Below are 70839 nucleotides of genomic sequence, written 5' to 3'. Positions count from 1 at the left end.
GATGAGGGGCTAAGATGAAATTTAAGCGCGCTATTTTCATATAGGTAGCATTCGCGAACGCATAAATTAGGGTGGACGTAGAGGGTGAATTATATCAGATATAGTACAATATCTGGTAATTAGATGCTACAGTAGGAATACGGATTCTACTACTTTGCTTCGAGAATCTAGAATTTGATTCTAATCTTAATATTTTCTTACAATATGCACAACACAGAAAATTTATCGAAAAAATTTCCAGAGTTTGTTTTTTTATCTCCTCCAATAGATGATTTATTCTTAATATTTTAATAGGTTGGCATCTCAGTCCACCTAATAAATTCAACGCATCTCGAAAATTCGGCCGGCCAACCCGATATGAAACACCTCCGATCCTCGGCCTAATCTCAATGGGTGGTTTCATTTTATTGTTTTCAAGAGTGCCACATCACCAAAATGCAAATAAAACTATAGATGAAACTCACCCACACAATGCATTCTTTCATGTATGCTATTTCATATGCTCTCATCCTAATTAATTCTAAGACTCATCAAGTGTTGATAACTGTGCATATATAGTTTCATCTAAATGAAACTTATTTCATCTCTCTCCTCAATAAATCAGTGTCACATCAACTAAAATGGTGACATGACACCCTATTTAATATGCATGAAACTTTCATAAAACCTCCACTAAGACTGGCCTATGCTTGGGCACTCGGTTGAAGATGTAACATAGTCGTTGGCCAGCCCTTGCTTCTTTGCTGCCGCCGCCACTCCTCTCTTCCTTTGTTCCCTTCCCGTGTGTCCCAATGGGTCGGGACAGGTTCGATCTAGTTGGACTCACATCTTGTTGGGAGTCTATGTGGGTTGGGTCCATCCCCTACATATGGGACCCCACAGATGCGGAGTGGGATGGTCCGTCAAAATTAAGCGGATCACCCCAACCCACTTCAACGCCAGTTGTCGTTCCTTCGCTCGGGGCAGCCGGACTAGGAGTAGGTGGGTGGTGTAGGGTTGGTGGAGGTGAGATTTGATGCGGATATTGGCAGTGTAGGATGGAGGCGGAGGAGTGGCGTGGCTGGATGAGCTCAGCCCGCGGCGGCTGGCTCCGACAGAGGGGTAGCGCGGCAGGGCAAGCTCTGGCCCGCGGCGGCCGGCACGAGGCAGAGGAGGGATGAGGACTAGATGAAGGAGATGAGATGTACTGAAAAAAAATGAGGATGGCAAGTAGGACCCGTGGACTACTGTTACTAACATTGTGACATGGGCATCGATCCCATCTCTATGAATCCATCTAACCAAATAGAAAAGTGGGTTTGGCCGAACTCTCTAATTGTTGACACAGAATCGCGCCAACACACTCGAATGCGCTAGTACGCGCGAACGATCGTCAAAACGATCAACGCCCATGAACCCCTGGGCAGGCCGGTCTGACCGGTGCCGCCGACCGGTCTGACCGGTTCAGGCAGGGCTTCGCTGAAAGCCTAGAACGGCGAGCTCGGGAGGGACCCCGTCGGAGCTCGTCACGCTAGGGTTGCTCTGAGGTCGGCAGGCCACTCAGAACATCTTCAAACGCCGTCGAGACGAAGGAAGAAAGTAATTTAGGGTTGGAAAAGGCTAGGGTTTGAGAGATAAAAAGTAATGCGATTTTTGTATTGATTCGATTGGGAATAATCTCAATCGGCCTTAGCATTTATATTTATAAGCCGGGGAAGATGTACCCCTTCACGAGTAGGATTACATGAGGACTCTTTACAAAAACCCTAATTCTACTCGAACTGTACAGACCAGACCGGTCTGACCAGTCGGCCCGACTGGTCAGACCGGTCGCCCTCGGCAGGTGCCAAATTTGGCCGTCAACATATGCCTCCTGCTTTTTAGTGAGTTTACAAGCTAAAAAGCAAAACAGAAATATTCTATACAACACTAGGGCCTAAAAACACTGCTAAGGACGATTTTCATGAATCGGCCATCTCTTCTTCATGCATCTTGCCACACGCTTGGGTATAATTTCTTCATATACTTCCCATTAATAGCTCTAGGTAGTCGATCTTCTTGCATCGTCTCCATCATGTAGGAATTCCCGAATATAACTTTAACAATCCTATATGGACCCTCCCAACTTGGTGACCACTTACCAAACTTATTAATTTTCATCCCAAGAGGCAATATTGTCTTCCAAACTAGATCTCCAACTTGGAAAGATTTATCTTTTACCTTCTTGTTGTAAGCTCTAGCAACCCGAAGCTTATCCTTCTCAATCTCTTTTAAGGCCTTCATCCGCTTATCGGTTACCTCATCAATATTATCCATCATTGAATTATAATAATCAACGGCAGAAAGATCACTTTGCTTAGCCAATCTATAAGCGCCAAGGTTTACCTCAACGGGTAAAACGGCCTCTTGACCATACACAAGCTCAAAAGGAGTAACCTTGGTAGCATCATGACGATATATACGATGAGCCCACAATGCTTCAGATAACACTTCATGCCACCTCTTAGGATTTTCCTCTATTTTCTTCTTGATAAGTTTGATCAAAATCTTATTACTTGACTCGGCCTGTCCATTGGCCTGAGCATAATATGGAGATGAATTGAGCAACTTAATCTTGTAAGATTCAATGAATGCACGTACCTCCTTTGATATGAATGAAGAACCTTGATCCGTAGTCAAAGTTTGAGGAATACCGAATCTATGAATAATATGCTCAGTTATAAACTCAATTACCTCTCTATGTGTCATATTCTTCAAAGGAACTGTTTCGGTCCACTTAGTAAAATAATCCGTAGCAACCAACATGAAGCGATGCCCTTTTGAAGATGGAGGATTAATTTGTCCAATAAAATCCAACCCCCAACCTCAGAACGGCCATGGTTTAATAATAGGATGCAACGATGAAGCAGGTACTAGCTGTAAATCTCCAAACCGTTGACACTCTCCGCATCCTTTATAATATTTAAAGCAATCCGAAATCATGGAAGGCCAATAAAAACCGGCTCTCCTAAGCAACCACTTCATTTTAGGAGCCGATTGATGAGTACCACATATGCCTTCATGAACTTCTCCCATAGCATCTTTGGCATGATCCGAGTCCAAACACTTGAGAAGCAAATCTTCGGTAGTTCGTCGATAAAGTTCATTATCAATCAAAACATATTTAATTGCTGCACGCAGAATATTTCCCTCTGCACCATGACCAGGATCTTTAAAATAGGAGATTATAGGAACTCTCCAATCCTGATCTTCGGCCCCTCTCACAGCCAAATTGGTATTCTCTGCTGTTTGATCGGTCAGACCGGTCTCAGAACCGGTCAGACCGGTCTGGGCGGTCAGACCTGTCGCTGCAACCGGTCGGACCGGTTCGTCCAGAACCTGCAGCACGGCTTCAATTTGTATCGGTTTTCTAATGTTGAATTTTCCTTTTCTAACATTATAACCAGATGCTTGCTGAGCCAGAGCATTAGACTGTCCATTTTCTTCTCTTGGCAAATATCTTATAACAAATTCATCAAAAGAAGAAATAATGTCGAGGCATTTATCAAGATATGCATTTAATGAACCATTATAGCATTGGCATACCTTGGATACTTGCTGCACAACGAGAATCGAATCACCAAAAACCTCAACATGCTTCACGCCCATGGATTGTAAAATCTCCAAGCCAAATAATAATGCTTCATATTCAACTTGGTTATTTGTGCAATACTCTTCTAATCGGTTTGAGAACTCAAAAACAACACCACTTGGAGATATAAGAACAGCACCAATTCCTCTCCCATCATCACAAACCGATCCATCAAAATAAAGCTTCCATGGTGTTCAAAAAATATGGCCGATTTCTAAATCATGCTCATCATTAATCCGATGCTCAACAATGAAGTCTGCTACGATTTAGCCTTTCATAGATTTCAAAGGTTTATAAGCCAAATCATATTCAATCAAAGCATATGCCCACTTGCCAATTCTACCACTCAAAATCGGTTTTTGCAACATATGTTTTATCACATCGGTTTCACATACTACTATGGATGTACTGGATAGTAGATAGTGTCGCAGTTTGGTACAAGCATGATATAAAGAGAAACACAACTTTTCAATAAAAGTATACCTTGTTTCCGCATCAATAAGTCGTCGGCCTATATAAGAAACAACATACTCCTTCCCTTCGGTTTCTTGAGTCAAAACAGTTCCAATAACTTTATTTTCGGCCGCTATATAAAGTTTAAAAGGAACAACTCTCCTAGGTGCTTTAAGAACCGGCGGCGAAGACAAGTAGTATTTAATCTTCTCAAATGCCTCTTGCTGTTTTGCCCCCCAAGTAAATTCGGTTTCATTTTTTAACCGAAGAATAGGAGTAAAATCATCAATCTTTCCGGACAAATTAGAAATAAATCTTCTCAAGTAATTTACTTCGTCAAGAAACTTTTGCAAGTCTTTCTTGCAAGTAGGAGCCTCAACTTTCCTCATAGCCTCAATTCTTTTAGGATAAATCTCTATGCCCTTCTCATGAATAGTGAAACCAAGAAATTTTCCTGCCGATACTCCAAAAGCACATTTGAGTGGATTCATCTTCAAACCATACCGACGCATCCTTTCAAGAGCAAGTCTTAAATAAGCTAAATGAGAATCCAAACCAGCCGATTTAATAATAATATCATCAGTGTACACTTCCAAGCAAATCATGGAAGATTAAATTCTTAGCTCTCTGATAAGTTGCACCAGTATTCTTCAAACCAAAAGTCATAACCACCCAGTCAAACAAACCAACAAATCCGAGACACACAAAAGCCGTTTTAGACGTATCTTTTTCGGCCATGAATATTTGATTGTGTTGACACCGTTTTTAGACACGTGTCAAGAAATGTTATTTTTGTGAAGAGAAGGTGGCCGATTTGGAAGAAATCAAAAGGTACACAGTATTGGAATCGGCTGATGGAGTCCGTCCGATGGACCAGAGGAATATGCCGTGAAGATGCTGATCCGCTGGCTCTGGTATCCGGCCGATTGAGAAGTTGCCGATGAAGTCAAGGAAGGAGAAAAGGATCCGGACTCTACGAAAATCTTGATGATTCGGTTGTAATATTTTAGGTAGTTTATCTTTTAAATAGTTTTTTCTTTAGGGTCAAGTAATGTTTGCCGTAATCGGCTAGGACTTGATAGCAATAGGCCATAAATATGAGTTGTAAGGGACCGAAAAAACTTGATACACATCCAATACAACAAACTTTACAATTCCATTGTACTTTTTCGGCGACTTCGCCTTTTCTCTTCTTTTTTCGACGAGTTCTTTCAAGTTGATCAAGGACGTCTCACATTCGAACGATTTGATTTGCTGGTGAGTTTTCGTTTTACCGAGTATATTTGAGATTTAGCTACCGGGCGCATCACTGTGGCTTCGTTCAAATCTATTCAAAAGTTATCGAGTTTATCTAGGCTTTGACTTCTGGGCGCATCGCTGTCGTCTCGTCTAGATTTATTCACCAATTATCGATATCGACTAGATTTGTAGGTTTTTCTTATACTTTTTGGCTATTATAACATCTAAAAACATACTAGATCGGCTTTAGGTCTTGGAGTAACACTTTTGTTATCTCAAGAGCCGGTTTAGATCTATTTTTAGCTTTGCATCATCTAAGTTACACATTTGTAGCTTAGATCTTGATATATATACATGATCGGCTGCCGAAAAGCCGGTTTTGTTGTTTAGTGTATCGGCTGATCCAGCCGATACGCTCTTTCACTATACACTTGCATTTAATATCTTTTTGTCGTCCATAGTATCGGCAAAGCTTGCCGATACGCCCATCTGAGAGATATTCGGAATCCCAGCCGATACGCTCTCGAATTTGACTTTGTTTTCTCCCTTGTCAATTACAGGTTAAATTGACTGGCACGCTTGGTTGACTTTTCTGTGACTCGGCGAACACTTGCCCTCGGATTCCAGTGTGTTGATTTTTTGCGTCAACACATCTTTTGGCACGCTCGGTGGGACACGAAAGCTTCAACATGGTGGAACTCACAGATAAATCTGCTGTTAGTGAAGAAAACCAGATTCCTGATCCTGAAGATAAGCTCAAAGAAGAACAAAAGAAGGAATTTGAAGAGCTGGTGGAGAAATTCAAATGTGGATGCCTCAAGTCGTACAGCATCAACAGATCTGGTGAGGTGATCAAGAAGTTTAATCTTCCATCTTTCCAGTCATTGACAGATGCTCAATGTGAAAGCAAGATGATAGACGCAGTCGGCCAGGCTGTGGCACAAGCCTTCATCAAGAGTGCAACAGTTATGGGCAACACAGTGCACAATGAAGTGGTCAAGACTTTTGCTGAAGTCACGTTACTAGGGTGCATGGGTCCTTGCTATATACAATCAGATCATATGCAATATACTTCCTTGGAGGTGTCTATGGCAGCAGCCCTGTCGGCTCAAGATAGCCAAGCAGGAACAAGCAACAGTCAAACTCCACCCCAGATTACTTCTGCAGCATCGGCGGGTACGACAGATCCTATATACTCGACCACGCCGCCGATTGCTACAACTGTGCAAGGTGGATCTGCGTCTGTATTTCCTAAAGGATTGGATCCTGTTACTGGGTATGGTATGCATCCGGATTTCTTTTCTACGCCACCGAAGATGCAGTTTAATGCATCGGCTTCTCAGTCGATAGCTTCTCAACCTGATCCATCGGCCGTTCAGCCGATGGGTGCACGGCAGGATGCATTGGCAACACAGCCAAATGCACAAGGCGCATGGAGTCCACAACAGATGGCACAAACTAATGCATCGGCGCCACCGCCGATGACCCCGCAACATCGTCTTGCTATCCTGCTCCAACCCCAGTCTCATTCAGAAGTGTTATTGTCGCAATCTCCACATCAGAAGGGAATTAACTGGGTATTCCATGATCAAGCAACTGGACAGATATGGTATGTCAATGTGCCGTACATGGATATCACTGGTCGACAATCGGCTAATCAGATGTCCCAGTAAGCACGATAGATGCAATCGGCTGGACAGCCGATGAACCATGTAGCTCAACAACTTGCGATGATAACTAGTGCAGCGAGTATGATTTCCCCTCAGCAAATGCCAATAATTGAGCCGCAAGTTGACTGGAGCACGAAGATAGCTGAAGTGATGAGGGAGTAGTTTGGTTTGACGCCAAAACAACAGTCCGTTATGTACAAGACTCCCTATCCTCCGGCTTATGATCAGATTCCTCTCCCATACAAGTACAAGATGTCTGATTTCACAAAGTTCTCAGGGCAGAGAGAAGTTTCTACGATGGAACATGTTAATAGGTTTCTTCTACAGTTGGGAGAAGCGGGCAACCAGGATGCACTCAGAGTCCGTTTGTTCTCCTTGTCTTTATCTGGATCGGCCTTTGCTTGGTTCACCACTTTACCAACAAACTCCATATTATATTGGGCCGATCTAGAAAGACAATTTCATCAGTTCTTCTTCTCTAGGATTACTGAGTTAAAGTTGACCGATTTGACTGGCTTGAGACAAAAAAATGATGAATCGGTTGCTGCTTTTATCCAGAGGTTCAGATATGTCAAGAACCGATGTTACAGTTTGGTTCTGTGCGATCAGCAGTTGGCCGATGCAGCATTTAATGGACTCTTGCCACACATTAAAGATAAATATGCATCGCAGGAGTTTGAAAGTATTAGCCAGATTGCAAGTCGGATGACAGGAGAGACTCGATCCTACGACTCCAAAAAGTCTTTTCAGAAGAAGATCAACTATGTGGAGTATTCTACTAATGATGAGTCTGAAGAGGAGCAAGAAACAGTCGCATCGGCTGAGTGGATATAGAACAGTAAAAAGCCGGTGACGTGTCCGTTTGAAAAGAAAGAGCCTGAGTCGTATGGGTTCGACATCACCAAAGCCAACAAGATCTTTGACTTATTATTGTCGGAAGGTTTAATCAAGTTGAAGCCATATCACAAGATTCCATTGGAGGATGAGCTCAAGAATATAAAATATTACAAGTGGCACAACGCTACATCGCATGATACAAATGAGTGCAAGGTCTTCCGACAGCAGATTCAGATGGCTTTCGAACAAGGGAGGTCGAAATTCTAGGCTCCCAAGAAGACGATGAAGATCGACGGACATCCTTTCGCCACAAACATGGTTGATGTGGCTAGAGATGAAGGTCCTTCTCAAGCTAAGATTCTGACGTCATCATCGGCCAAGAAATCTGGAGCTGTTGATCCTAAAGCGCAGATAGTGGCCGATGAGGTCAAAGGAAATGGTCCGATGAGGGATGCTGAACGTTCATCGGCACCGCGTAGACGTGTAATGTCTCAAATGCTGTTGAACAAGTTTCAGCGTGATCGTGAAAGGCGGCAGCGTAGAGAAGAAGAGGAGCGACGCGAGCAAGATCATTGGAGGTGTCCTTTCTTTGTCTACTGCTGGGAAGAAGGGTTGACATTGCTATCGGCATACGATTGTCCCGAATGCAATGGTCAAGGCAGCCGATCACATGAAAGGTCACGTCATGAGCCTTATCGGTGTGAACGCACTCCTGTGCATGATCGGCTAGGAAAAAGAGTATCGGTACATGATCGACTGGGGGGCAGGACAATGCTATGTGATCCTGCTGGGAGATGCGTGCATGTACACGATCGGCTAGAACAGATGGCCGATGACAGAGTACAAGACGATCTGCCGATGCGGAAAGATCCAGAATGTGAACCTGATCGCACGGAGAAATCCCAATGGTGTCCAGGAGGTTTGACCAGGTCTCAAAAGTGGCGTGTTCAGAGGTTACGCCAGCTGGAGATTATTGAGGAGGAACAAGAATAGAATCTGCACAAGAAAGAGATCAGGTCACAAGTTTGGCGTGCCAAACCCAGAGCCGATAGTGATCAAAATTCTGGATCATCGGCTGCGCCAATTAACATGGTTTTCATAATGCCGAAAGAGTTTATGGTGCCAGATGATGAAGATCATGAGCCAGAATTAGAGGAAGCCATGGCACAGTTAAATTTGGAACCATTGCCAACAATAGTTGAGAAGCCAGAAGATGATAAGAGGCAGCATCTTAAGGCACTGTTCCTGAATGGATTCGTTGTTGGCAAGCCTGTTACGAAGATGTTGGTTGATGGAGGTGCAGCTGTGAATATAATGCCCTATGTTATGATACGCAAGCTTGGGAAGAATCAAGATGATCTAACGAAAGCTGATATGATGCTGAAGGAGTTCGAGGGAGTCGTATCTCCTGCTTTAGGAGCATTATGCGTCGATCTCACAATTGGCAGTAAAACCCTTCCCACTACTTTCTTCGTTATTAATGGCAAAGGTTCATATAGTTTGCTGTTGGGTTGGGATTGGATACATGCCAATTGTTACATTCCATTTACTATGCATCAATGCTTGATTCAGTGGGTTGACAATACTGTTGAAATAGTATCAGCCGATTAGTCATTCAGTGTGGCATCGGCCGAAGCCCATATAGTGAGTTATGATCAGATGAATTGTCTTTCTGGTCAAGCATGGGAGAAGGATTTCTTTCGGATGGCTGATTATGAAGTTACATCAGAAAAGTCAGGAGATTCTTCGGAAGAGTCTTGATCAGTGAGAGATATGGCCGATTGTAGTATCGGCCAAATTTTGTAAGTTATAGCCAATACTGTGAAGTATTGCCTTTAGTGCAAAAATATGTAAAAGTTGATTCGTGAGTTGGATGCATCGGTTGTAATATGGCCGACACGATATGGGTCGTCCTTAGAGCAATAAATCATAAAGACAAATTTCGAGATTAAGATCAAGTTGTCTGCTAATTCTAGAGGTTACATTACATGAGTTATTCTTACAGTAATTCTAGAGCTTCCTGGATTACTTTCATCGCACGCAGGCGAATTTGATCAATGTTTTCAATTACTTGGTTGTTATCTACTGATGAACCAAAAATCGACCGCAAACTCTTGTGAAGTTGATATGCTTGACAAGCATGCTTTTGCTTATCCTCCTTGAGTTTGGCAATGGCCGGTGGAATCTGAGTAGGTTGTGATCTGCGATGTCTATTGCTTGGTTTACCCAGTTGAGTTCTTGCAGAAGACGATTCCGTTCAGCCTCCAATGCTGCTTTATTTCTCAGAATGCTGGCCTGGGTATCATTCAGAGATTTGATCTCACCAATGGCCAATTCTGCTAAAGCTTTGAGGTTATCCCTTTTTTTGATGATTTCTTCCTGCTAAAGACGATCAGCGAGTTGTTTCTGGGCCTTGTTGAATTCTTCACAATGGCTCTCGATAAAGGCTGCAGGAATTAACGCCTCTTCGATCGGTTCTGGAAGCTTACCCTCCAGTTCTTCGAAGATGGCTCAGACCGGCTGTGCATTCTTGATTAGTTGGCCGATATCTTGATTCAGAAACTGAAGGGATTCTTGGAGTTTGGCTTTGGTTTCATCCGATAGTACAATAGGATCGGCCGATGATGTTTCTTCTCCCTCTTCCTGAGAAGTAGATCCGATTTGGAAGAAGAATAGGCTGTTGTTCGGAGACTCCTGTGTCTGAAAAGAAGATAAAGTTAAGATGGCTGATGGAGACAAAAGAGTAATGGGATCGGCCAACAGAAAGAATAGTAGTTTACCTGCTTCAAGTGTTTCTTCTAGATTAGAACGAGCAGGGACGAGGGATTGTGATGAAGAACTCGAAATTACAGTGTTTGGCTAGCCAATGGCTGAAGGCTCTTATAAATGTTGGGGCAAATAAAGCTAAAATTAGCCGATGGTATGATAAAAAGGTAAAAACCAAAATCTTTGAGCAAGAGGAATTGGTTTGGGAGTTGATACTGCCGATAGGAACAAAGAGTTCGAAATTCGGCAAGTGGTCACCAACATGGGAAGGATCATTCAGAATAAACAGATATGTTCCTAGCAATGCCTATATTTTAGAGACACTCGAAGGGGAAGAGTATTCTAAAGCTCCTAATGGGAAGTATCTGAAGAAATATTACCCAAGCATTTGGGTAGATGCATAGCCGATTAAGTAAAAAGATCGGTTGAATTCAAGATAGCCGATGCAGAGAGTGTATCGCCTTTAGCATGAAAAATAAGAGAAGGCTTGATCGTATCATAATGCATTCAAGTGTTTTCGTAGCCGATATGACATGTATCGCTCTTAGATCAAGAAATCTAATCCAGAGGTGCATGGTTTAGGTTTAACTTGGTTTTCTGGTTTGATTGTGATCGCAAGAAGGTATTGGTATGTTCAGAGTGATTGCAAGACAGAAATTAATGCAAAATATAGTAAAGACAGAAGACAAGAGCCAACGAGGGGAGCCATTCATTGATTATATTTACAGAAAGCCAGAATAGGCTGTTACAACTACAACCTAGTTTGACTCTTCCCCGAAGAGGTTGCTAATGACCCCCTCCGGGCTGATGTCACGGGCGACAGCATCAGCAGGGTAGTAGAGGTCCTCAACAAGCTCCTCGAAGGCATCACGCCGCGGCCCTGGCTCGGGGAAGACTGGCGCCCATTGCCGGTAGTCCGCCCCGAACATGGTGGAGACGACGGCAATGGCTCTGGCGGCACCCTCGTGAGCCCCGTACTCGGCAACCTCGGTGACGCGGGCTGGAATGTTCTGGAGGCGCACGGCCACGGTGTCCCCCATCGCATTCACCGAGTCAGTGGCGACTCGGGCGGCGTCCAACAGAGACTGGACTTGTGCCTCCAGCTCTAATAAAAGGGGAAGGAGTTAGAGTGGAAAATTTGAAGGTCATTAAAGAAGACATGGTTCCAAAACTTACTTAAGGCTTTGGTGTCGGCACTGGTGAGTTGGCCGCAGATGATGACCTGGTCCGTTTGTGCCCGGTCGAGGTCGCTACGGACCTCGTTTAGCTGGCGGAGGAGATCGCGGATGTACTCCTGGGTGCCTGTGTCCAGGATCCGGAAGTTTGGGGGGAGTTCCATGGCGGGGTATCTACAGAGAAGAGCAAATGGTCAAAAAGCAGATCAGAGATGCAGCATTGACATAGAAGAAAACAATGACTTACCCTAGGCGAGGGCAGAGCGGTGGAGGAGCATCGGAGGAGCCCTCGCCGATGCGCTTGTTATTGGACATCTGTCTTGAGGAAGGAGAGGAGGCTAGGGTTTTTTGGGCTGGAAGAAGAAGAAGGCAAAGAAAGCTTTGGCCGATGAAGAGAATACAGTGCCGATGGGGTGATTAATAACCCAAGGCAGGGAAGGTGAATCGGTTGCGTACCTCGGCATAGCCTTTACTCTTGATCTAATCGAGAGATGCCGGGGTAAAAAGTCGGAAGGTGAAAAGGCTAGGGGCAAAGAAAAGTTTTACCCAGTTGTACGGGGCAAGCCGTGTGCACGAAGTACGAAGAATGGCTTTAAATGCCGGTTGGAGTAGTGTCGGAACAAAACAAATTAATCCGAAACTGGGGGGCATGTGTTGACACCGTTTTTTGACACGTGTCAAGGAAGGTGATTTTTGTGAAGAGAATGTGGCAGATTTGGAAGAAACCAAAAGGTGCACAGTGTTGGAATCGGCTGATGGAGTCCGTCCGATGGACCAGAGGAATATGCCATGAAGATGCTGATCCGCTGGCTCTGGTATCCAGCCGATTGAGAAGTTGCCGATGAAGTCAAGGAAGGAGAAAAGGATCTGGACTCTATGAAAGTCTTGATGATTCGGTTGTAATATTTTAGATAGTTTATCTTTTAAATAGTCTTTTCTTTAGGGTCAAGTAATGTTTGCCGTAATCGGCTAGGACTTGATAGCACTAGGCTATATATATGAGTTGTAAGGAACCGGAAAAACTTGATACACATCCAATACAACAAACTTTACGATTCCTTTGTAATTTTTCGGCGACTTCGCCTTTTCTCTTCTTTTTTCGACGAGTTCTTTCAAGTTGATCAAGGACGTCTCACATTCGAGCGACTTGATTTGCTAGTGAGTTTTCGTTTCACCGAGTATATTTGAGCTTTAGCTACCGGGCGCATCGCTGTGGCTTCGTTCAAATCTATTCAAAAGTTATCGAGTTTATCTAGGCTTTGACTTCTGGGCGCATCGCTATCGTCTCGTCTAGATTTATTCACCAATTATCGATATCGGCTAGATTTGTAAGTTTTTCCTATACTTTTTGGCCATTATCACATCTAAAAACATACTAGATCTAAAAACATCGAGAAACCGAAACAGGCACCGCTGATTCGGCTGTACTCTCTGCACTGGGCTCAACCGGTCTGACCGGTGGCTCAGGGCGGTCTAACCGGTCGAGAGAACCGGTCTGACCGGTCGCCGGGGTCAGTTCGACCAGTCTTTCTGATGGCTGGTCAATCGTCTTAGCCTGCCATACTTTGCCTTGAGGGATCATGGGCCTGTATTTGTTGAAGTATTCATCCCTCGCCTTCTCTGCCTCCTGCTCCCCTTTATCCTTATTGCGAAGACGTTGGAGCTTCCTCTTTTGAGTATGCGTCAATCCCTCGGGACACCAATGGGGTTGATGGTATTTGTCCGCCACCTTGCTGCCACCAGCCTCATGATTGTTAGCAGTAAAAGGTTTCTGGACAGGAGGAGCAGAAGAAGTAGCCAATTTATCAATCACCATCGGCTTCTTACTCTTATCTTATACAACCACTTTAATCTTGCCGATCTGGACAACAGTATCGGCTTTAGCCTTCTCTGGAGTAGCTTCTGATTGCACCTCTGACTTCTTTTCCTTCACACGGTACTCAACCCGTGGAGGAACAAATCGCACCGGCCTCTGCTGAGACCGGTCTGACCGGTCATAGGGGACCGGTCTGACCGGTAGCGCCTGCTGAGCTAGACCAGATTGGTGTGCTCCCAATCGGTCATGTACTGGCATCCTGGATCTTTCCTCCCTCTGATATGGTGGTGGGTATGGCATTGGAAAGAACTAGAGCCAAATCCCCTCATGTTCCCACACCGGATTAACTGCATTTGACGCCGGTGGAGACCAAGGCATAGTAGCATACACCTTATGTGGAGGAAACTGAGGATAATCACCCCTGCGCCTGATGAATTCCGTCCTTGGAGGCGAAGCATTGCCCCGACGCGGTGGTGAACGATGTCTCTTTTTTAATGGCCGATCTTGTTGAACGGCCTTAGTGTACTTGTTCAATAACTGCCCAAAGGTAGGTCCCTGATTTGTATGCCTCCCCTACAGTTTTCGGCTTGAAAGTCCAGGGCTGCTCCCTGGGCCGGTTTGACCGGTCGTTGGACCCGGTCTGACCGGTCGGACCGGTCTGACCAATTGATGCTACCGGTCTGACCGGTTGCGCCTGGACAGCAGGCTGACTGGATGAACTTGCTTGCCCTCTGGGCTTCTCCCTTCTGTACTCTCATATGGCTTCTCCCTTCTGTACCTAGTACTAAGCGAAAAATCTATAGAAAAAAATGGAATTAGTCCCATCTCATTATGGACCGATTAGGAGCATTAACGAAAATCCTCAAAGTCGGCTTCCCATCAGGAGTCTTCTCAGCAACGACTTCTCGGGCCAGAATCTTGTCATTTGCATTCATCGGCCTCGGATCTCCAATCACCACATTCTTCCCTTGAGCCCCTTCGGCTTGCTCCGCCCGAAGGAGAACCTTTGGATTATTTAGTTCCAAAGTGTGGACAGGGAAGGGTGTCTTGTCTACTTGCATCTCAGAAAGCACCAATCGTCTTTCATCTACAGCCGATTGGATCTGTCGATGGAAAACATTACAATCATTAGTAGCATGCGAGAAAGAATTATGCCATTTACAATATGCATGCCTTTTTAGCTCTTCCGGCAGTGGTATAGCATGAGACAAACGAATGTTTCCATGTTTAAGTAATTCATCAAAAATCCTATCGCACTTGGAAACATCAAAAGTAAATTTCAACTCATTTTGCCGATTATTTTGAACCGGCTTAAGCGAAGGACATGTAGGAGGTTTGTCCTTTGATAGCCAAACAAATTCAGCAGCGTATACTCCCTTTTCCTGATCGTCCGAACAGTCGGAATCATTCTCAACAACATGCGTGTTGGACCGATGAGGCTTAAAGGAATCTTTAGAATTCTTGCACTTAAATTCGGTGCCAATAGCTCGCATTTGCAAATGATCAACCGTAATGAAATAAAAACCTTCAAGTTTCTCCTTCAAATAAGAACGCAAGCCATTAAACGCCAAATCCGCCAAATCCTTTTCCGAAAGAGATGAATTAAAACACCGATTTTTCGAAGCTTTAAATCTTTGGAAGTAATCCAAAACCGATTCATCTTGGTTTTGTTTAACCGATGTCAAATCTAGCAATCGAACTTTGGCTTCTCCACTATAGAAGTGATAATGAAATTTGTGCTCTAATTGATTCCAATATAAAATAGATCCCGGCACAAGCGAGGAAAACCAAGAGAAAGCAGTTCCGGTCAAAGACAAAGAAAACAAGCGAACCCGCAAAGCATCATTAAGACCCGCTTCTCCCAATTGCAAGACATATTGGCTAACATGCTCCCAAGTCGTACGAGAATCTTCACCATTGAATTTAACAAATTCGGGAACGCGCCAACCAGCAGGATATGAAATAAAATCAAACTCAGGAGGATATGGCTTTTAAGTACACCGGCCAAATCCTGTTTAAATCTATTGAAATCGGCCTGATAATCACCACTGGCCGAAGCATACGAAGAGGACGAAACACGTTGTGCAGTAGGTCCGGTGTAAGCCATGTTAGTATTAGGAATCGGTCCTCGGTGAGGTCTAGATCCCTGCTGTGCGTAGCATGGGGCCCTGTGTGGATTACTATCTCATTAGTTCGGCTAGGGGCAGCCGAACTAGGGATAGAAATGTGTGGTGCAGAGGGTACTGGGTAATGCCCAGTCAGACCGGTCTGACCGGTCATATAACTGATCTGACCTCCTGCACCAGTCTGACCGGTCGATGAGACAAGTGGGACCGGTGGCGCGTGAAAAGTAGATGGCAGCGGTGTTTGCCCTGGAAACGAATTTGGCGGCATCCCATAGAATTGATCTTGGGTAACAGATGTGCCAGCCGAATCTGCTTCTGAGAATTGAGTGCCACCCTCGACAGTTTTACCCTTTTTTAGCGCTACAATCTCATTGTTAAGCCCAGCAAAAGTCTCTCCCGTGGCTACTTGTGCAGCAGATATTTTCGAATCTACCATGAGAGAGAAGTGCTTAACTAATTCGGAGGGATCATTAGGAAGTACCTCGACCTTGTCTTGGTTTAACTTGAATGATGGCATCACGAACTCCCCGGCCCTCTTGAATAGGCCTCCTCGATCCTTCTTGAATCCCTGAAGGAAGTGCTCCCTCAGGTGCTCTTCAGCGATGAGGTAGGCCTTGCGCTCCTCTTCGGTGAGCTCCTCCATGGTCGCCTTGATGACGTTGTCGTTGTGGATTTTACCATGAGTACCCATCTTCTCAGAGAAGCTAGATTAGATCGGTTTTAAACCAGATTAATCTGTTCCCCAGCGGAGTCGCCAAAAAGTATGTTGACACAGAATCCAACACACTCGAATGCGCTAGTACGCGCGAACGATCGTCAAAAACGATCAACACCCATGAACCCCTGGGCAGGCCAATCTGACCGGTGCTGCCGACCGGTCTGACCGGTTCAGGCAAGGCTTCGCTGAAAGCCTAGAACGGCGAGCTCGGGAGGGACCCCGTCGGAGCTCGTCACACTAGGGTTGCTCTGAGGTCGGCAGGCCACTCAGAACGTCTTCAAACGCTGTCGAGACGAAGGAAGAAAGTAATTTAGGGTTGGAAAAGACTAGGATTTGAGAGATAAAAAGTAATGCGATTTTTGTATTGATTCGATTGGGAATAACCTCAATCGGCCTTAGCCTTTATATTTATAGGCCGGGAAAGACATACCCCTTCACAAGTAGGATTACATGAGGACTCTTTACAAAAACTCTAATTCTACTCGGACTATACAGACCAGACCGGTCTGACCGGTCGGCCTCGGCAGGTGCCAAATTTGGCTGTCAACACTAACCAAACACTATATGGGTTGGACCTAACCAAAATAATTAGGATGGACTCAACCCATCTCCAAACTAAACACATGCTTAGTTATTCTCCACAAGAAGCACAATAGCTGGCTTATTCCACCAATCTCTCTCTACTACCATACTCCCTCTGTACTCGTAAAATAAGTCGTTTAGATCAAGATTTAATTTGAGTCAAACCTTGGAAATATAAACCATAAATAACTCTCAAGTTGTTGAGTTTGAAAATGTGAAAATAATATGAATATATTTATCTTGAAAAATACTTTCATAGAAGTGTGTGTGTGTATACAATTTCTTTCTACACTCGCTTGTAGCTACTCCTACATATGTATCTCATCATGTATTATGTATCTAATCCAACGAAGAGTATGTACATTGAGTATGTGACCATAGTAGAACATTTATGATGGTTTATACATTGGGCATGTGACCATACACTTTTTGATAAATATTTTTGTAAAAACAAGAAATTTTGGAGACTGTGTCACTGTTCAAAATGACTTGCTTTAGAAATAGATATAGATGAAAAATAAATAAAAGTTATAAAAAATAAACAATTCAATAAATATTCTAAAATACTTAGCAAGAATTAAATAAATCAATGTATTTTTATATAAAAATAATTTCACCAATATAATGTATTAAGGTGTCGAAAATTAATACGACTATAGCTATATTAATATGAAAGTTTATATCAAAATTAATTAAACTTAATAGGTATATGTCATTACTAATATCAAAACTAATATCATCTGTTGTTACTCGTGTATGATAAAGTTTAAGTAGTTTTGATGGATATACCATTAATAATATTAAAATTAGTATCGTTAGTCATTAGTCATGCAGATAATTTTTGAATAGTTCGAATGATCTACTATCATTGTTAATACTAATATTAGTATCACTTATCCTTGATACAACTTTTAGATAGTTTTACATGATAATTTTATTCTTCATAGATACGAATAATGTCTGATATTTTCAAATACGAATATGGACTTGAGATCTCAAATATATCCATTTTGGTACATAGCACATTGGGAATCGGATGTGCATACAAATATCCATATTCACACTTTTAGCGGATACTAATATCAGATAATTCGAATATCCATATTCCCATTTCCACCCTTCTTTGATCTGACATGAGCTGAACCTTTTAAACTTGAGATTTGCTCCTCATCAATCGATTGAGGAATTACTTTTCTGTCAATCGACATCAGGGGCGTTAGATCGATGTCGAACGGATGAGATCGATCCATGTATAACCAAGGTAAAACAGGCCCGATTGTGGTTATCACCAGGCTCACTCGCTAGCTTCCTTTACTTTTCCTCTTCCCCTTTCGCATTTCTCTATTCTCTCTCTCGTGGCGACATGTGAAATCCGGATCGAGGCATTCCATGCCGGCGGAGGCCAGCAGGCAGATCGTAGAGTCCGGATTGAGGCATTCCATGCCGGCGGAGGCCAGCAGGCAGATCGCAGAGGCGTGCGGTTAGGGGGTGGTAAAGGTCCAATATTTTGAATTAAAAAATTTATATGTCAGATTTTAAAAAAATCGGACTCTAATTTTATATAATTTTATGCTAAAAAATTAAAAATCTTGTTGGGCTGTGTAGAGCCTACTAAGAAGTAGAAGTATAGCACATTACCACCCCTACGTGCGGCTCCTGGCGGAGAAGCGGAGGCGCGTCGGAGCCGTGCGCCCCTCCCTCCGTCAGCATGTGCGCGCGCCGCCATGGTGGCTCCGCCCTAGGCTGTGGCCGGCGGTGGCGAACTGAAAGCTGAAGAGGCATTTAACGAGTTATGCCGACGCCCCTTGCAATCCCTGCCTCTCACGTCCCTCTCCTCCAAGTCCTCAGGTTCCAGCCTTCTGGTACAACTTGCTACTCCTTCCTCTCCTACTTGCTAATTACTTTGGTAGATCCGGATGGGGTATTGGAATTATGCAGGTTGTGTTAGCAAATGAAGAGGAAATTTAAGATTTCCTCTTGTTTAATCTGTGATTTGCACTCAGTCCATGCTTTTTGCCTAAGTATTTGTGGATTTTGAGTTTAGTGTTTGTTTGATTTCAAGTCGTTGATGGAATGGCATATTTGGGTGTCAGATTTGGTGCTTGCTATCTCAATTTTGGGCTTTTCGTCTGTGTTCTACACAACATTGGTTTGAGTACAGAGATAGGTGGAAAGTTCAGACCAGCATGACCATCAGTCATGTATCATCAGAGCTGTGTGCGCGCTCTCAATTTGAGCTCATTTTCCTATGTTGTTCGGTGGTGTCAGTGACGACCTTATTCTGATTCTACTTTGTGATGTATCTTTCAGTTTAAGCATGTGTTCTCGCTTGCCTAATACATTAAGCACAGACTTTCTGAACTGATCTCAAGCCTGAGGTATGGTTACACAGAGGCTTAGGATTTTGTGAGCATGTGAAAGACATGCGTAATTAGTTTTTTAGTGTCCCCTGTTTGTGACCTATTCTTTTATGTTGTGAAGGGTTCACCATATTGAACTTTGTGAAGGGTTCAGCAAATTAAGCTTTTATACCATTAAAATTTTCTTTTGAGGGGTCCACAAAATAAGACTTTTCAACTCTTTTAGCTTGTCATTTGAAGGGTTCATCAGTGTTTTTATTGCTATCTATCTTACCATGAAATTTATATCTACTATTTTTACATGAAGCTGTAATCTTTTTTTCCAAATAAAAGATTGAGGTTGATGTGGCAAAAAGAATTGAATATCCCTTGTTCTAAGATTACACCATTTTTGTTGCTGTAATTTGTATACTAAGCCATTTTAACATACTTATTGGGTACTCTAGTTCTGTAAATATCAATTGTAGTATTTTTTTTCTTATACTACACGCCATCTGAATTGTTTTATCATATTAGATGCCAAAAAATTACCAATTATGGATGTGAAATATGATTAATGTTTATCTTTGTACTATAATCTTATAGCAAGCAGTACCATAGTCTTGTGATTAAATCTGAAATTTTTCTTGCTTTTTTGCTTGACTCTAGATTAGAGTTTGTAAAGAAAGGCTTTTAGCCACCGTTCTTGCTTAATGTTCCTTTTTCATTTTTTGTTCGCCCAATGATTGTATTTTGTTCATTAGTGGTCCGCGGTTATAAGGGAAATTCTCTGGTATGAATTACTGTTATTTTTACAGACAACAAATTTGATGATACGAAATACCACTGTATATTTTTAGTTTACAAAAAATAAATACAACTGCAGATTACTGGTATAGTAGTCGGCATATGTGTAATTTTATACTATGAATGACAGAAAATTTTGAAGTAAGAACATATAAACCACTTTAACATTGTAGATGATGTCCGAGGACTCTACTTCAAGGGTGATGGTCATGCCATGCCAGTGAAGGTCATTGATCAATATTTGCATGCCACCCCTTTCAGGTGAGGACAAGGTGAAGGGTACTTTAGTAACATTGGATTCTCTGTTCTTTTGGGGTGTTTATGTATAACAATCAGTCTGTTTTTGCAAGTATTTATTAAAGCGATGCAATTTTTTTATATGCAATATATTTCCTTTTGTAAGTGTGTAGTAAGCTACCGAAATACAATTTTCATGTGACACTGGTTAAGTGTGACTGCTTATAAATTTTTCGAGGGCTGTCAGACAAATGTTACCCTAAGCTTGAAATAAAGACTGGCATTTTAGGGCAACTTGTGCCACCTAAAAAATTTGTACTTCGAATTCATGTTTTGCCACCCATGCAACTATCCACTTCATGATTCATATTTGTCAAGCATATTAAGTCTATAGTGCTGTTATGATCTTCAGCTATCACATCAATACACGACCATTGTAAGTTTGGATGCTTGCAATACATATAATCATTTCCTAAAGAGGTAGCCTTATTTGTGTTCTCCATTTCTTCGTGTGTTTGTCTCGAAGTAGCTGATGGCAGCATTGAGGTGATTGGTTGCAAAGAAAATTTGTTTATAACTTTTTATTTGTTGTTTTTATCCGTATTTTGTTGTCAACATTACATGTAACCTTTTTATTTGTTGTTTTTATCTGTATTTTGTTGTCAGTACATGTAATTTTTTATCTGTATTTTTATTGTCGCCCTAAGAATTACATGTAACTTTTTAATTTGTTGTTCTTCCCATATTTTTTGTTATTCTAAAAATTTACATGTATTTTTATTGTTTTTATTGTCACCCTAAGAATTTACATGTAACTTTTATTTTTTGCTGTTTTTTCCATAAAAAAACATTAAGATCTTTATTTCCTTTTTCATTTGATCATTAGATTTTTAGAAGTTCTACTTATATGTGTGCTTTCTTTCAGTCTCTCAAAAGAAAAATGGAAGTGTTGGTGTATCTGTTTTGTACCATCAAGCAGTACTACACTGCATTAGCTATACCCGATCAGAAGTTAAAAATGAAAGAAAGAAAGAGCACATCGAGGAAGGAAAAGCAAATAATCCTGGTTTTTGAGAGGGGCCCCAAAGTGCCTAAAGTCCTAAACTAGGGTCTGGAAATAGTACTGTCATATATATGGTTTAATATCTGTATTTTGTTGTCAGTACTTGTAACTTTTTTATCTGTATTTTTATTGTCACCTTAAGAATTACATGTAACTTTTTAATTTGTTGTTCTTCCCATTCCCATATTTTTTGTTATTCTAAAAATTTAAATGTAATTTTTTAATTTACATGTATTTTTATTGTCACCCTAATAATTTACATGCAACTTCTTAATTTGTTATTTCCATATTTTTTATCAGTATAAAAGTTTACATGTAATTTTTTTTATTTGTGATTATATTTTAGCCTTATTTTTACCTTAGCTGGTACAAATGGGAAGCCAAGAACAAATAGGGAAGTTGGCTTGTTGGGCTGGGATAACGGATAGAAACACGAGACTATAAAATCAATCAATTTAACATGCTCAATAGGCCCAAACTAGCTTATCGGGTCCGCAACAAGATAATTGCGGCCGCACAGCTAGCATTTGCGGCATCCATCCAACAAAACCAGATATAACAGCCTGTGTGATGGATGAAGATTCAACAGCCTAGGTAAGTGATTGATAGATAACGATTTCTCAATCGATTGACGTGGAGACAGACCCTTTAAACTTTGACGCTCAGTAACCAAAACATCCTGAAGATAGAGAATGCATAAGTTATATTGTTAGATTCATCGCGAAACCAACTCTCATGTGGCTCTTTTTATTTAAATAAATAAAAATTTTGATAAATAAATATTATAAATAAAGCAAACCACAACAAAAAAAAAATATTTTTGCACGATGCTACAGATGGAGGGAGTACTCACAATATATTTTCTTATTCAAGTACTTACATTATATTGACTTGTACTTATTTTGACTGAAAAAAAAAATTACACGTGCCTCCGGACAGCAGCAGTGCCAGCCATCCGATGGAAACTCGTGGCTCGATCGCAGCCACAAGAACCTTCCTCGGCGGCTCGGCTTACTACCTCGCTCGGTGGTCGGCGTCTGCTCTCCCCTCGCAGCAAACCCCCGCACCGCGGCGGCCGGCGGCAAGAGCAAGAGCCGGCCACCCCTCTCTCCTTCCCTTCCCCGCCCCCAACGCGTGACGTCAGCCCGGCAAGAACCTAGTGATGATCGCGGTCTACATTCCGGCCTCCTGTAAGTTCTCCGTGGCTGGAGCCCCACACCCACCGCCAAAGAAGTACTAGTAGTAGCACCGCGAGCAAGCAAGGGCAGGCGCGCGGGGACTCGTCGCCGCGCTCCAAGAAAGCGGCGGGTTCCGCCGCGGAGCTGGATTGGGTGGGATTCCAGGTGAGTTCTTCTCTCTCGGCGCAATGCTGGGGGATTTTCGGGCATGACGCTGCGGTTCCTCTCGGGGGCTTGGGTCCTGGCAGGTGTTGGTGGTGCTGAAATCTCCTGTGTCTTCAGGTTTGGAGTTTTGGTGACGGGACGCGGGTGTTCGTGGATTTCGTCGCTCTGCTTCGTCCGCTAATCTGTTTCTTGCGACCTTGCTTTCAGCGACCAAGCGCTCGCCGCCTTCTCTGCCTCAGCGCGTCTCGCCCCTTTGGCTCTCTCTACTCTTGGTTTTGGGGGAACACGAACAAAGGACCCGATAGCTTCCAGGTACGAATCGAACGCCCAATTCGCAGAACTGCAGTCGGTAGAGCAAGTCAGTGATTAGTTTCTGGTTGCTACTTCTAGCAATAGAAATGCTGCTGCTCTGAATAGATTGCACTGAATTCAGATAAGCAATCTGTAGGACTATTTCACATGTTGTTGTGACTTCTAGAGGTTTAGTTATTTCTGAAGTGACTACTTCATTGTAATAATTCGTCAAGTGCTCTGCATAAATTGGTGGTTTGTCTGTGTGGTTCTTGGTAGATGTTGATAAAAAAATTTCTGAGATTTCGTGCAAGAATTTGACTGGGGTGGGAATTCACGTGTTGTGATGAGTGTTCTGCTCAGGGCACTAATCTGTTTCCTATGATGTTTCAGTGTAAAGCCCGGGCTTCACTGCGCAACCTAATTGTGTCAAGGTCATTTGGCTTTCTCTTCTCATGGAAAAGGACGAACCAACAACTCCAAAGCTTACAGGTATAAATCGCAAGTCACTACATTCATTAGAGCACCTTCCCCTTATCTTCCTGATAAAAAAATTGTTGTGTGTTTGTGCACATGCTTCAAAGCACCAGCAGGCAGTCAGTTCATGTCGGCTTCATATTGCTATGACATCTATGCTTTTATCCCTGATATCTTCAATCTACACACTTGCAAATGCTTGAGAAACTGTGGTAAAATATTTTTCATGATTGCTTTACCTAGCAACCAGCCTCTCGCTGTGTTCTTAGCCCCTGATACCATGTAATGAACTCAGATTTGCCTACGGCCATGGCCATTTCACAAATTGTTGCAATTATTTATACTTAACGAAAGTATTTACCTTTCTTGAACAATTCTAACATTGTGCTTGCTCAAATGATTCAAATAAGCAATAATAGGGAGTGTTCTGGTTAATCTTTAAATTTCTTTGTGCTACATGCATGTTTCATCCGATAGCTCTGTGTCAAATGGTCTTTTCTCGTTTTGTTTTCTATAGTATCTGATCAAATGCTTGCTGCGTTTGCAGATTCTTCAAAGAGCAAGCACAAGTTACTAGTGTTCTTATGTTATGATTGCGTCATCTTATTGTTACTTACTGCTGCTTTGCATTGATTCAGATATGCTCTTGGAGGCCACATGTTTTGCCATCGGCATGCTGGCATTCAGCCAAAGGACACACCTAGCCCTCCTCCCATTACTGTTGATCCACTTGTGTCACTTCTGGATCCCAGTGATGAGAAGCCTTCGCTGCCATATTTGGAAATGCAGTGCCTGCAGTGCTGAACGGAGTTCTCTACCAGTGCAAGCCCGACGAAAACCAGCTAGGCTGATGGACGCTTCAGCCAATGCTAGTGTTGATCATGGGCACAACATGGTGCTGTTCTCTCCAGTGAAGTGTAAGCGATCAAAGACGGGGATACCAGTGCTCGATTCAGAGGAGATGTGCGCTGCAGCTGCTATCCTGATGCTCGCAGAGTATTCTGACAAGATTTCTGCTTATGGGGATTGCTATGGTGGAGATAACGATGACAACATTTCAACGCTCAATTTGTTGAAGGAGGTGAATCTGAATGTTTTTTTGTCAGCTGGTTGAATCTGATGAGGTCATGAATAAGACGAGGCCTAAGTTTGACACGAATTCAGCTTATGAGGGTTTCTGTGAACTCTCTGAGAAGGAAAACAGTATGAATTTGACACGGATGTTTTCAAGAAGATGGTGCTGCTTAATGTGTTTCATGATGCGCTGGTGGGTGGAGATGCTGAGTTCATGAAGCCACAGGCTGTCAGTTCAGTTGAGGGGGTGAAGTCTGGTAACCTTTCAGTTGCAGTGAGCGTCAAGTGATACCGGTGCAAGGTCTGCGGAAAGTTATTAAGGTCAGGGTATGCATTGGGTTGCCACATGAGGTTGCACTGTGAGAAGGAAAAACAGTAAGAATTTGGTTGCTGGTGTTCCCAAGGAGGTGCTGCTGAATGTGTTTGGTAGGGATGGATGATGCTGAATCTGTGAAGCTAGGGGCTGGCAATTCAGTTGAGGACTTGTAGTCTGGTGACCTTTCGGCTGTAGTGAACATCAAGACGTATCTGTGCATGATCTGTGGAAAGTTCTTAAGGTCAGGGCAGGCATTGGGAGGCCACATGACGTTACACTTGCACCGTGGGCAGGAGAACACTTTAAATTTTGTTGCTGATGACTGATGTTCCTAAGAAGTAGTTGCTTATGAATTAATTGAGTTGAAGTCCAGTGAACTTTCAGCTGCAGTTAATGTCAAGAGACATCAGTGCAAGGTCACGCTCTGGAAGGACACATGAGGTTACACTATGTTTGGAAGTGCAATCTTCACTAAGGGGTTGCTGATTGTCCTCATTCTTCTATGATGGAAGAGCAAATGCAGAAGCTTGAATTGTACTCTCCCATCTTTTATCGACGGAGACCATGTTCGCATGGGAGAGAAATCTGACTCTGAGTCTTACTTTGTAACGAGCAGCCTTCAGCAGGCTGTTGCCAAAGCTGGTTCCACATGTCCCAAACTGATAATGATTCAGTTGTTCATAGGCTCGTTGGTAGTCAGGAAATGAAAGAACTCCATTTCATCTGCTGTAGTCTGTAGATAAGAGATTTTGACACTTGCACTTTCTTGAGCAACAAATTTTGCTGGATAGGGATGGCCGGAAGGCAAGGATCATAAGTCAATCCATGGTTGTGAAACAGTAGAAGTATGCATAGTAGCATGCAGGTTGATTGTTCTGAAGCTTGAACGCAGTTTTGCTTGGCTGTACACTATTATTCTTCTGTACATACCTATATTCTTGAGATAGTAGTTCAATAAAGAGATGGGAATCAGCATTAGTGCAACCTTCCTGTCTTTTATTCAGTTGGCTTTTGGATGTACTACCAAGTCAACATTCAGTGCTTTTTGAGTGCTATGTTTGTGTCTGGCTCTGCCATTCTGGTTGTTCCGTAATCTGCTTCCGAGTTGTTCTTGGCTTCCGTTTCCTGGTGCTGTTCATGTCGCCTAGGTTGTGAGCTGTGAAAATTTGAATCTGATGATCCTGACCAATGGATTCCTTCAGCGAGTGTTGTCTGACAGTGGTCAAAATTCCGTTCTTGGCGGCAGAACAGGCAGCAGTTTGGCTCCGTTGCCTTCACTCATTGCAAATTAGTGCTGGCCTTCCGATGAGGCCACGTGGCTCGATCTTCGCCGCACGGATCCTCCCCAGTTGCCTCCCCGACTACGCCAACCGCCTCTGTTCCTCCCTCGCTCTCCCTTCGCAAACCCCCGGCACCGCCTCGGCAAGAGCGAGCCGGCCACCCCTCCTCCCTTCTGCTCCGGCGCTCACCCAACGTGTGCGCCGGCATTTCTAGACCGCCGCCACCTATAAGTAGGCCACTCCCGATCCCCGCGGGTCGCGACTGCACCCCATCACCCAGACACCCACCTTCAAGGAAGTCGTAGAATCCAGAGCAAGAAAGGGCAGGCGGGAGCCGGGAGGGCCGACGCACGGAGGGCGGACCTCCAAGAAACCGCCACGCTCCGCTGCGGAGCTCCATAGGGAGGACAGAGCCGGATCCGGGAGGGCCGACGCACGCACGGAGGGCGGAGCTCCAAGAAACCGCCGGGCTCTGCTGCGGAGCGAGGGCAGAGCGGGAGCCGGGAGGGCCGACGCACGGAGGGCGGAGCTCCAAGAAACCGCGGGCTCCGTTGTGGAGCTCGATAGGGAGGGCTTGGAGGTTAGTTTTCTCCGCGCAGTGCTGGTGTTTTGGGCTTGATTCTGCGGTTCCCGGTTCATGGTCTTTCATATTTGGAGGAGTTGTTACTTCTGAAATCTCCCTATTCGATCAAGCTGCGTCTGAGGGTTGAGAAATTTGGGGATGCGGCGAGGCCGGCAAGGGTGCGTCGAGTTCTTGACTTCTTGACTCTGAGATTTTATGTAGATCAAAAGGATACTGAGATTTCGTCCTGAACTTGCTTGAGCGGTCTGAATTCACATGTTGTGATGAGTATTCTTGGAATGATTGGTTCTGCTTAGGCTACTGATCTGTTTCGTATAATGTTTCAGTTTCAAGCCCAGCCTTCACTGCTCAACCTGATTGATTCGCATTAGTTTGCCTTTAATTCTCATGGACAGTGGCGAGCCAAGAACTTTGAAGGTCACAGGTACAAATCCGATGCCCAATTGGCAAGTTACTGCAGTCATTAGAGCAATACATCGTGTTTCCCTTAATCTTTTTTATCAAATGTGTTCTTTGTGTTTGCGCAAATGCTTAAATGCTGCAGCAAGGCAGCTAATTCTTGTTTGTCTCATCTCGCTATGGCATCTAATTATATTCTTGGACCTTGATGTCTTAAATCTTGCCTCATCTATGCATTTACTAATGCTTCAGAATCTGTGGCCAAGTCTTTTTCGTGATTGCTTTATCTAGCAATTATATGTCATGTGTTCTTAGTCCTTGAATTCAGATTTGTCAATGCGCAAGTCCATTTCCCAAATTGTTGCAGTTTGTTGCTTAGGAAAGTATTTTCCTTCCTTGAACAACTCTAATTTAGTGCTTGCACAATGACTCAAAGAAGCTATAATTAAGGGATGTTCTGGTTCATCTTTAAATTTCTTGGCGTTGCATGATTCATCCCATAGCTCCGTGTCAAGTAGTGTGCTTATGTTATGATTGTTTCATCTTACTGTTCTGTTTGTTAATTACTGTTCCTTTGCACTGATTCAGGTATGCTACCCGAAGGGTCAGACAAGGGGTTTAAAGGCTGCACTAAGAACTCCCCTGCAGAGAGATCTCTTGGAGGCCACATGTCGTGCCACAGGCTTGCTGGCATGCAGTCTAAGAGCACACCACGCCCTGCTGTACTTGGTATGCTGTGCTAGTTGTGTTCTTGGTCAGGTCCTAGTTTTTTCTTCCTTCTGTAACAGTCTGTATTTTTAAAACGCTTCACTCCTCAATCTGATACGTGTCTTGCTTGACTATCCAGTCCTTTTCTATGTATTTGCACCCAATGCTTGCTTTCTATCAGTAGCTAGTTAATTCATTTATATTTGCTTCATCTAGCACCTTACAGTTCACTTATGCAATGTTTCTTTCAGGGATGGTTCCACCAGGACCGAAGATGTTTAGCTGCCCGAGCTGCGGCAGAGAGTTTCAAAGCAAGGGTGCCCTTGGGGGTCACAGGAGCCGTGGCCACTGCCATCCCAACGTGGCAGGGCAAAAGGCTAAAAAGCCAGAAGTTTCCAAGATCCTATCAGGTTGGTGTTAGGCTCATGGTTTTGGGTAGCAAGAACTTCTTGAGATACATCGTATACAGCTCTGTTTCCTTAGTTTATTGGTATTATTTGTGAGTGGTTCCTTCAAAATGGCTTCCTCAGGTGTGGCTTTAAACGCGACAAGAAGGTACTATTGCAAAAACTGCGGCGAGGGTTTTGATACTTTCCAATTTATTGGCTGGCATAAGGCTAAATGCAATGGTAAGATGCAATGTTTTTAACATATCTTTTTAGTGATATAAAGAATCTATCTATAGATGTCTTGACATTCCTCGTGCTGCCTTTTTACATGTGTTTCAGATGTGGTTCAGTGTGGGCCTGAGAAATATTATTACAAATATTGCGGGCAGGACTTCCCCAGATCACGCTCCGCCTCAAGCCATATGGGTAGATGCAAATACAAGAATGCTCCACACGCCTCTTCAAGGCACGTACTTGCGTCTGATGCTGATGATGACGCTGTGGACATCTTAGATGCAGAGGAGGCCAACCCTCAAGGTTAAGACAACAAATTAACAAGACCACTACAATGGCTCTTCTAGCTCATCAAGACCTCGGTTTTGCTGTTGTTCAGTAGGAGTATGGTTTGAACACAGGAAGTTTACACCAACGGGATTGGTTTTTGTATTGTAACACAAAAGGATGATAACGGACCAGATCTGGACATAGATTTGAGAGGCACCTGTGATGTAAAATCATCGAAACAGGAGAAGTCGATCTGTAACTCTATATTGTAATGATTCACACAAGACACGACAGATAACTAGCGGGATTTTTTTTTGTATCAAAATCATGTCTACGATTGACACAAGTGACAAGATGTTTTTTATACTCGTACGTATCAGCATCATCGCGCTCATTTCCTTTGGTGCCTTATGATTCCTACCAGAAAAATGTCAGTCAGTTCTCCGAATGAGGCCGGCTGGCAGCTGTCCACGTGTTCAGATAACAGTAACAAGATCAAGGAGGAGAATTGAATTGGCTGGGATAGGAAGAAGCACAGAGCACAGATGGAGAGCAGAGGAAGGCCTCTCTCTCTCTCTCTCTGTGTCTCTGAAAGTCTAAAGATCTTTATTTGAAAAAAAAAAGTCTGAAGATTTCCTGATGCACTGAAGATGACATCATCGGACCGGCGGGCCCCGCAAGAGGTGGTGGGGCATTGGCCGCCGTCTGCATCCTGCGAACTTGTCAAGCGCTGCCGCTTGGCAGCCACAACGCCGAGCTGGATCTCTGCGACCTGCTGGCCCTGCAAGTTGCTCTCGGTTTCGACCCGTGCCTACGTCATTGCCATGTCACCGAAACTCTATCGTCTTACGAGGTCAAGACTCAAGAGCCATGAAGCCATCCCTGCAGGCCAGCAGCTACAGGCTGAAGAAACCTCGCTTTGGCAACCTTGCGCTGATTATTCCGACTCTCTCAACACCCAATCCCAAGCCGATGCTTGGTGCGAGGCCTTATGAACCTATGTAATGTGCGATGCAACAACCTACTGTTAACTTGGGTGTGAGTTGTAAATATTGATGGCGTTTACACAAATGTTCGAGCATTCACTCTACCTGCATGGTACAAACCCCAGCTTGTAACTCAGATCCACAGGTTCAACAAAGTGTAGGCACAAAAACAAAAGTGCAGATTAACCTGAATTCTTCAACCGCAAAAAATCAATCTGAAGTTCCTACTGTGATGGCAAAATTTTCCAACTTTAAGCTTTAACTAACATGCTGCACTATTCGCGGTTCACTAGTTTCTGTTAAAGGCATCACGGATGCCGCAGACATCAACAACAATATACTGAAGTCAAATAAGATGAAGTTTGATGATTATTCTCCTGACACACTAAAGCCATCTGTTGCATTTCGGCCTCCTGCTGAACTGGGGAATGATATACCTTTCGGAAGATAACCATCAGGCAACCTATGGTTCATGTAGACCAAGAAAGACATGTTGAATTGTCAGGTTCTGAGAACAAAAGCAGAGAAGACTGGTGTGATAGAGAACCAGGTAAGATGAATTCCTTGCATGAAAGTGGGATACATGAAAAGAGAGAGAGGAAGGGAAACAGAAGGTAAAGAGAAAAAATGGAAAAGAGAAAACCTGAATTTGGAGATGATGCCCTACTTGATCACAGGCCATATACATGAATGAAAGAAGAGTACCTGAAAAACACGGAACATATAAACGGCACAGGGCACTAGGCATTGGTTTATAAGTCCTTAAAATAGTGAATTGAATTATATTTTATATAATTGGAGGAGGAATTTTAGCTTGAATAATTTGTTTCCATCCGAAGCAGGATCAGCTCTCCAAAATACTTGAAAAAGTAGCTGCCCAGCTGCGGAGAAACACTGCTATATCGTACCTATTTCTTAAACCAGTGATGAAGAAAGACGCTCCAATTACTATGGGGTTTTGCTACTGTACACCGGTTACCTCCTAGGAGGTAAGAGCATCTCCAAGAGGCTAGGTAAATCTATTCGAATCTGTAAAAATAGAAAACTATGAGAAAACCCCCCATCCAATAGTATCTTCATCCACCTCTCTTCTCTATCCGGTTTTGTATCCCCTCCCCTCCGCTGGGCATTTTTGAACAGCGGCTCCGCTCGCCATCTCTCTCGTCGGGCACTCTTCTCTCTTTTCCCGCTGCCCTTCCTCCTCCCGCACATCCTGATGAGGACTAGACTCGATCTTCCGAGAGGTAAAGGTACGTTCGATTGGTGGAGACTCGACGTTGGCTATCTGGCTTCTAATCAGACACGATTCGAAGTCCTGCAACCGTTACACCACTGCTACGTTGGTTACCAACCAAGCACAACTTGATTGACCTCGCCAAGAAGGCTTTTTCCTGCAAGCGAATCGAAGAACACAAGCAAAAAAAGGTAAACACGCAATCTAAAATTGCAGATATGGATGAAGCAAAGATCAAGATGGGGTTCAAGCTCTGATCACAAAAGGACTAATCGCCATAGTGGTGTACAACAAGAACGAGGGCCCTGGATCACTGTAAAAGAACTTGTTGCCACAGTTACAAGAATCAATCTCAGTTTCACAAGAAAAACTAGAACTAAACAAAACCCTAACATTCTAGGCGGCGGCTACTGAGTTTATACCCTAAGGGACGTCATAGGGTTGCTAGTGGTGGCCAAGGGGGCGTCCAACACTTGGGCCACTTGGCTCGACATGGTACATGTGACAACAACCCAAAAGACGGCGGCGCAGCGCCCTGATAGATTCTGGATGTCATATTGTTTCGACGATTCCTGTTGATTCCTAATGAATTTGGCCCTAAAACCAGTGCCATTGGAAGCTCCTTGAAATTATCTTTCCATCCATATAAAGAGCATTCGAAACGGACTCCGTATGCGACCTGGACGTCATTTTTTGTGCGGGCTGCTCCTGTACTCCGAGGTGGACTCAAACTTAAGTTGTTTTTGGACCTCCGTCTTGGGGACTCGAACCGGATAAGCTTTGGGCCATCTTCTCGACTTGGAAAATCTTGTTGGTCTCCTTCATCTTCACACCATTCATCATGTTTGGCCATATGCATATTTGTCATGTCCTCATCGTCATCCTCTTCTTGAAAGGAAAGCCGTCCTCGGCGCCAATTGTACTCGAAGCTGATCCTGCAGGCTCCTTGATCGGAATGCACATGATCTTGGACAAGAAAATCCTTTTCAACTCTATCCTGCAAAAGATTAGTACTAACAAAAGCTAGCATGGGAATAGATGACATATGAATATCAGTAGTATTGGATCCATTTAGTTGATTACAATCTTGCACAACAAAAGGAAAATTCAGATTTATACAAATGTAAAACCGATGTATCAAATATTTTCTATTGTTGTCATATTTGCCAATAGCATGGTATGTATGTCTAGAACACCATGTCAACTCAGCATGTTCAAAAAGTTGCTCCTCCAAATCACTAAGATTACACAAAACATCAAATTCAATGTAACCCAAAGTTTTTAAAGAAGATATTAGTTTGAGCTCATCGTTTGCGCTAGCAATATGAATAACATGTTTAATTTCAACACAAGTGTGTGGTTTTAAAACATGTATTGCAGAAGTATTATCACACAAATAATCTTTATCACAAGGAAAATCGAGCAAGTCATCTTGTGACAAAAGAAGATCAAGAGGAGGTTCCACTAACAATTGCTCTATAGAAGCATGATTGGTGGAAAAATTCAGCACATCGAGAGAAGTCTCACCATCTGTGAGTGTAGCTGTCCTCTCATTACCTTTACTCTCATTTTCAGCAGGAGTACTAGGTGAATTGTGAGGTGATGGCTTTGAATTGGCACATGAGGTTGTGAGATCCTCATTTTTTTCGTATCATCCTTGTCCTGTTGCATTTGTTCAGAATCCTGCAAAAGGTTTAGTCATAGCAAGAGATATAACAATAGATTGATTCTCTAATTGAAACACCTCATCATTTGAATTAATAACAAGAGATGGATTAACAAAATTTTCTCTCATAACAATTTTCATGTCTTCCCAAGTTTGAAGTTTATCTAATGGACTTAAGCTCTCCCACCAAGATAAAACAAAATGTCTCAAAACACTGGATGTATTTTTTACCTTCCTCCTTGGACACATAAAGCGAGTAGCAAATATGTTATCTACTTATCTATGGCAATCTCCCATTCTATATACTCGTCCGCAGCTATACCATCATAGGTCGGTGGATATGAACAACCTGTCATTGTTAGAAGACAGTAAAAGACAACACAAAAGTATTATCTTTATCAACTAGCAACTACTGGGTGGTGGTGGAAGTGAAATGCAATATTTTAAGCGGCTTACCACCGTCTTGCAAGTGTTCTTACCAAGGCCAACAGGTGACACCATCAGTTGTCAAGCTTGGGTGTAATAGTTGCAAGGTGAACCTGTGCTGACAGAAGTAATATGTGGAGTTTTAAAAAGGCACAATATGGTAGCAAGAAATATCAATATTTCAATGCAGAATTGCAAGACTGAAAATTAGTCCCAAGCTAGTCTATGTCGCCAGCCTAAATTCGTCTCGGACCTAGTTCAAGCAAGCAACAATATAACACTACACAAGGACACAAAGGATGCAAGCACTTCTGAATTTCTTTCTTTCGTTCTTTTCTTTGTTGTCTCTTTTTTTTGGTGCGGCTTTTCCTTCTTTTTTTTTTTGCACCTCTTGGCCTTTTACTTTTGATTGTATTTTTTAAACAGAAGTGACAGAAGAAGTATTACAAAGTAGGCATACAACGATGCACTTCAGCAGAAAAAAATCAATATTGGAAAAGCTACTCAACAGGCTTCTATGATTGTTTCTCGCAGTATCAACGAAGAAGCAAATATTTTATTCCACACATGCGAAAATCTCCTTGCTCTACCCTATCACGTAACTGATTAACAAAGATAGGTAGCAACCAGGTAGCAAAAGATCACATTCTATCACAAATTTGAAAGATGACCGCAGCTTTAGCAAAGGAACCAATCTGTTATGCGCCACCACACAATGATGACTTAAAATAAGCCAAGAAACAAGATCTAGACACGACGAAAACAATGACACAGCGGGGGAACTAAAATTTAGGAAAGAAAACTAAACTGAAAAATTATGGGGCACAAAGGAATTATAGGACAGCGGAAACAAATTCGTTTTAGGGCTTTTTGTGGACTATAGGTGATGACACGAATGAATCTAAAGAGAAAAAAATATGATAATACCTCACGGGCAACCTGGCTTTGATACCACTTGATGCGACTAGGCCCGATCTTCCAAGAGGTAAAGGTACATTCGATTGGTGCAGACTCGACGTTGGCGATCCGGCTTCTAATCAGACATGATTCGAAGTCCTGCAACTGTTACACCACTGCTCCGTTGGTTATCAACCAAGCACAATTTGATTGACCTCGCCAAGAAGGCTTTTCCTACAACCAAATCGAAGAACACAAGTAAGAAAGGGTAAACACGCAATCTGAAATTTCAAATATGGATGAAGCAAAGATCAAGATGGGGTTCAAGCTTTGATCACAAAAGGACTAATTGCCACAGTGGTGTAGAACAAGAACAAGGGCCCTGGATCACTGTAAAATGACTTGTCGCCACAGTTACAAGAATTAATCTCAGTTTCACAAGAAAAACTAGAACTAAACAAAACCCTAACATTCTAGGCGGCGGCTCCTGAGTTTATATCCTAAGGAACGTCCTACGGTTGCTGGTGGTGGTCAAAGGGCCTCCTATCTACCTTGTGGAAGATAGTTAGGCTGGGTATCTACAATCCAGCAATGGCCCAACATCTACGCCAGGAGGTCCAGAACGGCCCATAAACAATGGACAACCAATTTTTGTTTTTTTTATCCGCCCGTGGGTTTGCGTCCGATGTGAGTGGTTGTTTTTTTTTTTGAAATGGATAACAAGTTCCATTAGTCAGGTGTTCCTGGCTTATCACCAGACACCAACAAAGTTACAAAGTCTGGTATACAGCCTTGCCACAGCAAAGGACCGTTCGTACAGTTTAAGCCCATAGCCGCCAGAGTATCAGCCACTGTATTACAATCTCGGGATACATGAGATATAATACATTCAGAGAATTCCTCATACATTAAAGCCTTGATATCACCTAATAATGTGCCTAAGATAGATCTGTCCACCCCTGGAGCAGATAAAGCCTTGGCCACAAAAGCTGCATCAGTCTCCAAAATAATACGCCTCATTCTTAAACCAGCAGCACACTCCATACCTTTCAAACAAGCAACTGCCTCAGCATGCTGAGCACTCATTAGGAAATTAGCTGAGCCGGCACCAGCAGCTATCGCCATGCCAGTGTGATCTCTAATGACAAAACCCCATCCAGCTTTATTTATCCCGGGGATAAAAGCTCCATCACAATTGATCTTGTAAACATCTTCTGGTGGGACTTTTCCATTTTGGCTTGCTATTTGAGGTTAAAGCCTTCCTCATGTGTGTTGTATCTCTCCACACCTGAAAATGGAAATAAAAGTCATTAATCACTTCATGAGCAGACTTCTTTCTTTCACCTGAGTTTGTCTTATTACGTGCAGACCACCAACACCACATAAATAAAATTATTTTACATTGGTTATCTGTGTAGTCCCAAATTTTCTCCAACACTGTCTTGGGTGAATTTTCTGCCTTCAGCATGATTCTTATGTCCTCCATATTCAGCAAGCGCCAGCACAACTTTACCGCCTTACATTTAAAAAATAGATGACCTGAATCTTCATCAGACCTTAGGCACATCGGACACCGCGTGTCAAGATCCACGCCTCTTCTTGCAATGTTTAATTTCACCTGCAAAGCATTATGAGCCATCCGCCAGACAAACATTTTGATTTTGTTTTGCACATTCAATTTTCATATTTTTCTCCAATCAAAATCCCTTCCTTCTGCATATGAGGTGGATGTGTCACAGCTATTTTGGTGATCCCTCCTCTTTGTTCCTAGAACATACGCAGATTTAACAGAAAATTTTCCATTAGGATCTGGGTGCCAAGCCAAGAAATCTTCTGTCTCAACAGAGATCGGTAGTGACAATATGATATTTGCATCTTCTTCATAGAATGTATCTCGCACTAGCTGTTCATCCCAATCTTCAGTGACCGGATTAATAAACTCTTCAACTTTCTGGAGGATGGAGGCACCTTTTGGGGTGATGACCCTTCTTGTATCCCCTCGGGGAATCCATGGATCCTTCCAAATATTAATTGTCTTGCCATTACCAACCCTCCAAATCAAACCATCCTTCAAAAGTTGCAGACCCTTCAGAATACTTCGCCATGTATAGGACATTCCTCCCCTCGGCCTAGCTTCTAGTAAATTTCCTGTTGGAAAATATTTAGCCCGAAGGACTTGAGAGCATAAAGCATTTGGAACCATCAATAGTCGCCATGCTTGCCTGGCTAACATAGCTATGTTAAAAATATGCAAATCTCGGAAGCCGAGACCACCATTCCGCTTTGTTCTTGTAATTTTCTCCCAGCTTACCCAATGAATCTTATTTTCTTTGTCATGTTGATTCCACCAGTATCTCCCTATCATTGAAGAGATCTGTTCACACAAACCTTTTGTTAGGTCAAAACATGACATGACATACGTTGGTATAGCTTGTGCTACCGCTTTAATCATAATCTCCTTCCCTGCTCTGGATAGGAGTTTCTCTTGCCAACTTTGAATTCTTGCCCAAATTCTTTGCTTGATGTGCTCGAACATGCGCTGCTTATATTTTCCAATGTATATTGGCAGGCCCAGATACTTTTTATTTTTTGCAGTATGCTCAACACCCAGCGCTGTCAATACTTGATCTCTCACATGTTTTGATGTATTAGGGCTGAACATAATGGATGTTTTTTCTTTATTTACCATTTGACCTGACACATCCTCATATAAACTTAATATATGCTGTAGGCATTCAGCATGAGAAGCTGAAGCTTTGATCAGCATCAATGTATCATCCGCAAAGAATAAATGGCTGACAGCAGGAGCACCCCGACATATACGAATTCCTTCGATATTTCCTTTTTCTTCTGCTCTCTTAATTAGGCTAGAGAGACCCTCTGCACACAGGATAAAAAGATATGGAGATAGAGGATCTCCCTGCCTAAGCCCACGATGCGGTCTAAAAGGTTCAGTGTACACCCCATTAACTTTGATCCTATATCTCACAGAGGTGACACATTTCATAACCATCTCTATCCACCTATGCGCAAATCCCAATTTCCTCATCATTTTCTCCAAAAATTTCCACTCGACTCTATCATAAGCTTTACTCATATCAAGTTTGATAGCTGCACAACCTTCCTTTCCAGTCCTTTTGTTTCTCAAATAATGGGTCATCTCATATGCAAGGAGCACATTATCAGTTATTAATCTTCCCGGCACAAAAGCACTTTGTGAATAAGAAATGATATCCAGCAGAATTTCCTTTAAACGATTTGCAAAATGTGAGTGGTTGTTGGTGGGCTAGTGCAGGATGGCTGAAACGAGCAGATGAGCAGAGGCTGCCGAACATGAACTGGCATGGGTGCTGTAGCATTTTTTCCTCTGTTTTTTTCTTGGTCCGATTGTACCTAAAGCTGGTGATCTCCAATTTTCCATTTGACCAATAGAAAATATGAGTAAACGTTGATCTAATATATATTGTTTCAACATTTCAAATACTTTATTCAACATTACTTTAGATCTAGTTCGACATTTTAGAGAAACAAGTTCCAACATTTTATATAGTAGTGTTGAAGTAGTATATCTAAAATGTTGAAATTGTATACCTACAATATTGAAATTTAAAAAATCAAGAGAATATGTAATCATATGGATCTTAATTTGCTAGAAAAATTCTAAGAAAGATCATGGTTGAATCGGAACTGAAAATAAATGAGGCGTTAGAGAGATAAAGACGTCTAAAATTTGGAAATCAATCTTGCACAAGCTAATAAAGCTCCGGCCACCTGTTCGGTGTCCCATCTGTCCGTTACAGCAGGTCTCCTCTGCACGGCCGCACCTGCAGTCCAATCCAGATTGCGTCATCCAGCTGGACCAGCTGTGCTCACGGGCCTCACGCTCGCATCTAAGTCTGTTAGCCATGTGCACGTATCTTAAAGTTGAAGAGGGATAAGAAACTATCTTCCGAAAGATATATAGGAATACCCGGTGGTTAAGGAGGCGTCCACCACTTGGGCCACTTGGGCCGACACGGTACATGGGACAACAGTCCAAAAGACGGCGGCGCAGCGCCCGGATAGATTCTGGACGTCACATTGTTTTGATGATTCCTGTTGATTCCTAATGAATTTGGGACTGAAACCAGTGACGTTGGAAGCTCCTTAAAATTATCTTTCCATCCATATAAAGAGCATCCAAAACGGACTCCGTATGCGACCTGGGCGTCGTTTTTGGTACGGGCTTCTCCTGGACTCCGAGGTGGACTCGGACTTGAGTTGTTTTTGGGCCTCCACCTTGGGGACTCGAACCGGATAAGCTTTGGGTATCTTCTCGACTTGGAAAATCTTGTTGGTCTTCTTCATCTTCACACCATTCATCATGTTGGCCATATGCATACTTGTCATGTCCTCATCACATCCTCCCGCCCGCCTGGGGATCGGAGCGCCGGCGCCACGCCTACGAGAGCATCGTGACTGCGGGCGAGCGCCGCCGCCAGCCCCGTTCACGAACAAGCGCTGAGCCGCGCCGGGGAGCACCACCGCCGGGTGCGAGGGAGCTCAGCCGCCGCAAAGCCCCGCACGGGCGAGCGCCGACGTGGGTCGCGCAGGTGGAGCTGTCACCGCGCACGGAGAGCCCTGCGGCCGCGAGCGCCGCCGCCGTCGCGTGTGGGAAGCTCCGCTGGTGGCCACATTCGCGGGCAGTGTCGGCACGGAGGTGCTAGAGGTGGGCGGTGCTGGAGGTGGAGCCAAGCTCGATGCGGAGGTGCTGGAGGCAGGGCCGAGCTCGTGTGCCGGCGTTGGAGGTCGATTCGGCGGCGGAATCGCTCGATTCGCCGGCAGGAGAGCTCGATTTGCCGCCCCTGCCCCTCCTCCTTCTCCGACGAGGGCCGCTGCTCCTCACCTTGTCCGCCGCTTCCGGCTGCTGTGGCGGCGGCGGCTTCTCCGCGGGAGCCACAAAGGCCGCCCCGACGCCGATGGAGGTGTGGATGGGGCGGAGGCGGTGGATGGGACGGAGGCGGCGGATGGGCCCACTGCAAAGCAGGGGAGGGGCGAGGCCGCGAGGGGGCGGCCGGCGGCAGCTAGGTTCCGCTCCCGGCCACGGAGGTGGCGCCGCCGGCCGTGTCGGCCGTGGCGTGCACCGGATGCAGTGTGGACGGGTGAGCTGGGTGCAGCACGGACGGGTGCGTCGGTGTGTCCAAGCTCCTCGCCGTGGTGGGGAATTGGTCAAGCAGCGACTCCAAAGATGGTGGAGAGCGTTCCACGAGCTGTGTCGTCACCGGAGGCATGAGCAAGCAAAGGAGGAGGGTGAGGGTGAGCAAGTACCATGGCGTGGGCAAGCTGGTGAGCAGGAACAGGGATCTAGCTAGAAAGCAAGGGGGGCACAGTTTACCTAGTCTCTTGGACTACTTTGTAGAATTAGATGATTTTCTATTTTTTCAAAGGGGTATAATCTCTAAGTTTAGCTAACAAAATACCAGAGCTCTTGGAGATGCTCTAAGAGTTTAAAGAAATCACAACCGTCGATTTTAGAATAAATAAAACATTTCAAAAATAATATAATCAGGGAAAACAGAATCATGCAGCTCTTCCTCACGCACGGAGAGAAAATAGCGCCGGTCATCTCGGATCACGGCACCAGCAGCTCCTCACGCACGGAGGGGAAAAAGAATAAGATCAGACATCTTAGGATATGATTGCCTCCGTTAATCAACTCCAGCCATCTCTAATAAAGTCACCTTGCCGGCCATCTAGAATCACAGCAACCACCTATAAAAAATTATAGGTTTCACGTTACATAATGTCACCTTGCCTCACTTTATAGAAGCAAAGATATATCACGTTATTAGGGAAACCAAAGATGCCTAAAAGTTATTTCAGTGTCAGGTCACGTCACGTTCTTAGGGAAAACAAAAATTCACGTTGCATCATGGGAAAACAAGTGACCGTTACCTTGTATGAAAAAAAAAGTAGTTAGATCAACCTTTTTTTCATCACGTTACACAAAGAATTAGTTTCTTTTATGGGTTCGTATTTCACATTCCAGCAGCAATATTAGATCTCAACTGATTATGCATGGAAGTTATTTCTAATTATCTGTTTTATGATTTCAAAAAATATAAAAAATAAATATTAAAACTATATAGTAATATGACATTAGATCGACGGTCCACATTCACTTCGGTGTACCGTAGATATAGTCAAGCGCATAGATATAGTCAAGCGCATAGAAAGTACGTCATGCTTTTTTTTTCTGTAGAAACCTGGGTACACAGATCTAAAGTTGCAATGGAAGGATAAGAGTACGGCATATTTTTTCTTGTTTGAAGATCCACTTCTGATGACAATGATATAAGAAATATGCCCCATTAGGCCATAGTTGTAATTTTGGTGATTGTATGACAGCATAATTAATAGGACTAACAATATTTATAAGTTTATATTTGTATGATTTTTAAGTCCTATGGATGCAGTCCAATCTATAGTCAAGATGCCCGGATCGTCGTCAAAATATCCAAATGACAGTCGAGACAAATTGGACAATTAAAAGCACAGATAAGTTGATCGGTTGAACTGACAGCCTCAAGAATGAACTAGTCGGTGCAATGTAGAATTGCAATGACAATCAAGGGTAGAAAAAACTCAGTAGGACCGGTTGAACCGACGCTATTAGAAGATAGCTATAGGCATCGATGCAATGTTGGGTTGACACAGCGATCAAGTGAAGAAGCAACAGAGGCACCAGATCGCCATGGAAAGAAGGCATCAGTGCATTGGTAGTTGAATCGTCCAGAGAGCTTATCAAACTGAAGAGTTTGAGGGACAAAGTCTTCAGCATCGGTTAAACCGACACTCAATGGTGCAAGCGTTGGTTCAATGACATCAACAGATGAGGGCAATTGGAGTTCAAAAGCTAGAATGTACTTGGTCTGTTCCAAAATGTAAGCCGTTTTGGCTTTTCTAGATACATTGTATTTTCTATGTATCTAGATATAACATGTATCTAGATGCATAGCAAATTGAATGTATCTAGAAAATTCAAAATGACCTACATTTTTGAAACGGAGGGAGTAGTATCAGTGTGACCGGTTAAACCAATGCTAGGAACCGGTTTAACCGACGCTTTATGTTTTTTGGCAGAATGCCTAGTAATGGCTATGAGCTAGTCTATTACAAGCGTCTCACCCCGAGTCAATTGAGGGTCTGTTTAGTTCCCTGGGGTGTAAACGCAAAATTATTTTGCGACGGAATTTTGCTAATTTGAAGCACTAGATAAAGTCTATTTACAAAACTTTTTGCACAAATGGGTTGTAAATCGCGAGACTAATCTAATGATGCTAATTAATCCATGATTAATCAATAATTAGCGGATGGTTACTGTAGCATCACTGTTGCAAATTATGAATGAAGTAGGCTCATTAGATTCGTCTCGCGATTTACAGCCCATCTATGCAAAAAAAATTGTAAATAGACTTCATTTAGTACTTCAAATTAGCAAGATTCTATTATAAAATTTTGCGTTTTTGTGTTTTTGCGTTTACGGGGTATAAACTAAACAGGGCCTGAGGTTGCTGGAGTTGAGAGAAGTCACATTGTCAGCGTTACGGGAACGAGGGTATCCCTAACTCTTAACAAAACCGGATCCAAGGTCCTAGGTTGCTATCTCGGCCGCCCAACAACGTACCAGGGAAAAAGTTTGGCACGGGACCCTTCGGGGAGGGCCCAGCGCCCAGAGACCACGAAGCCATCCACCGGGAGAGGAGCTCCCCATCCCAGTAAAGAACTACTCCCTCCGTTCTAAATTATAGGTCGTTTGATTTTTTTGACATTAAATTTGATCACTAGTCTTATTCAAAAAATTTGTACAAATATAGTCAAATTTAAATCACTCTTGAAGAATTTGTATTGATAAAGCAATCCACAACAAAAAAATAATATTTTATATAAATTTTTAAATAAAACGAGTGGTCAAATTTGAGGTTGAAAAAAATCAAACAACCTATAATAGGAACGGAGGTAAGCAAGTATTTTACCGCGCTGCGTCCTCGCCGCGGCTCAGATCTTTTACTGCATCGTAATGCCGCCCCTGGCGCGGGGCCCGAGGGCGGCGTAACTTTCCTGCAAAATTTGAGATTATCTGTTATGATCGTCCCATTTGGGTCGGCGTCTCGATTCCCTTGTGGATGGACGTTTGGGCTCCCTGGCGGAGTGACTCCGCTAGCACGCATGCCTCGGGGGAAAGCAAATTGCAACGGTTTTCTGTGAGATAGATTGCCAATAGCATTAAAACGTACCGGAACCCAAGAGTTCTCACGATAAAAAATATTGACAGGAGTGGTTAGATGATAAGTTGGCTGCTTTGCTCTTAGTCATTGTGCCAAAAAGAAATGGGCTGATCACAAGAGAATGGAGGGAGTAGCATGATTATGGAGAAGCCATTGGCTGGGCCACATCCCATCAATTGGTGGTGGACCAAGGGGGAGGACCCATCACTGCCACCACGCGTCATGTCACAGCAGCCCTGGGACGCTCCGAGCTATGGACTCAGGGCACGAAAACACGATTTTGGACCCAGCAACCCGGGTAGATTTTATCATGACCATGAATTCTGTACCGAGATTTGTGCTATCTTGTCCCATATAAGTGTATTACCATGTATTTCATTTTTGTTAGGCTGTATCTCTGCATCTGTTTGTGAGTCTGCTGCGATGTGATAGAAAAGTGTCAGGTGATGACCCCCCCGCCTACTGCATCTGTTGGTAGCTGTTAATGTGTGGTTGGGTTAGTTCAATTTTTTTTTTAAACGCCGCTCCTGCCAGCTGTTAATGTGTTCAATTTTTGAACCGCCGCTCCAGCTAGCTCCTAATGTGTGGTTGTGGTTAACCATTAAGGTGTACTTGTGATTACCCGTTGCTAACAGTGGGATATTTTGTAGTTTAATTATTTTTAAACTCCGCTCCTACCTAGAATGATTTTTTTTATTTTTTACTGTAGTCACTGAATACATGCTGGTACCTTACCTATAAAAACTCACTTGTAGATGGTAGTGTCATATTTATACCATTTTTTTCTTATTTTCATGTGCGTGCTGGTATCGAATACACTAGTGCATTTGTACAAGTACTCATTTTTTTCTTATTTTCATATGCATGCTGGTACCATGAAGTAGATGGTACGCATTAACCAACTTATATAAAAAAATTTACTATCTGTTGAGCTTATCCTCCATGCCATGTGTGCATGATATTTTATGTACCATGAAGTAGATGCCACACATTAACCAATTTATTCGGTACCATCCAATATGTGAGCTTAAGCAAGTGTATCTATTACAATAAAAGGCATTACAAATACGACCCCCTATATAGATTTCTGTTTAAAAGATATTACCTGGTACCATCCAATACCCAAAATACATGATTTATCTACAACATGGAAATGGAGAAGCGCAGGGGACGGGATGGTACCAACCTGATTGTTCCAGTACCAAAAAAAATTTAACAATACATCTCTAAAACTAAAAGTGTTGTTGCGCGGAGCTTTGCTCATCACCCAAATTACCAAGAACGCGCATAAAAAAAACCAAGGACCCTACGACAGATGGAGCTATTAGTCCTGACTCTCCAACCGACAGTCCTATATACATTACAAGACAAATGGAGAGCATTTGAACAGGACTCTGAAAGCAGATGGAGAGCACCAACCGATGGCCAACCAAATGGAGAGCACCTGAACAAGACTCTGAAACTTTATGCCAGGTCCAATTTTTTCTATGCCAAACAGATTCATCTGAACTGATTCTCCCCCCCCCCCAAAAAAAAGAGGCCCGTTATACTACAACAGTTACTAACCACCATCTCTGAATTTTTGTACTATGCCAAACAGCTTTTATCTGAACTGAATATACACGAGAAAATAGAAATGTGACATATTGTGTGCAACATGCTACGGTGGTGGATATCTTGATATATTGAGTGACTGTACCAAGAACTCACATCAAATTACCATGAACTCGCATCAAAGTCAGTACCGCTCGTAGTGGTACAGGTACATGTCTTCCTCGCACTCTTGCCTCTGCGATCCCCCGCACCGTCGCCCTGTGCTGCGAGCCGCTGGCTCGTTGTCCTACTGCCCGTGCCGCGCGCTCCTCCGCCCGCCGCCATGTGCGTCGTCCTCCTCCACGCGCCACCGTGCGCGTCGTCCTCGGCCCGCAGCCGCGTGGATTGTCCTCCTCCACGAGTGGAACACTACCGTTTGCAACGGTGCTGAGATCTCAAGAATCTAAGGAACCGCCAGACATCAAAGAAGTGAGGATGGCGCGAGGCGGAGCATAGAGTCAAAATTTGATAGGTGTTGCCAAGCTGTACACACATCAGAACAAAAAATAGGATCTCCACTCAATAAAAGCAGCTGGCAAGAAAAAAGTGGATCAACATATTGCACAGGCAAGGAAGCATAACAAAAGGTGCAGTCTTGCTATCAGCTATACCAAGTATTAATTTAGCTAGTCATATACTGTACAAAATAAAAGAAAAACCACTGCCCCAACTAAGCAAGCATATCTCTCACAATAATCACGCATCGATCATTGCAAGTATCAGCTAAGCAAAGCATATCTCTGACAATAAAAGACATTACAAGTTTGAACATTTGGAATGAAATCAAGAAGATCATACGTAATGCAGCACACAAAAATCACAGTCCATGCATGACAGACAACAGAAAGATCATCCGTAATGTAGCACACAGAAATCATAGTCCCATTTCACTACAATTCCAATTCCAAGGATCCTAGTCGTTACCTTCAGTTGTTTTCAGTTACTAACAACAAGTACAGGGCTATACTATGCTGTCAAATAAAATTGAGAGGAGCAATAACAGACAACAGAAACTACAACTAGGGAGAGTCCATTGGTCAGCTCCAGCATATTATTTATCGTTTGTTGTGAGGAGCTAAAGCTAAGTCACTGGCACCTGAGACGAATCCAAGATCACGAGGAACTAAACTCGACCTGCATCTTATTCCACTCAAACACTCGCATGGAAGGACATAATTAACAGTTCAACACATAATTAATTGGTGCGAAAACATTGCTTCAGTCCCAAATAGAGGCAAGCGAAAAGGAAGGTGGAGAGGGCGAAGAGAGGGAGGCCAATCGGGCACTAACCTGGAGCCCATGGCGTCCTTGCGGGGAGGCCATGCGGCACGTGGGAGGTGGTGGGCGTCCGCGCCGGCGAGGTACTCGATGGAATGCCGCGCCGCCGCGAGGTGGAGGCGAGGAGGCGTCGGGAATGGATCGGTCCAGCACGTAGTCGCTCGCATGGAGCCGGCGTCGTCCTCGTTGGTGTGGTCTGTGTTGAGGAAGAGCGAGCGGATGCCGCCGAGGCCCGCTGCGGGGAGTGGGACGGCATGGAGGCTCAAGCCCCCCTAGCCACTGCCGCCGCGACCCACCCGACGGCGTCCCGCCTGAACGCGCCGCCGGCGTCACCCACCAGCCCCGACGTGGAGGGGCGTGCCAAGCTCGACGTGGAAGCGCAGGCACCAAGCTCACCGCCGCCGGTCCAATGCGCGGAGAGGTGCATCGAGCTTGGCGTGGAGGCGTAGGCGCCGAGCTCACCGCCGTCGGATCTGGCCTTGCCAGTGCCGGATCCAAGCTCGGGAAGCAAGTGCCGTCAGCCCGGGAGGAAGCGCCGGCCGCGATCGCGCCCCGCCGCCACGCGCAGCGGGCGACGGTCGTGCTCTGCCATGGCGCGCAGCACCGCCGGCCGCCGCACTCTGCACTGCCAGATCTGGTCCCACCTACTCCAAATCCTTGCCTTTAGGAAGAGGGTCCACCACCATGGTGGGTATCTCATCCATCAACCCATCAGGCTTCCCCGAGTGAAGGATCCGGGTGAAGCCGCCCATGTCGGAGCCGAGGCGGTCGCTCATCTCCTTGTACCAGTAGTGCATGATCCTGGACTGCCACTGGCTGTAGAGCGCGTCCATCGCCGTCAGCGCGATGTGGAAACGCTTCGCTGGGTCGGAGCCGGAGCGCGACCCGTACGAGCCCCCGCCGTCGAGGAGCTTGCGCGGCCCGTCCCGGCCCCGACCGTGCATCGTCAGGAAGTTGTAGGTTGCGAACCCCGCGGAGATGAGGATGAGCAGCCAGGGGAAGGCCCTGCCGGCATTGTTCATCCCGCTCATCCTCGACAGCCGAGCCCTCAACCCGCAACCAGGGGGAGGGGGGCGCCGCTACTCCTGTCGAGCCGCGCGAGGCGGTGCCGGTGGGGGAGGGCCGATCGAGGGAGTCACCTGGGAGCCTCTACCGTGGGAATGGGGTAGAGCTGGGCGAGTCGCTGGCCGGATCTGGGATGATTGGGATCGCCTGCCGGCATCTCACCCGCGTCCACTGGAGTCGGTGGGGAAGACAACATCCGCGGCGGGATCGAGACCGGCGCTGCCGCCCACAGAAAGGTGGGCGGTATGTGGGCAGTGAAGCTACGAAGGAGTAGTGGACGATGGCGAACTGCAGGAGCCCCGTGGAGCTGCAGGAGCGGGCTCGTAGGTGGCGGAGAAGGGCGCAGGTCGCCGGATTTGGGCCGTGTTGCTAATCGCCGGATCTGGGCCGTGTTGCTAATCGCCGGATCTATCGTGCGCTGCCTGATGCCTCTCTGCCGATGCCGGATCTGACCCCGGGACCATTGGATCTTGCCTTTGCGCCGTCGGTTGACCACAGGGGCCAGCCATTGTTGCTCCGAAGAGCAATATCGGCGAGGCGGAGCTGTACTGTCGGTGGGGAAGGGAAGGGGACGGGCGAGACGAGGCTTTGTTTGGTTACATGACTTTTTTTTCATTTGTTCCTATCACATCAAAAGAAATCTTACTATTTTATAATATTAAATAAAATCTGTTTATAAATATTTTTTGACAGCTGAGTGCTAATTCGTGAGACAAATCTAATGAACATAATTAATTCATAATTTGCTACAGTGATGGTACAGTAACCATCCGCTAATCATAGATTAATATACCTCATTAGATTCGTCTCGCAGTTTAGCCCCAGAGTTCTGCAGTTAGTTTTATAATTAACTTTTATTTAATACTTCTAAATACTAAAAAGTTCCAGGGACTTAAAAGAAGTCTCTGGAACCAAACAAGCTTAGCTGATAAAGGGTGCGTCTGGTACAGAATCTGATAATTTATAAGTTTATGTCTCATCGTATACAATATGTATCTGCATCCGGCCGTGTACACGATCTGACTCGATTCCACCTCTACCTGACACCCCCTGAACCTTGCACAGATCTCGAAGTACATATTAAGGGTCCAGATAACCCCTACCGGGGAGTAGTCTGGTACTATAAATCTTCATTCCTCAGGGTGTGACTAAAACAGGTCCCGAGAAGCTATGAGTTCCGGGGCGGCACAGAGGTCATCTTGAAAACGCCAATAAGTTTTCGATCCTTCAGCTTGGTGTGGAACGGTGTAGCAACCTTGTGCGGGGAATGTGGAGACCCTCTTTCTTCGTGGAGAAATTCCTTAGTGGAAAGGGGCATCAAGGTGATCAGGGGACTTGGCGTGAGCCTTTGTGGCCAAGCTTTTGTGGCAAGTCAAGGTTGTTGTCCCGGAAGAGACTTGGTGACCGGGAAGCATTCATCTTATTGAGTGCTTTAACAACATGAACTAGGGATGGCTTAATGCCTACCGATACTATGAGATAAATTCTCACGTCAAGAGTTTGCTTTCCTTCAACTCACTCCATTATGTTTTTGTATTTCATACTTACAACTTGTATATCTTTACTTTCTTAGAGTAACTCCAAGTTAGGACTGGCTATAGATTGCAAAACCCTTTTAGATTGGAGTGGAACACTGGAAGAATTCTAATTACACATCTAAGAAATACATGGGTGGTCCTCGAACTTGTCTCAAAGTGCCATCTAGGTCCCTAAACTCTCAGAATGCACTTTTAGATCCCTAAACTTGTCTAAAGGTGTCATTCGAGTCCCTAAAATCTCAAGATGCATCTTCATGTCCCTAAACTTGTCTTGATATATCATTTCAGTCCCTAAACTATCAAGTTGAATTTTAAAATCTCTAAAAAATACCATTAATTAATTATATTCAAAATGGATTTTTTTATTAAGCTATTTTTTCAGCCAATTCATTTATAAATCTTACCACCAAGACCATTTTAATTCTGAATTAGCTGCTTATTCATCATACATCGTGGGTTAATCTAGATCAATTGATATCAACGATGTATATTATAGTTTTCATGTTTAACATGGAGATATCAATGCTAATTCTATCAACGATGTATATTATAGTTTTTCTGTTTAACATGGAGATATCAATGCTAATTCTGAATACTTTTTACTAACTATATATTTTAGATTTTGCTTGCGCTTTGTATAAGTTTATTAAGATAATGTTCTCATTCTCAATAAAAATTAAAGTAGCAATTTTTTATTAAATTTAAAGTAGCAAAAGAACTTTTCATTAACTCAAAGTAGAAAAACAACATTTATATTAAATTAAAAATAGCATCTTAAGAGTTTAGGGACTTGCATGACACCGCGAAATAAGTTTATGGACCTAAAAATGTATTTTCAAATATTAGGGACCTATGTGACACATTGGAATAAGTTTAGGGATCTGAAAATGCATTTTGAGAGTTTAGGCTGTCCGCAGTGGGGAACTCCATCCCGTCCTTGAGTATGGGATAGAGAAAATTTTTGCTGCAGCGGGGCTCTGTAAAGCCTGCTCTATTTTACAGATGGCTCTCCCATCCGCCATTCCAAGTGCAGTAGAGGGCATAAGCTACCCGCGCTGGCCCACCTCGACTCCTGCCACCGCTGCACCCCCGACTATTTTCGCGCCTGTGCTCGGAACGGGAGAGGCCCTGCTCGCCGGAGAGGAGGGGTGCGCGCCACCGGAGGCCGCCGTCGCTGTGGTGGACGGAGGCCGGGCGGGCGAGGGAGGAGCTGCCGGAGCGGAGGGAGATGCGGCGGCGGCGAGCTCGAGGCGCAGGGGGCAGGGCCATGGCGCGCGGCCGAGCTCGCCCGGCGGAGGGAGCAGGGCCACGAGCTCGGGGAGGCCCACCATGGCGGCAGCGGGGCCACGCTGCGCCGCCGGGAGCAGGGCCACGCCAAGCCGCTGGGGGGCGGGGCCATGGTCCCAGGCGGGCCTCCGCCTCTGCCGTCGGAGACCATGGACGCCGCCGCTCGCCATGGCCGCCGCGAGGCCCGCCGCCGCTCGCCTTGGCCGCTGCGCACGCCTCGCTACCAGGAGCAGGAGGGGCCCGCCTCGTCGCACCATCCATGCCGCCTCCGCCCATGGCGAGGCCCCTCGCGGCGAGGCCCGCTTCTGCCCACGGCGGCGCGCTGCTCACCCGACCGGGGAGGGAGGAGCGCCGGGGATGGCCGGGGCAGGAGAGGGAGATGGGAGGGAGGAGCACCCCCGCGCCATGGCCAGAGGAGATGGGAGGGAGATGGGATGGGGATGGCCGGGGAGGGAGAGGGAGATGGCCGGAGGTGGTGGAGGCGCCCAGATCCGTGGCCACCCTGCCAAGGCTACACCGCCGCCCAGAGCAGGGCGCGCGGCCGCAGCGGGCGAGCAGGGAGCCGCCACGCCCGCTCTGCCCGTCCGAGCTCGAGCTGGAGCCCGCCGTGGCCGCCGCGAGCTGGACGAGGGAGGGACGAGGGAGGGAGGGGGCCAGCTCGGCGCGACGGAGGGACGAGGGAGGCGGCCGCCAGGCCCGGCCGCCGCAAGGCCACGGCCACGGCCACGGCCCGCCACCTCGCCTGGCGAGGATGCGGCAGAGAGGCGTGAGGAGGGGCCGCCCGCCCGCCATAGGAGGGGCCGCCCGCGCTCCGCTCCGGATCCGCCGCCGGTGATGGTGGGTGGAGAGGGAGGGAGGGTGCAAAGGACGGGGATGTCTATTCCTAGCGCGCGTGAGGGCCAGCTCTGCTATCGCAGAAGGATTGTAGCAGGCTCCCCCACCAGCCGCGGAGCCACCTTGGCACCTGCTGCATGCACAGCACTTTCTTCTTACATACCAGTATTGAAAAATTATGAATACACTATATTTGGATGATTTGTTTAATTGGAGTAACTTGATGGTGAAACTAGAAAAAAAAATGGTGTTCCACCCTAAAAAATATAAATTATTCTAGAACAAATAAAAATGTTCATAAAAAGTAGAAATTGTTTTGAGAAGAAAACAAAATGTTCCAAAACAAAACAAGTTGTTCTAGAACAAATAAAAATGTTTTATAAAAAATATCATTTAAACATAGTCAAGTGTGGTCTAGTTTTGAAGATCTTACCGGAAAAAACGTAACGGTGCAATCAGAACTTAATTTGAATAATTGGTTTGTGATGTAGCGCATTTTTTATTTGAGTATTGGTATTGTACGGAGTCCAAGGCACATCCACTCTGTTCGCTGTACTGGTGCTGGTGGCTGGTGCTGGAGTGGTGTGAGAGAAAAATACTGTTGGCTGGCTGGTGGCTAGAGGCTGGTGCTGGAGCTATGTGAGAGGAAAATATTATTGGCTGGCTGGAGAAACCAAACAGTGAACAGTGATCAGCTCTGCGGCAAAGTGCTTTCTGCGATGGATCGGTGCCCGCTCGCATATGCAATAAATAGAAATTGCCGCAAAGGACCGGCGGCGCATCGATCCTGGGAGGGAGAAAGAGAGAGAGGAGGGAGAAAGAGAGGGAGGGAGAGAAGGGTAGAAAAAAATAAATTATGACAGGTGGGCCCACTTCGTGGTAGTTGATATAGAGTTGGAATATAGAGAATGAATGGGCGTAGCAAAACTGGATATAGAGAAGAGAATTTTGATGACTATGACAAAATATTCCATTTAGAGAGTGAATTTGGAGTACGACGAGTACGGATAGCCCTAGGGACCTTGATGACACTTTAAGACAAGTTCGAGGACCGCCCATGTATTTTACTCCACATCTAAATAGCACGTTTTGATTTATGTTTTGTGCAACTAATTTGAGCCATATATAGATTAAGATTTTAAGTTTGCTTAATTCAAACTTTCCCGGCCTTCTCTTAGACCACGAGCATCTATTCCTATCGAATGAATTGTTGATGTCACACAAAAGGATAGTGTTGCTCGCTATCATCAAACTAACCAGCAAAAATGGAGGCTTCCACATCATCATCACTGTGGTTCGATTAGCTAGTTACATGCTTGCTCTAGCGAGGTGAGACCAAACTCTCCATGTAGGGCGTGGCATAGCGAATGGAGTAATATGATTGGCACAGGTACTTGGATCCGTCTGGTCGCTCGTATTGCAGCTGGAGCTTGTCCACTACTTCCTCCACGCTTCCGTTCTGCATGTTGCACCTGCACACCTTCTCGCCGACAATGGCCACGAGCACGTCCCCGTCGGCGGCGACCGGCATGAGGTTGTAGCTGCATTTGGGTTCGGGGTCGACGAGATTGATGCGGCAGCGCAGCGACCACTGCAGCTCCGGCCTCTCGTCTGCCAGCCAGACCTGGAACGACGCCTTCGCGGCGGCGTGCACGTAGCAGAGCTTGCCGTCTGCTAGCTCCGTCATGTCGTCCATGGAGCTCCAGCCGGTGGGAGGGCGAGGCACCACGTCGAACGCCCGGTGCTGCAGGCCGAACCGCATCAGCCGCGGCCTGGGCACGTCGGAGTGCCAGTAGAAGGCCCGCCGCGTGCAGATGGGCCTCTTGAACCCGATGGCGTGCGGTGGGTCTTGGGTGAGCTCCCATGCGCCGCCGCCGCCGCCGCCGGCGAGCGGGAACACCTCGTGGCCGATGTCGTAGTCCTGCGAGCTCTCGCCGGTGATCTCGTCGTAGGATATCCGGCCGTACATCCGGTAGAAGTATCTGGCGACGACGTAGCTGTTGCGCCACTTGTCGAAGCCGAGAGCCACCGGCAGGGCTATGTTCTCCAGGCGGTCCCGCTCGGCGTTGCGGCTGCCGGGCGGCAGCGCGACGAACTCCCTGGTGGCCGGGTTGCAGACGAACACCGTGTCCGTGGTCGTGGCGACGGCGACCAGGCCGTCGCAGTGCGTGGGGAAGATGAGGCGCGTGATGCCCCCGGGCCACGCCTTCTCGAGCATGAGATCTGCCTCGGCGGCGATGGTGCGTCCTGGCGGCGGCAGCACGAGGCGGTGGAAGCTGATCTCCCCGGTCGTGGCTTGGTCGTCGTCGTCGTCGATCTCGCGGGGGATGACGAGCACGGACAGCGGCGGCGGCCTCGCGCGGGACAGCTCGAGGTGGCGGCGGGCGAAGGCGGCGCCGGCGATCCCGGCGTGCCAGGAGCGGCACACGCACCTGCAGCGGGCGAGGGACCGGACGGGGAGGCGGGCCAGGACCTCGGATATCAGCAGATCTTCCGGGATGGCGGCGGCCAAGATCCGGCGGCGCTTCTCGTCGGAGCCCGCCATCTTGCCAGATAGGAGATGCATCTTGGTCGAGTGGCTGTTAGCAGGGGAGTGGGAGGGGATGATAGATAGCAACGAGATGCGGATGGAGGTGCTTCTTCGATCTATTTATTATCACGATGGTGTCGGATTCCGAATTTCCGAGTCCGTTTCTCATCCTCTGTTTGGAATCCGAGTAGGTTTCGGCTCCTTGGATTGGATCTCGTGATGTTCTCGTTCGCTCTGGTCACAATCATCATCTCCGACCCGGATTCAGTCGCCGTGCCTCCATGATATACGCGATCGAGGAGTACTGTACTGTACACCTCTGCCAGAGCAGAGAGCAGCAGGCAGGCAGACGATGGAGAAGCGCCGCCGCCAGATGATGGCTGCCAGCACCAGCATCATCCCGGACGACCTGCTGGTCTCCGAGGTCCTCATCCGCCTCCCGGCCAAGTCCGTCGCGCGCTGCAGGTGCGTGTGCCGCTCCTGGCGCGCCGGGATCGCCGGAGCCGCCTTCGTCCGCCGCCACCTCGAGCTGTCCCGCGCGGGGCAGCGGCAGCACCCCTCCGTGCTCGCCATCCCTCGCTGGATCGACCCTTTCGACGGCTACGCCACCTGCGAGGTGATCAGATTCCACCGTCTCGTCCTGCCGCCCCCAGGACGGCGGGCACGGGCTCCTCCGGGGATCGTCGACGCCGAGCTCGTCCTGGACAAGGCGTGGCCCGAGGGCATCACGCGCCTCATCGCCCCCACGCACTGCGACGGCCTGGTCGCCATCGCCACCGTCACCGACAGGGTGTTCGTCTGCAACCCTGCCACCGGAGAGTTCGCCGCGCTGCCGCTCGGCAGCCACAACGCCGAGCTGGACCACTGCGAGGATTTCGTCCCGCAGGTGGCCCTCGGTTTCGACAGGTGGCGCCACCGCTACGTAGGGGTGGTAAAGGTCCCCAACATTTTGAACTAGAAAATTTAAAAGTCGGGTCCTAAAAGGATCGGACTCTAATCTTATGTAATTTTGAACTAAAATTTTTAAAAGTCTTATTGGGCTGTGAAGAGGCCACTAGGGCCCTGGCCCATTACCACCCCTACCGCTACGTCGTCGCCAGGTACTTCTACCGGACGTACGGCGCCGGCCAGGACCACGACGACGACGTCGGCCACGAGGTGTTCGCTCTCGGCGCCGGCGGCTCATGGGAGCCGACCCAGGACCCGCCGCACGCCGTGGGAGTCCAGAGGCCGATGTGCACGCGGCGGGCCTTCTACTGGCACGCCGACGAGCCGGAGCCGCGGCTGATGCGGTTCGGCCTGCGAGACAGGGCGTTCGCCGTGGCGCGGCACCCTCCCACCGGCTGGAACCCCGCCGACGACATGCTGGACCTGGAGGACGGGAGCAAGCTGTGCTACGTTCACGCCACCGCGGAGGCGTCCTTCTACGACGAGATGCGGTGGTCTGCGCTGCCGCATCGACCTCGTCGGCCCGCACCCCGGCGTCCGCTACAACTTGATGCCGGTGACCGCCGCCGACGACGGGGACACACTGGTGGCCCTCGCCGGCGGCACGACGCTGTGGAAGTACGACATGGGGAACCGAGGTGCGGAGGAGGAAGCGGTGGTGGAGATGGACCTCGTGCGGTACGGGCGACGGAACGGATCCAAGTATTTTATGGCCGTATCCCAATCCTATCACCACATCGTGCCTTACATTACATTGAGAGTTTGGTCGCGATCGCTAAAATCTGATCTGACGGGTAGCAATCTCATACGCACCCATAGTCCTTTCAATCAGCAATTCAAAATTCAAATCTTCTTCGTACATTTTTGTGTGCTATTTGGATAATTGAAAATGGCACGTGGAGAATTTCCTTGAGAACTCTTGTACTTATGTTTCATATAGATGCAACAAACTAAAACAAAAAAAAGTACAGATAGAGATTTTGATAGAATATTTCCCTCCAAGAGCTTCTCGATCTAAGGCCAGTCTCAATGGGAGTTTCATGGGCACAGAAACCTAGATTGAAAATTAGATAACCGTACCGATAAGTTTCATGGTGATGAAACTCTCCTCACATCCCATGAAACTCCAACCTTCTCTCTTCTTGCCACGTCAACAAAATTGATGATATTTAATGTCATAAAACTCTCCATAAAACCCCCACTGAGACTGACCTAAGTGGTTATCTAAATATGGAACGCATCTGGTGGAAACCACACCCTTCGTGAAAAACCGTGCAAATCATAGCAAAAAAGTCATCTAAATTCATGAAAAAAAATCATATATGTAGATGATATGATGATAATATAGAAGACTCCTCAAATGATAATTTAGAGAGTGACATTTAGGAAACTCTTGGAAATGCTCTTAAGCATGTACTTCTATCTAATCAGATTTTTTATTAGAAAAACCTGACTGGTAGAATTAGGAAAAGGAATTTTTTTAGACGGGGAAACTAGCTTCGGACAGTAGCCGTGCCAGCCATCCGATGGAAACTCGTGGCTAGATCCCAGCCGCACGAACCTTCCTCTCCCTACTACCTCGCTCGCCGGCTCGGCAGCCGCCGGTCGGCCGGCACCCGGTGGCCGCTGTCCCCTCGCAAACCCCGCACTGCCGCGGCAAGAGCAAGAGAAGCCGGCCACCCCGCTCTCTCCCTTCCCCGCACCCCAACGCGTGACGTCAGCCCGGCATGAACCTTGTGATGATTGCGGTCTACATTCCTAGCCCGCTGCCGCCTATAAGTAGGCCTCCCCGCGGCTGCAGCCCCACGCCCACCGCCAAAGAAGTAGGAGTAGCAGCAAGGACGGGCACGCAGGGACTCGTCGCCGCGCTCCAAGAAGGCGGCGTATTATTCCGCCGGCGACCCGGATCAGGCGGGGAGTCCAGGTGGGTTTTCTTCCTCCGCGCAATGCTGGTGGGGTTCGGGCATGATTCTTTCTGAGGTTCCTCGCGGGGGCTTCGGTGGGGTCTTGGTGGTGCTGAAATCTCTCTGATTTCGTGCGGAAATTCCATTGGGTTGCGGCTCCGGGTTGGGGGTTTTGATGATGGGACGAGGGTGTTCATGGGTTTCGTCGCTCTGCTTCACCTGCTAATCTGTTTCTTCCCACCTTGTTTCCAGCGACCAAGCGCTCGCCTTCTCCACGCAACCTCGGCGCGTCTCGCCCTTTGGTTCTCTCACCGCTTTTGGTTTTGGGGAGCACGAACAAAGGATCCGATAGTTTCAGGTACGAATCCGACGCCCGATTCGCAGAACTGCAGTCGGTAGGGCAAGTCAGTGACTAGTTTCTGGTTGATTCTTCTTGCAATAGAAATGCTGTTACTCTCTGAATACATTGCATTGAATTCAGATAAGCAATCTGCGTGACCATTTGACATGTTGTGTTGACTTGTAGTGGTATAGTTGCTGCATTTCTGAAGTGAATACTGCGTTGTAATGATTGTTCAGGTGCTCTGCATGAATTGACGGTTTGTCTGTGTGGTTCTTGGCAGATGATGTTGTTGTTGTTGTTGTTGTTGTTTTTTTGAGATTTTTGGACAATTCACGTGGTGGTGTCTCTGGGGTGGGAATTCACGTGATGTGATGAGCGTTCTTGGAATGGTTTGCTCTGCTCAGGGCACTGATCTGTTTCCTGTGACGTTTCAGTGTCAAGCCCGGGCTTCACTGCGCAACCTGATTGTGGTGTCATTTGGCTTTCTCTTCTCATGGATAACGACCAACCAAGAACTCCAAAGCTTACAGGTATAAATTGTAAGTCACCACATCCATTAGACTATTAGAGCAAGTCATCACCCTTCCCCTTATTTTTCTGATAAAAAAATGTTATGTGTGTTTGTGCAAATGCTTCAAACCTGTACAGGCAATCAGTTCATGTTCGTTAAATATTGCTATGGCATCTATGTCTTTGTCCCTGATATCTTCAATCTTCACTCTTGCAAATGCTTGAGAAACTGTGTCAATTCATAATTGCTTTATCTAGCAACTAGCATCTTGCTGTGTTCTTACTTCTTAGCCCCTTATCTTTTGTAATGAATTCAGATTTTGCCTATGGCCATGGCTTCACAATTTTTTGCAATTATTTACTTCCAGAAGTATTTACATTTCCAATTCTAACACAGTGCTTGCACAAATGATTCAAAGAGGCAATAGTAAGTGCTACATTGCACGTTTTGTTCAATAGCTCTGTGCCAAATGGTCTTTTGTCTTTTATTTTCTATATATACTATGTGATCAGATGCTAGCTGCGTTTGCAGTTTCTTCAAAGAGCAAGCACAAGTGACAGTGTTTTTATGTTATGATATTGTTACTTAATGCTGCTTTGCATTGCTTCAGATATGACATCCAGAGGGCTCCACAAGCATCGGTGTAAAGTCTGCACTAAAAACTTTCATTCAGGGAGGGCTCTTGGAGGCCACATGTCGTGCCACCGGCATGCTGGCATGCAGCCAAAGGACACGCCTAGCCCTCCTCCCGTTACTGTTGATCCACCTGTGTCACTTCTGGGTCCTAGTGATGAGAAGCTTTCTCTGCCATCTTTGGAAATGCAATGCCTGCACCTCTCAAAGGAGTTCTCTACCTGCCAATCTCTGAGGGGGAGCATGAGGATGCACTGTGAGAAGAAGGTGATGTCCAAGCCCGGCGAAGAACCAGCTGGGCTGATGGATGCTTCGGCCAATGCTAATGTTGATCATGAGTACAACATGATGCTGTTCTCTCCAGTGAAGCATAAGCGATCAAAGAGGGGGATACCGGTGCTCGATTCAGAGGAGATATCCGCTGCAGCTGCTCTTCTGATGCTCGCAGAGTATTCTGACAAGCCTTCTGCTTATGAGGATTGCTATGGGGGAGATAACGACGACAACATTTCAACGCCCAATTTGTTGAAGGAGGTGAGTCTGAATGCTTTTAATCAGCTGGTTAAATCTGATGAGGTCATGAGTAACACGAGGCCTAAGTCTGACAAGAATTCAGCTTATGAGGGTTTCTATGAACTCTCTGAGAAGGAAAACAGTATGAATTTGGCTGCTGATGTTCCCAAGAAGATTGTGCTATTTAATGTGTTTCATAATGAGCTGGTGGATGGAGATGCTGAGTTCATGAAGCTGGAGGCTGACATTTCAGTTGAGAATGTGAAGTCTGGTAGCCTATCAGTTGCAGTGAACGACAAGAGATACCAATGCAAGGTCTGTGGAAAGTTATTAAGGTCAGGTTACACATTTGGTTGCCACATGAGGTTGCACTGTGACAAGGAAAACAGTAAGAACTTGGTTGCTGATGTTCCCAGGGAGGTGCTGCTGAATGTGTTTGGTAATGGAATGAATGTTGATGCTGAATCCATGAAGCCAGGGGCTGATAACTCTGTTGAGGACTTGAACTTTGGTGACCTTTCGGCTGCAGTGAACATCAAAAGGTACCAGTGCAAGGTCTGTGGAAAGTTATTAAGGTCAGGGCGGGCATTGGGAGGCCACATGACGTTACACCTACACCGTCGCAAGGAGAACACTTTCAATTTGGTTGCTGATGTTCCCAAGACGGAGTTGCTTCTGAATGTGTTTAATCATGGGCTGGATGGAGATGCTGAGTTCATGAAGCCAGGGGCTGACATTTCAATTGAGTTGAAGTCCAGTGACCTCTCAGCTGCAGTTAACGTCAAGAGACATCAGTGCAAGGTCTGTGGGAAGTTATTAGGATCAGGGCACGCTTTGGGAGGACACATGATTTTACACTACGTCCGGAAGTGCAATCTTCACCAAGGGGTTGCTGACTGTCCTCCTGCTATGGTGGAAGAGAAAATGCAGAAGCCTGAATTGGACTGTCCCATCTTTTATGGACGGAGGCCACGTTCACATGAGAGAGAAATCTGACTTTGAGCCTTCGTTTGGAGCGAGCAGCCTTCCGCAGGCTGTGGCCAAAGCTGGTTCCACATGACCAAAACTGATAGCGATTCAGTTGTTCATAGGCTCGTTGGTAGTCAGGAAACGAAAGAACTCCATTTCATCTGCTGTAATCTGTAGATAGTGATGAGATTTTGATACCGGCACTTTCCTGAGCAATAAATTTTGCTGGATGGTGAAGGCAAGGATCTTAAGTCACTCCTTGGTTGCGAAACAGTGTAGAAGTATGCATAATGCATGGCAATGCAATGTGTGGGCTTGTGATTGTTCTGAAGCTCCCCAGACAGTTTTGCTTGGCTGCACACTGTTATTCTTCTGTACATACCTATACATAGCATATTCTTGAGATAGTAGTTCAATAAAGAGATGCGGATTAGCATTTGTGCAATCTTCCTGTCCTTTAGTCAGTTTGCTTTTGGATGTAATACCAAGTCAACATTCAGGCTGTTTGAGTGTTCTGTTTGTATTTGGCTCTGCCGTTCTGGTTGTTCTGCACGCTGCTTCCGAGTTGTGTTTGGCTTCCCAATAATTAAAATGATGTAAAATATGGTATAATTGACACCTAGCGGAAAAAATAATGAGGATTTTTTTTTTGAGGTGGATGGCAATAAGTCTTCAGACCCATCGGCACATTGCTTTTTCTTTTTGAGGGCACCCATCAGCACATTGCTGGTAATCCACCTTTCGCCGTCTTTGTGTGAGGTGATTATGGAGGCCAGCAGACCTCTTCAGACTTGAGCCCCGGATGGTCTGAAACCATCAGCATGAGCAAGAGCACCTCGTCGGTCGTGACGCAGCTGACCAAACCAGGATGCCGAGGCCGGCCGGCAACGGAGAAGAAGCTGTCGCCGGGGTCTCTTAATTCAGAGAGGAGAGGGAGGGGAACGGCGTCGAAGCAATCTCCGGTTGTTTCGCTAGCCACGGGCTACGACGGCGCCGCGCCTGCAGCAGCGGTTCATGGACAGCGCCGTGGCCGTCTTTGTCGCCGCCGGCGAGGCTGAGGCTAGCACGTGGCCGCTTCTCTCCACCAGCAGTGGCGCGCAGTCTCGGTCTGGGCATCACAAGCCACGGCCCACACTGGTAACCGGGCTGCATAATGGGCCTTGAAGCCCATACGACGCGGCAGCTCGGCTTCCTCCAGTCGGATCTCGCCGCTCGTTTCCGATCCAACGGCTGGAACGACCTCCAGGGGCGGACGGTAAATGAAATACCGTCCACCCCTGGTCGGGGCACGAGCCACCGTCCGCCCGCCCCTCTCGCCGCGGTCACCGCCGTTCGCCGCCTCCGGTCGCCTGCCGGAGCACGGTGGGTCGGAGGACGCGGGTCCTCCGCAGTGCGTACGGTTCCTGGCCATGGGGGACATGCGCATGCAGCGGCTGCTTGCCAGGCGCCTGGGCGCCGCCCGCGCGTCGGCCCTCGGCCCACGCCACAGCGGCGAAGCGCGACGGCCGCGCGCTCCGCGGACCCCGAAGCAGAAGCATCTGTTTCGTCGGACGAGGGCGTCGTCTCCCGCTCCGGCGGCTCGAGGAAGGGCGAGTGGAGGACTCGCCAGCAGTAGGGAAGTTGGGTGAGCCCGTTGTCCGGCACCGCCGCACCGCTCCAGGCCTCCAGCCGTCCTCGGATCACAGGCGCGGTCGATCGTCGCATTTCTTCGCTGCGAAGTTGTTTCCTGGTTTGTCATGATCCAAACATCTACTCATCAGTCATCAAAGGGAAACGAAGGAGGACGTTCTACTTCTGCAACGCGCGGATGATCCATGGCTCCACAGCTGCTGGTTTCATATCTCAACTAATTTCTACCACACCGATGGCTGACGGCTGAGAACGTACAGCGACCTGTAATAATCACCGATGCCGTGCGACAGCTGACCAGTATGTCTAGGGCTCGAGGCCGGCCGGCGACGGGGAAGAAGAGCTCCGGCGAGCTGTCCGCCTCGGAGTTTCAATTTCGAGAGGAGAGACCGTGGGAGGAAACAACCGGGCCTGTCGTCGTCACGACCGGCGCGCGGCGCCCCTGGCCGCGGGCCGCCGGCCACCTGGTCCTTGTCCTCGTCGTCGCAGCCTTGCAGGATGCCGGCCCCCGCGCGTGCGGCGCCCTGCTTCAGCTCGGGAGCGCACCACGAGCCCCGGGCCCACGGTGATCGCGCACCAGCGCGCCTTCGTCAGCTCATATCCCACCGCTCGTGGCCCATCCGACGGCTCCCGTAACCCCAGGGGTGGACGGTAAATGAAATACCGTCCACCCCTTGTGGACGGGCCAACCACCGCTCCCTCGCTGCGGTCGCCGGCGCTGGGCGCTCCCGCCGCCGGTCGGCGGCCACTGGGTCGCTCCGCGGGTCAGGGGACGCGGTTGCTCAACCGCGCTGACGGTTCATGCGGGAGACGCGGCTGGAACGGAATCGTCGCGCCGCGCCGCCCTCGCATGGACGCCTGGACGGCGGCCCGCAGAAATGCCTGCTGTATTGGATGGGCTCCTCCCGCTCTCTCTCTCGTCGTCTGCCGCCGTCGCCGTCGAGAAGCTAGCTCCGCAACAGCGGCGTCCGGCGGGAGAAGCAGGAAAGCAGCAGTCGCGGTTTCACTGCGTCCGCCGCCTCCGGTGCTCCCGATTGCCGAGTCGCTCAATTCCAAACCGCCCCGCGGCGACAACGCTGCTCGATCAGTCCTCGTCCACGGCGGCGGCGACAGCCCGCCGTCAATTCGCTGCCTTTTCCTGTCCAGCCATCGAAACTGGCACGACAGACTCTTCCAGGGGGAGTGGAGGGCGGAGCGATCTCGCCGCCGGCCGGTGCCAGTGTTACATGTATCTGAAGCAAGGTCCCAGTTCTGCAACGTAACCAAGCAAAACGCAGGTTCAGCAGCTTGAGAGCTTGTAATTCAGATGCACAGGTTGAACAAAGTGTAGGCATAACAACCGCAGTTAGTACCTTGGACCGTGGACTTGCTCACACACGTACCGTTTATTACTTGACTGATACAAACTCAAGAGCTTGTAATTCAGATGCACAGGTTGAACAAAGTGTTTGATGAAAACTTGCATGCCGGATGGTGTCAGCGGTGGCTTCAGGAGGATTTGGTTCTGCACGATTCGCAAATTCATTATGCTACTTACAAGGATGTTAAATATTACATTCGCAAGCATGGTGGGGTTGTTAATACCCTTCGGATTGACAAGTTGGTTTTCACATCCCAGAACATTGGCAGTTGGTGTCGCCAGCTCCGTAAACCCGAGGTGATTGGTCCAACTGAAATTATCCTTCTCAATCGTGGTAGCCCATCTGCACCACTTTGTCTTCAGCCTCTCCCCAAGGAAATTCTTCTTCCATTCAACGGAAGAGGGCTTAAGAAGCTCCATCTCTGCTTCTTCACGCTTCCGCAGGGCGGGCTTCACAAATATGCGGCTCTCGCTGGTATTTGTGAGCTTGGTTTGCATGGGTGTGCATATGGCGACGAGGAACTTGCAGATGGAATCACCATGTGGTTGAATCTTGAGCGACTCATACTGTCATATGCAAGCCAGACTATGCTTCGTGTTGTGTCACACAGCATACTTGAGCTTAAGTTGTGCAACAGCTCTATCCGCATTCTGGATTTACGTGGAGCAGTAGCATTGATCCGGCTCTCAGATCTAGATATTGACTCCACTGTCCTAAGAATCGACCACCTAACCATACGAAGTCTGACCGTTCTTGATGTTGTGGTAAACTATACAGCACTTCCAAAACATTCGCAAGTTTTCATGCTTCAAGTGTTGCTAAATTGTTTCCCCTGTGTTCAAGATCTTACCATTAAGGTAGTTATTTAGATACAAAAGTTTATATTCAGCAGCTCATGTTTGTTTGCAAGGTCTAATGACTATGTTTTTTCGATGATGCAGCGAAAGGACAATGTGAGTGAGGGCCAAATGCTGTTGGGGGATAAATGTCCGTACAAAATGTTTGCTGAATGCTGATATGGAGTGCTTGACAAGCCACATCAAAGTTTTGACATTTTCAGACTTTCGAGGGGGCAAGCTGGAGCTCGCACTCATCAAAGCGTTGGGGAGCAGGGCGAAGAAGATGTCTGTGCTCAAAGTGGTGTGCCACGATAGTTGCTTAGAGACTACCCGAGCTGAGGCAGCTGTAGTTCTTATGGAAATATTCCGCACGAGTTCGGATTTGGATGTTAGAATTTGTTAGTTCCTTTTTCTTTCATGTTGAACCAGTTACCTTCATTAGAAGCAAAGGATGATTACTATCTTTAGTATTTATGGTCTTGAGTTCTACGTACTTTCTTTGGATTTGCACTTACTTATATTGGTGAGTTTTGATATTTTGAGAGATTGCTGATTGCCAAATAATTTCTTTTTCATGTCTTTTTTCAGAAGTTACCTGCCATTGCAGACATGAATAACTTATTTATTCCTCTTAGTGTGGTTACCTGCCCTGCAGCCTTTAAGGAGCAAAGCTGATCCAGAAATGCTGAATGTTGCCGGAAACTGCTAGAATCGATTCAGATATTCAGTTATGTATAGGTTCAAGTTCATCAGTCAGGAGACAGAATCTCTATTTTATCTGCTTATATATAGTTATAGGTATTGTATTGTTATTGGCACATCGTGCATTGCTTGGTTGCAGAATAGCTTAGTAGGCTAATAGGTTTGGTAGTGATAACTTGCATGCTATTCCTGAGCTTATCGATTTAGCAGTAATGATCTGAAGTAGGTGTTTATAGAGAGGATATGAGGAAAGGATGCTGGTCCAATAACTCACTGAACCTTGCAAGCATTGCTGCTGATAAGCAGATATGGATCTCAGAGACAAGGGTTCCTTGCTGCCTATCTGCTACCTGTTCTAGCATCTGGAGCACTTAAATATGTGCATGTTTACAAGCTTGCCGGTAAAATTCCTCTTACTTTTGAAAGAAGAAATCTTAATTAACTGTCTCATTTGTGTGCATATTCCCAAGAAAGTGAGTTCCTGGTTTCTTCTTTATTGTTGTGAGTCTACCATGATTTGGGCATGGAGTTCAGAAGCTGACAGGAACTCCTAGAAGTCAAGACAATATGTTCTCTTCTGGAAGATAGCATGCATGTTGGGCACGCAAAAAGATGGTGGAACTAGCATTCATCAGGAGTGGAGATCTGGACGATATGCATGGGATGAAGCAGCAGGACAGTTAACCTAAAGCGGTCATTCATGGTAGGCAGCAACATGTTTTTGCCTTTGATGTCACTGTTGGTGCAAAAGAGGCCCACTTTTATGATGAAATCACATTGAACTTATTTTTTGAAGGGGAAAACAGTAGGGGAAAACCCCTACTGTGGTAAAAAAATATATATTAAAAAAGGAAAGAATACAAGTTAGGGTTAGAAACTGTACAAACCGAGAGAAAGAGGGAGGGGATTGAATGAAAAAAGGAAGGAAACTAAATTGAATCTAGCCACGCTAGCACTACAGAACGCTCTGATTCTTTACACCTAAGCAACTGCCATTTAATGGTATCGATGAAGCAAGTCTTCCAAGCTTGAAAACTAGGAATTTTGTTTCTAAAGATGTAACCATTTCTTTGCTTCCATATTTCCCAGGCTGCAATAGAGAAAACCTCCATGAAGAAAGGTTGCCCAAATTCCTGTTGTGCTTTGATCATGGTTTGGAAGAAGTCTAGAGTGTGGTCCCAGCCAATATGCAGAAAGTCCCAGCAAAGTTCACTGAAAGGGCATTGGAAAACGAGGTGATAAGTTGTTTCTTCTGGTGCCGGATGACACATCACACAGTTTGCCTCCTCATTCTCATCAATGAAGTGCTTTCTCTTTAGAAGGTTTCTAGAATTAATTCTGTCTCGGAGAAGTAGCCAGATGAAAACTTTTATTTTTTTACTGAGTTTTGTCCTCCAGATCCACCTGAAAGGATCAGGTGGTGTGATTGATGTGAAAGCTTTCTTGTATAATTTTTGTGAAGAGTAGATCGCATTGCCCCAGCTGTAGGTCCAGACATCATTACCTTGTAAATTTTGCATCTGACTATGAATGTAATCATTGAAACTGTGAAATTCTTCCATTGCCACTTGAGATAGAGGGAGCTGGAAGTTTGCTTGAATGTCCTGGTTATTCAGATAAGTGGCTAGAGTGATATTGGTGTTAGTAGCATAAGTGAATAAATGGGGGAATTTAGACTGAAGCATTTGCCCATTCCAGATATCCTGCCAGAGTAGGAAAGTACTCCCATTTCCAGTCCAAGGAGCTGCAATCCCTCTGAAATGATCAATAGATTCCATAACATCCTTCCACCAAAAAGACCCTTTCAATCTGGTTGCATGTGGCACTGCACCATTACCATAGTAAGCTGTCCAAACAAGCTGAACCCAAGGGACATCCATTTTATTGTAAAATTTATGCAGATGTTTGATGAGCAAAGCTTGGTTTTGGATTCTTAGGTTTTTGACCCCTAGCCCTCCATTTTTCTTGGGAGTAGTTACTTTAGACCAAGCAATTAGGGGTTTACCAGAACCGTCATTCTTTCTCCACAGGCAATCTTTTCTTGCTCTGTCAATGGCTTTGATGACTGTAGCAGGAAGCTTTAAAGTGCACATAGCATAGGTCGGCATTGCCGTTAGAACTGCATCAACTAAGGTTAGCTTGCCAGCGGTAGACAGCCAATAGGAGGTCGCAGACAGTCTTCTTTCCACTTTGGAAATCAGTGGTGCATAATCCTCAACCTTCGGTTTTGTTGTGCCCATCGGTAGGCCAAGGTAGGTGAAAGGCATAGATCCTAGTTGACATCCAAATACCGCAGCCAATTGCTCAGCCTTTTCTTGGTGAATATTTATGGGGATGAGGCAAGATTTGCTGTGATTTACCTTGAGGCCTGTTGACTCCGAGAAAGAATGCAGGATTCCTTTTAGACAAAAAAACTCTTGCTGAGAGGCTTTCATGATCAAGATGGTGTCATCTGCGTACTGAACAACTGGGAAGTCATGTGCAGAAGTAGGATGAAGGGGGTTTGACAGGAGCCCCATAGTTGCTGCCCTATTGACTATAAATTGGAGAAGCTCTGCTGCAAGAACAAACAGAAGGGGGGATAGGGGGTCACCCTGTCTGACCCCTCTTTTGCAGTGAAAAGTTTTCCCTGGCGTTCCATTTAAAAGAATCGAGGAGGATCCTGATCTCAAGACAGTCTGCACCCATCCAATCCATTTTTCTGGAAAACCAAGACTATTAAGCATGGCAGTGATTGTCTGATGCTCAATCTTATCAAATGCCTTCTCAAAGTCTAGCTTTAGGATCACAATTTCCTTTTTGGACTTGTGACATTGTGCAAGATACTCATAGGCCCAAGCTAAACAATCTTGGATTGTTCGGTTTCTTATAAAACCATACTGGTTTTGGTGAACCATCTTTAGAAGAAAAGGTTGTAGCCGGTTTGCCAAAAGCTTAGTCAAGATTTTGAGAACTATGTTTAGAAGAGAGATTGGCCTGTAGTCATTGACCCTGGAAGGATTGTTGATCTTCGGTACCAAGGTGATATAAGAATTGTTGATGGGCTGTAAGTCCACTATGCCATTGTAGAAATCAAAACAAAGCTTATAGATATCCTCCTTTACAATATGCCAGCATTTTTTGAGGAAAAAACCATTGAAACCATCTGGTCCTGGAGCTCTGTCTGTAGGTATGGACTTAACAATATCGTCAATCTCTTCTTTAGTGAAAGGCTCCATCAGGGAATCCAGATTCTGAAAACCAGTGATGAGAGCGCTCAGATCAAATAACATTTCTGGGTTATCACTTTGTCCCATTCTTTCCTTGAAGGCTTCCCACAGTAAGGCTGCTTTTTCATTATGCCCAACCACTAAATTACCACTAGGGAGTTGTAGACTTGAAATTGTGTTAATTCTATACCGTTCAGTTGCAGCGGAGTGAAAAAATTTAGTATTCTCATCCCCTAGAACCACCCATCTGCTCGTGTACCTTTGTTTCCAATAAGTATTCTTGTACCTTATCAGCCTAGAGACATGAATTTTCAAGATATTTCTGAAATTGGCCTCATGTAAGTAGAGCCTTCTATTTTCTTCAAGCTTATCCAGTACTTCTAAAACCCTGTTGCAGTTCTGAATTTTGATTTTGAAATTAGACAGCCCTTTACTCCATCTTTTCAAAGCTCTCCTCAGATTCTTGAATTTAGCAGCCACCATAGTTGCACTAGAAGAGGATCTGACTTCAACATTCCAGGCTCCCTGAACCACATCAAAGAAACCAGGATGCTCCACCCAGAAATTTTCAAATCTGAAAATCTTTGCTTTCGGTATTGAAGTGCCAATTTGAACCATGCATGGGACGTGATCTGAAGTATGGTGAGCTAAAGGCAACATCAAGGTGTTTGGGAAGGCCATTGTCCAGTTTAGAGAGGTGAAGCACCAGTCCAACTGCTTCAAGAGAGGATTATCCTGCATATTACTCCAAGTATAGTTTCTTCCCTTCAGTGGGATCTCTATGATGCCAAGATTGCTAATGATGGAGTTGAAAGTATTCATATCTTGGAAATTCCCCCCCGGTCGGTTTCTGTCTTCTGGGGATCTGAAAAAATTGAAGTCTCCTACAATAATCCAGTTTTCTGAAGGGCTGATGTTTAAGTTATTTATCCAATCTATGAAGGAATCCCTGTCAGGTCCATGACTTGGGCCGTATACTGTGGTCAGGGTCCATATGTCATTGTTGTGGTTGGAGGTGAAATGGACTGTGATAGCAAACAAATTGATTTCCACAACTTGACCCGTGAAGATTGACTCATTCCAGCCCATAATAATGCCACCTGATGCCCCTCTAGAGGGGGAGTAAACGAATTTGTTGAAACGTCGGGGAGCAAATTTTTTTACAAAGAAAGGATCAAAACTTGTTCTCTTTGTTTCCTGGATGCAGTACACAACTGCCGCACTTTCTTCTATTTTTTCCTTAACTGCTTTACATTTATCCCCTTCATTTATCCCTTTGATATTCCAATTGAGAATGTTCCAGGACCTATTATTATTGTTAGTCGCCATGGCCATCAACAATCTGTTTGTGATTTCATCAACAAAACTAGGGACACCTCCACAGGAGGTATGCCACATGTCTCCTTTGCCACAACTTGGATGGCCTGTGGAGGAATCATAGGGTAGGGTGCCGACAAATTTTGGAGATCAGCCAGTTCAGGAAATTTGACAGGGCCAGGGAATTCCTCCGATGAGAAGTTGTTGATATTGCTTTGATGTTGCTGAGGTGATGCTGATGGGGAGGATGGCATGACAGGTGTCTGATAATGTCGGGAACCTTGTTGGGTTGTAGAACCCGGCTTGTAACCTTGATTCAAGATCTGCAACCTGTGGCTTCTTCTAAGGTCTGTTGTGTCCATTGGAGTTCCCTCATTTACTTTTCCTTTCCCCTTGTTTTGGTGTTCTTGGTCTTTGCTGTGAACTGGGACAAGCTGAAGCAAGGCTGCAATATCTGCTGTTGTTTGCCGTTTCCTGATGACTCTGCTTCTTGCTCTCTTGTTGAGCTTCAGTTTTAAATCCTGCTGCAGCTTGAATCTTCTCTTTTGGTAAACCTTATCTTCAGTAGCAGGAGCAGGGGTACCCATCTCCAGTAGAGAGAGAGCCTGTGGCTGCGTGGTGGACTGGTGAGTAGCAGGATGCTCAGCTTCTTTTGAGGAAGAGGGATCAGTCAGGCGAATCCTTGTTACTGCCAGCAAATATTCTTTGGGGTAGTCATATTCTACCCTTTGAAAAGAAAATCTGCCTCTTTGGGCCAGGCATCCACATTGAACTTATTGCTGGATAGCTGCCAGGAATACGACAATAGTTAGGTTGTTATCTGTTTTAGCAATCAAGAGGGGTGAAGGCACTCAGGTTCAACTTTGCGTTTGATAGAGGCATCCCGAGGTAGGTCCGAGAAACTGGGAATTGCTCCTGTCGGCAACCCGAACTGTCAAGGAGATCGGGCAGCTCATTTGTGTCAACATGCATAGGCACCACAATGCTCTTCTGGAAGTTTATTTGCAGTCCGGTTGCATCAGCAAACATGCATAGGTACCACATGAGTGCTTTTGTAGCCTAATTGGAGACAGTTCTGTTGAGCAAATCAATGAAGTTCGATAAGCTGAGTGCTATCGATCAAGCCTAAGTGGAAACATTTCCAATGAGGAAATGAAGAAGTGGGTTGAGCTGAACGCCTCTGATCCTGACCTAACTGACTAGATTTGCAATGGGCAAATCAAGTGTGTGATGTTATCTTAGCTTCAGTGTAGGACACGATCCATCACCGCAAATTCTGCGGCATGGCATCTGGATCAGGGCAGTCATTGTAAGGCCATAAAGAGGACCCACAGGTGTCAATGACTGTCATGAATGGACAATCCTGATTCTGGACTTGACCTCAATCTTCTTACGCATGCGCCTGATTGATTGACCAGAGCACAGTCCTAACCAAACCACAGCCGTGTGCAGGGGGTGCTGTCTGATGCAATTTTCTTAGGTAGTCAATTAGTCATTATGCCTGTTATTTCTTGAGAGGCAGATTTTTTCTGAATAGTGCATCCCATGGTTTTGAGTTCGTTGCTCCCTTGGTTTCATTAGTACTGCATTTTCTTGGTACCTGAGGAAATACATTGTGCAGTTTATGTGTAAGCATAACAGCTGTATTCTTCTTCTTTGCAATAGACAGACCCAATCATTTCTGCTTGCAAATAGATGTTTGTTTATTAATTGATAACAGGTTGCGACTGTAGCTGTCTTGACTCTTGGTTCTTTCAGTTACTGCTAGTACAGTTTGCGACTCCATTTGATGGATGATAGATAGTTCTTCCGTGTTGTTTTGAAAGAAATTCACTGCGGTAAAACATGTGATGTAGCTTGTGCACTTTGAAATGCACTTTGAATGCATGTAAAGCTTGATACAGAGGAAGGAAGAAAGAGAAAAGGCTAAACAATCAAGAAGTCCACAGCAATCACATAACCCAAAACAATCCCTCTTGGTAGGCTGTAGATCACACATGGATTGCTCTGCTGTTCTTGTTGAAGAACAGAGCCGGAGATACATTATCTGATCTGCTTAATAGATAGAAACAAAACAGAGCATTTCAAAGCTGGCCACGACTTGTGGTCTGTATGCATCCCAGAGTTCACATATGCTCATATTATGCCATTCGCATATGTTAGGCTCGCATACATTGCCCATGTACTGATAGATACTACTGATCACCCTCACCCCACAGTAGCGCACTGGCTTCAACTTGGTTCAGGCCCTCCAAGAGCATCTGATGGAAGCAAGCCGCAGCCAGATCCCACATTTCCAAGGCGATAGCAGCCTGTAGAAATGGAAAATAACAATTAGACATGTAGTAGGGCAGGCTAGAATTGGAATAACTGAGCTTTTTTGTTTCTTTCATATGTAAGGCGATTAAAATAGACCCAAACCAAGGAGACTTCTGGTCCACACACTGTCTCTGTTTTCATCACTCAACAGAGCCAATGCTCCCTCGTACAAACAATGACTGACATTGGCAAGGGCATGTAGTAGTAACAAGCAATACCTTGCCGATGTCAGTCAGGGCGGCCCGGTCGCGGTTGGAGACGAACGAACGCCTGAACGCCTCCATCTGATCGTCGGCGCTGATGCCCCTGCCGGCGACCGCACCGGTGGCTCGTGCGTCCACGGCGGCGACGTCGATCCGTCTCCTCACTACCCTGCCCTCTTCTTTCCTTGGCTTCCTGGGAAGCCTCAGAATCTTGTCACATTGCCTGACGTAGTAGACGAGGTCGTCCATGACTTGCTTTGATTTGATGGGCAACTGGAGATGTTCGCTCTTGTGGAGCATCGGCAGCCATTCCGACCCAACCTCGAAGACTTCGTCGTTCGTGGCACGAATCCTTACGGTCGACATCTCTAATCCTCCTGCATGTTCAAACGACGACGAATTAGCCATCTGCAGCACGCAAACACATGGTGCAATACAGTAAACAATACAGTGATGATGAACTTGCTAGCTCATGAGGGTGCACAAGCGAAACATACAGAAACAGCTGACCAATTGCATTCTGATCCAGGCAGTAGCACGGAACTGGAAACAATGGACTCACAGACACAATGCAGTTTTATAGTCATGGCATCCCTACAACCCCCAGCCTAAGATGGGCAATACGACATTGTGACACAAACTAACTGTAACATGGAAATGGCACTAGCAGTTGACCAAAAGTCGGCTCCTTTTTTCGGTGCAAACATGGCTAAACGCAAGCAACCTGTTGATGGACTGAACATACAGCAACGATGCCCAGATGGGTCATGCATTGATTCTGGAAATGGCTATGGAGAAGACACGAATAGATATCCTAAAATACGTGAGGACAAAATCAATCGATCATATATGGCCCAATTATGAACAGTACAGCATGGTTATTCATGTACATTGAGGGAAAAAAAAAACCCAAAACAGACAGGTAAATTCATTGAAGATCGATCCAGGTAAATAATTGGCCAGTGGGGAAGGTGAGATTCAGGAAACGCATGCCCTGGATAATTAATTTTTGAGTAGTTGGTACTGTTGACATCGT

At 45.9% G+C, this 70839-nt stretch overlaps 4 protein-coding genes, 2 long non-coding RNA genes and 1 pseudogene across 8 annotated transcripts; 6 read left to right on the top strand and 1 right to left on the bottom strand.

Moving 5' to 3' along the window:
• The first annotated feature begins 20341 nt into the window (after nucleotides 1–20341).
• LOC120699912 lies at nucleotides 20342–21712 on the top strand. The gene is made up of 2 exons (XR_005685725.1): nucleotides 20342–20399; nucleotides 21301–21712. It is a non-coding gene; the product is annotated as an uncharacterized LOC120699912 (long non-coding RNA).
• A 764-nt stretch (nucleotides 21713–22476) lies between these two features.
• LOC120699911 lies at nucleotides 22477–25942 on the top strand (annotated as a pseudogene).
• A 348-nt stretch (nucleotides 25943–26290) lies between these two features.
• On the top strand, nucleotides 26291–29148 carry LOC120699910 (zinc finger protein 676-like). Of its 3 annotated transcripts, none has more exons than XR_005685724.1 (6): nucleotides 26291–26799; nucleotides 27129–27226; nucleotides 27790–27930; nucleotides 28161–28319; nucleotides 28414–28538; nucleotides 28638–29148. XR_005685724.1 is itself a non-coding variant. In XM_039984026.1 (6 exons), the coding sequence occupies exons 2-6, from the start codon at nucleotides 27190–27192 to the stop codon at nucleotides 28838–28840; spliced, it is 639 nt and encodes a 212-aa protein (XP_039839960.1). In that variant the 5' UTR covers nucleotides 26291–26799; nucleotides 27129–27189; the 3' UTR covers nucleotides 28841–29148. The 3 variants fall into 3 exon arrangements, 2 of the variants coding, with proteins under 2 accessions (XP_039839960.1, XP_039839961.1); XM_039984026.1 differs by having other exon boundaries at nucleotides 28440–28538; XM_039984027.1 differs by having other exon boundaries at nucleotides 26291–26960; nucleotides 28440–28538.
• Nucleotides 29149–51194: 22046 nt separating this feature from the next.
• LOC120701110 (F-box/LRR-repeat/kelch-repeat protein At1g09650-like) lies at nucleotides 51195–52418 on the bottom strand. The gene has a single exon (XM_039985269.1). It carries the CDS (start codon nucleotides 52416–52418, stop codon nucleotides 51195–51197), a length of 1224 nt encoding a protein of 407 aa, XP_039841203.1.
• Nucleotides 52419–52755: 337 nt separating this feature from the next.
• On the top strand, nucleotides 52756–55847 carry LOC120701109 (F-box protein At3g22350-like). The gene is made up of 4 exons (XM_039985268.1): nucleotides 52756–53309; nucleotides 53504–53794; nucleotides 53838–54029; nucleotides 55835–55847. The coding sequence occupies exons 1-4, from the start codon at nucleotides 52756–52758 to the stop codon at nucleotides 55845–55847; spliced, it is 1050 nt and encodes a 349-aa protein (XP_039841202.1).
• Nucleotides 54960–58800, top strand: LOC120699909. Its single transcript, XM_039984025.1, has 4 exons — nucleotides 54960–55275; nucleotides 55508–55613; nucleotides 56033–56128; nucleotides 56720–58800. The coding sequence occupies exons 3-4, from the start codon at nucleotides 56092–56094 to the stop codon at nucleotides 58249–58251; spliced, it is 1569 nt and encodes a 522-aa protein (XP_039839959.1). The 5' UTR covers nucleotides 54960–55275; nucleotides 55508–55613; nucleotides 56033–56091; the 3' UTR covers nucleotides 58252–58800.
• Nucleotides 58801–61303: 2503 nt separating this feature from the next.
• On the top strand, nucleotides 61304–62617 carry LOC120701578. Its single transcript, XR_005686163.1, has 2 exons — nucleotides 61304–62071; nucleotides 62156–62617. It is a non-coding gene; the product is annotated as an uncharacterized LOC120701578 (long non-coding RNA).
• The last annotated feature ends 8222 nt before the right edge of the window (nucleotides 62618–70839 follow it).

This window comes from Panicum virgatum, chromosome 3K (genome assembly GCF_016808335.1).
Source record: "Panicum virgatum strain AP13 chromosome 3K, P.virgatum_v5, whole genome shotgun sequence".
In the NCBI taxonomy this organism is placed as follows: Eukaryota; Viridiplantae; Streptophyta; class Magnoliopsida; order Poales; family Poaceae; genus Panicum; species Panicum virgatum.
This window is presented reverse-complemented; position numbering and strand designations above follow the sequence as displayed.

Coding starts and splice junctions, on each gene's coding strand:
- LOC120699909 (XM_039984025.1), top strand. CDS start 56,092: ATGGATAACGACCAACCAAGAACTCCAAAGCTTACAG. Junction 56,129..56,719: donor AAGAACTCCAAAGCTTACAG/GTATAAATTGTA, acceptor GCATTGCTTCAG/ATATGACATCCAGAGGGCTC.
- LOC120701110 (XM_039985269.1), bottom strand. CDS start 52,418: ATGGCGGGCTCCGACGAGAAGCGCCGCCGGATCTTGGCCGCCGCCATC.
- LOC120699910 (XM_039984026.1), top strand. CDS start 27,190: ATGGACAGTGGCGAGCCAAGAACTTTGAAGGTCACAG. Junction 27,931..28,160: donor ACCACGCCCTGCTGTACTTG/GTATGCTGTGCT, acceptor TGTTTCTTTCAG/GGATGGTTCCACCAGGACCG. Junction 28,320..28,439: donor AGTTTCCAAGATCCTATCAG/GTTGGTGTTAGG, acceptor TGGCTTCCTCAG/GTGTGGCTTTAAACGCGACA.
- LOC120701109 (XM_039985268.1), top strand. CDS start 52,756: ATGGAGAAGCGCCGCCGCCAGATGATGGCTGCCAGCACCAGCATCATC. Junction 53,310..53,503: donor GTGGCCCTCGGTTTCGACAG/GTGGCGCCACCG, acceptor CGTCGTCGCCAG/GTACTTCTACCGGACGTACG. Junction 53,795..53,837: donor CTGGAGGACGGGAGCAAGCT/GTGCTACGTTCA, acceptor TTCTACGACGAG/ATGCGGTGGTCTGCGCTGCC.